The sequence below is a fragment of the Coregonus lavaretus genome (genome assembly GCF_964263955.1).
Source record: "Coregonus lavaretus genome assembly, contig: HAP1_SCAFFOLD_3988, whole genome shotgun sequence".
NCBI lineage: Eukaryota > Metazoa > Chordata > Actinopteri > Salmoniformes > Salmonidae > Coregonus > Coregonus lavaretus.
Genome location: NW_028157496.1, coordinates 1 through 55,405, shown reverse-complemented (window position 1 = coordinate 55,405; position 55,405 = coordinate 1). Strand labels below are relative to the sequence as shown.

Genomic DNA, 55,405 nt, shown 5'->3' with positions numbered 1-55,405 from the left:
GTTAATGATCTACAGTATGGAGTTAATGATCTACAGTATGGTGTTTAATGATCTACAGTATGGAGTTAATGATCTACAGTATGGAGTTAATGATCTACAGTATGGAGTTAATGATCTACAGTATGGTGTTAATGATCTACAGTATGGAGTTAATGATCTACAGTATGGTGTTAATGATCTACAGTATGGAGTTAATGATCTACAGTATGGAGTTAATGATCTACAGTATGGAGTTAATGATCTACAGTATGGAGTTAATGATCTACAGTATGGAGTTAATGATCTACAGTATGGAGTTAATGACTCAGTCTACAGTATGGTGTTAATGATCTACAGTATGGAGTTAATGATCTACAGTATGGTGTTAATGATCTACAGTATGGAGTTAATGATCTACAGTATGGAGTTAATGATCTACAGTATGGAGTTAATGATCTACAGTATGGAGTTAATGATCTACAGTATGGTGTTAATGATCTACAGTATGGAGTTAATGATCTACAGTATGGAGTTAATGATCTACAGTATGGAGTTAATGATCTACAGTCCTACAGTATGGTGTTAATGATCTACAGTATGGAGTTAATGATCTACAGTATGGAGTTAATGATCTACAGTATGGTGTTAATGATCTACAGTATGGTGTTAATGATCTACAGTATGGAGTTAATGATCTACAGTATGGTGTTAATGATCTACAGTATGGTGTTAATGATCTAGTCCTACAGTATGGTGTTAATGATCTACAGTATGGAGTTAATGATCTACAGTATGGTGTTAATGATCTACAGTATGGGTTAATGATCTACAGTATGGAGTTAATGATCTACAGTATGGTGTTAATGATCTACAGTATGGAGTTAATGATCTACAGTATGGTGTTAATGATCTACAGTATGGTGTTAATGATCTACAGTCTACAGTATGGAGTTAATGATCTACAGTATGGTGTTAATGATCTACAGTATGGAGTTAATGATCTACAGTATGGAGTTAATGATCTACAGTATGGAGTTAATGATCTACAGTCTACAGTATGGAGTTAATGATCTACAGTATGGAGTTAATGATCTACAGTATGGAGTTAATGATCTACAGTATGGAGTTAATGATCTACAGTATGGTGTTAATGATCTACAGTATGGAGTTAATGATCTACAGTATGGAGTTAATGATCTACAGTCTACAGTATGGAGTTAATGATCTACAGTATGGAGTTAATGATCTACAGTATGGAGTTAATGATCTACAGTATGGAGTTAATGATCTACAGTATGGAGTTAATGATCTACAGTATGGAGTTAATGATCTACAGTATGGAGTTAATGATCTACAGTATGGAGTTAATGATCTACAGTATGGAGTTAATGATCTACAGTCCTACAGTATGGAGTTAATGATCTACAGTATGGAGTTAATGATCTACAGTATGGAGTTAATGATCTACAGTATGGAGTTAATGATCTACAGTATGGAGTTAATGATCTACAGTATGGTGTTAATGATCTACAGTATGGAGTTAATGATCTACAGTCCTACAGTATGGAGTTAATGATCTACAGTATGGAGTTAATGATCTACAGTCTACAGTATGGAGTTAATGATCTACAGTATGGTGTTAATGATCTACTGTCCTACAGTATGGTGTTAATGATCTACAGTATGGAGTTAATGATCTACAGTCCTACAGTATGGAGTTAATGATCTACAGTATGGTGTTAATGATCTACTGTCCTACAGTATGGTGTTAATGATCTACAGTATGGAGTTAATGATCTACAGTATGGAGTTAATGATCTACAGTATGGTGTTAATGATCTACAGTATGGAGTTAATGATCTACAGTATGGAGTTAATGATCTACAGTATGGAGTTAATGATCTACAGTATGGAGTTAATGATACAGTCCTACAGTATGGAGTTAATGATCTACAGTATGGAGTTAATGATCTACAGTCCTACAGTATGGAGTTAATGATCTACAGTATGGAGTTAATGATCTACAGTCCTACAGTATGGAGTTAATGATCTACAGTATGGAGTTAATGATCTACAGTATGGAGTTAATGATCTACAGTATGGAGTTAATGATCTACAGTATGGTGTTAATGATCTACAGTATGGAGTTAATGATCTACAGTATGGAGTTAATGATCTACAGTATGGAGTTAATGATCTACAGTATGGAGTTAATGATCTACAGTATGGAGTTAATGATCTACAGTCTACAGTATGGAGTTAATGATCTACAGTATGGAGTTAATGATCTACAGTATGGAGTTAATGATCTACAGTATGGAGTTAATGATCTACAGTATGGAGTTAATGATCTACAGTATGGAGTTAATGATCTACAGTATGGAGTTAATGATCTACAGTATGGAGTTAATGATCTACAGTATGGTGTTAATGATCTACAGTATGGTGTTAATGATCTCTACAGTATGGAGTTAATGATCTACAGTATGGTGTTAATGATCTACAGTATGGTGTTAATGATCTACAGTCTACAGTATGGAGTTAATGATCTACAGTATGGTGTTAATGATCTACAGTATGGAGTTAATGATCTACAGTATGGAGTTAATGATCTACAGTATGGAGTTAATGATCTACAGTATGGAGTTAATGATCTACAGTATGGAGTTAATGATCTACAGTATGGAGTTAATGATCTACAGTCCTACAGTATGGAGTTAATGATCTACAGTATGGAGTTAATGATCTACAGTCCTACAGTATGGAGTTAATGATCTACAGTATGGTGTTAATGATCTACAGTATGGAGTTAATGATCTACAGTATGGTGTTAATGATCTACAGTCCTACAGTATGGAGTTAATGATCTACAGTATGGAGTTAATGATCTACAGTCTAGTATGGAGTTAATGATCTACAGTATGGAGTTAATGATCTACAGTATGGTGTTAATGATCTACTCCTACAGTATGGAGTTAATGATCTACAGTATGGAGTTAATGATCTACAGTATGGAGTTAATGATCTACAGTATGGAGTTAATGATCTACAGTATGGTGTTAATGATCTACAGTATGGTGTTAATGATCTACAGTCCTACAGTATGGAGTTAATGATCTACAGTATGGAGTTAATGATCTACAGTATGGAGTTAATGATCTACAGTATGGAGTTAATGATCTACTGTCTACAGTATGGAGTTAATGATCTACAGTATGGAGTTAATGATCTACAGTATGGAGTTAATGATCTACAGTATGGAGTTAATGATCTACAGTATGGAGTTAATGATCTACAGTATGGAGTTAATGATCTACAGGTCCTACAGTATGGAGTTAATGATCTACAGTATGGAGTTAATGATCTACAGTATGGAGTTAATGATCTACAGTATGGAGTTAATGATCTACAGTATGGAGTTAATGATCTACAGTATGGAGTTAATGATCTACAGTATGGAGTTAATGATCTAACAGTATGGAGTTAATGATCTACAGTATGGAGTTAATGATCTACAGTATGGAGTTAATGATCTACAGTATGGAGTTAATGATCTACAGTATGGAGTTAATGATCTACAGTATGGAGTTAATGATCTACAGTATGGAGTTAATGATCTACAGTATGGAGTTAATGATCTACAGTCTACAGTATGGAGTTAATGATCTACAGTATGGAGTTAATGATCTACAGTATGGAGTTAATGATCTACAGTATGGAGTTAATTATCTACAGTATGGAGTTAATGATCTACAGTATGGTGTTAATGATCTACAGTCCTACAGTATGGAGTTAATGATCTACAGTATGGAGTTAATGATCTACAGTATGGTGTTAATGATCTACAGTATGGAGTTAATGATCTACAGTATGGAGTTAATGATCTACAGTATGGAGTTAATGATCTACAGTATGGAGTTAATGATCTACAGTATGGAGTTAATGATCTACAGTATGGTGTTAATGATCTACAGTATGGAGTTAATGATCTACAGTATGGAGTTAATGATCTACAGTATGGAGTTAATGATCTACAGTATGGAGTTAATGATCTACAGTATGGAGTTAATTATCTACAGTATGGAGTTAATGATCTACAGTATGGAGTTAATTATCTACAGTCCTACAGTATGGAGTTAATTATCTACAGTATGGTGTTAATGATCTACAGTATGGAGTTAATGATCTACAGTATGGAGTTAATGATCTACAGTATGGTGTTAATGATCTACAGTATGGAGTTAATGATCTACAGTATGGAGTTAATGATCTACAGTATGGAGTTAATGATCTACAGTATGGTGTTAATGATCTACAGTATGGAGTTAATGATCTACAGTATGGTGTTAATGATCTACAGTATGGAGTTAATGATCTACAGTATGGAGTTAATGATCTACAGTATGGAGTTAATGATCTACAGTATGGAGTTAATGATCTACAGTCCTACAGTATGGTGTTAATGATCTACAGTATGGAGTTAATGATCTACAGTATGGAGTTAATGATCTACAGTATGGAGTTAATGATCTACAGTATGGAGTTAATGATCTACAGTATGGTGTTAATGATCTACAGTATGGTGTTAATGATCTACAGTATGGAGTTAATGATCTACAGTATGGTGTTAATGATCTACAGTCTACAGTATGGTGTTAATGATCTACAGTATGGAGTTAATGATCTACAGTCCTACAGTATGGAGTTAATGATCTACAGTATGGTGTTAATGATCTACAGTATGGAGTTAATGATCTACAGTATGGAGTTAATGATCTACAGTATGGAGTTAATGATCTACAGTATGGAGTTAATGATCTACAGTCCTACAGTATGGAGTTAATTATCTACAGTATGGTGTTAATGATCTACAGTATGGAGTTAATGATCTACAGTATGGAGTTAATGATCTACAGTATGGTGTTAATGATCTACAGTATGGAGTTAATGATCTACAGTATGGAGTTAATGATCTACAGTATGGAGTTAATGATCTACAGTATGGTGTTAATGATCTACAGTATGGAGTTAATGATCTACAGTATGGTGTTAATGATCTACAGTATGGAGTTAATGATCTACAGTATGGAGTTAATGATCTACAGTATGGAGTTAATGATCTACAGTATGGAGTTAATGATCTACAGTATGGAGTTAATGATCTACAGTATGGAGTTAATGATCTACAGTCCTACAGTATGGTGTTAATGATCTACAGTATGGAGTTAATGATCTACAGTATGGTGTTAATGATCTACAGTATGGAGTTAATGATCTACAGTATGGAGTTAATGATCTACAGTATGGAGTTAATGATCTACAGTATGGAGTTAATGATCTACAGTATGGTGTTAATGATCTACAGTATGGAGTTAATGATCTACAGTATGGAGTTAATGATCTACAGTATGGAGTTAATGATCTACAGTCCTACAGTATGGTGTTAATGATCTACAGTATGGAGTTAATGATCTACAGTATGGAGTTAATGATCTACAGTATGGAGTTAATGATCTACAGTATGGTGTTAATGATCTACAGTATGGAGTTAATGATCTACAGTATGGTGTTAATGATCTACAGTATGGTGTTAATGATCTACAGTCCTACAGTATGGAGTTAATGATCTACAGTATGGAGTTAATGATCTACAGTATGGTGTTAATGATCTACAGTATGGTGTTAATGATCTACAGTATGGAGTTAATGATCTACAGTATGGTGTTAATGATCTACAGTATGGAGTTAATGATCTACAGTATGGTGTTAATGATCTACAGTATGGTGTTAATGATCTACAGTCCTACAGTATGGAGTTAATGATCTACAGTATGGAGTTAATGATCTACAGTATGGAGTTAATGATCTACAGTATGGAGTTAATGATCTACAGTATGGAGTTAATGATCTACAGTCCTACAGTATGGAGTTAATGATCTACAGTATGGAGTTAATGATCTACAGTATGGAGTTAATGATCTACAGTATGGAGTTAATGATCTACAGTATGGTGTTAATGATCTACAGTATGGAGTTAATGATCTACAGTATGGAGTTAATGATCTACAGTCCTACAGTATGGAGTTAATGATCTACAGTATGGAGTTAATGATCTACAGTATGGAGTTAATGATCTACAGTATGGAGTTAATGATCTACAGTATGGAGTTAATGATCTACAGTATGGAGTTAATGATCTACAGTATGGAGTTAATGATCTACAGTATGGAGTTAATGATCTACAGTATGGAGTTAATGATCTACAGTCCTACAGTATGGAGTTAATGATCTACAGTATGGAGTTAATGATCTACAGTATGGAGTTAATGATCTACAGTATGGAGTTAATGATCTACAGTATGGAGTTAATGATCTACAGTATGGTGTTAATGATCTACAGTATGGAGTTAATGATCTACAGTCCTACAGTATGGAGTTAATGATCTACAGTATGGAGTTAATGATCTACAGTCCTACAGTATGGAGTTAATGATCTACAGTATGGTGTTAATGATCTACTGTCCTACAGTATGGTGTTAATGATCTACAGTATGGAGTTAATGATCTACAGTCCTACAGTATGGAGTTAATGATCTACAGTATGGTGTTAATGATCTACTGTCCTACAGTATGGTGTTAATGATCTACAGTATGGAGTTAATGATCTACAGTATGGAGTTAATGATCTACAGTATGGTGTTAATGATCTACAGTATGGAGTTAATGATCTACAGTATGGAGTTAATGATCTACAGTATGGAGTTAATGATCTACAGTATGGAGTTAATGATCTACAGTCCTACAGTATGGAGTTAATGATCTACAGTATGGAGTTAATGATCTACAGTCCTACAGTATGGAGTTAATGATCTACAGTATGGAGTTAATGATCTACAGTCCTACAGTATGGAGTTAATGATCTACAGTATGGAGTTAATGATCTACAGTATGGAGTTAATGATCTACAGTATGGAGTTAATGATCTACAGTATGGTGTTAATGATCTACAGCATGGAGTTAATGATCTACAGTATGGTGTTAATGATCTACAGTATGGAGTTAATGATCTACAGTATGGAGTTAATGATCTACAGTATGGAGTTAATGATCTACAGTCCTACAGTATGGAGTTAATGATCTACAGTATGGAGTTAATGATCTACAGTATGGAGTTAATGATCTACAGTATGGTGTTAATGATCTACAGTATGGAGTTAATGATCTACAGTATGGTGTTAATGATCTACAGTATGGTGTTAATGATCTACAGTATGGAGTTAATGATCTACAGTATGGTGTTAATGATCTACAGTATGGTGTTAATGATCTACTGTCCTACAGTATGGAGTTAATGATCTACAGTATGGTGTTAATGATCTACAGTATGGTGTTAATGATCTACTGTCCTACAGTATGGAGTTAATGATCTACAGTATGGAGTTAATGATCTACAGTATGGAGTTAATGATCTACAGTATGGAGTTAATGATCTACAGTATGGTGTTAATGATCTACAGTATGGTGTTAATGATCTACAGTATGGTGTTAATGATCTACAGTCCTACAGTATGGAGTTAATGATCTACAGTATGGAGTTAATGATCTACTGTCCTACAGTATGGAGTTAATTATCTACAGTATGGTGTTAATGATCTACAGTATGGAGTTAATGATCTACAGTATGGTGTTAATGATCTACAGTCCTACAGTATGGAGTTAATGATCTACAGTATGGTGTTAATGATCTACTGTCCTATAGTATGGAGTTAATGATCTACAGTATGGAGTTAATGATCTACAGTATGGTGTTAATGATCTACAGTCCTACAGTATGGAGTTAATGATCTACAGTATGGAGTTAATGATCTACAGTATGGAGTTAATGATCTACAGTATGGAGTTAATGATCTACAGTATGGTGTTAATGATCTACAGTATGGAGTTAATGATCTACAGTCCTACAGTATGGAGTTAATGATCTACAGTATGGAGTTAATGATCTACAGTATGGAGTTAATGATCTACAGTATGGAGTTAATGATCTACAGTCCTACAGTATGGTGTTAATGATCTACAGTATGGAGTTAATGATCTACAGTATGGAGTTAATGATCTACAGTATGGAGTTAATTATCTACAGTATGGAGTTAATGATCTACAGTATGGAGTTAATGATCTACAGTCCTACAGTATGGAGTTAATGATCTACAGTATGGAGTTAATGATCTACAGTATGGAGTTAATGATCTACAGTATGGAGTTAATGATCTACAGTATGGAGTTAATGATCTACAGTATGGAGTTAATGATCTACAGTATGGAGTTAATGATCTACAGTATGGAGTTAATGATATACAGTATGGAGTTAATGATCTACAGTATGGAGTTAATGATCTACAGTATGGAGTTAATGATCTACAGTATGGAGTTAATGATCTACAGTATGGAGTTAATTATCTACAGTATGGAGTTAATGATCTACAGTATGGTGTTAATGATCTACAGTCCTACAGTATGGAGTTAATGATCTACAGTATGGAGTTAATGATCTACAGTATGGAGTTAATGATCTACAGTATGGAGTTAATTATCTACAGTATGGAGTTAATGATCTACAGTATGGTGTTAATGATCTACAGTCCTACAGTATGGAGTTAATGATCTACAGTATGGAGTTAATGATCTACAGTATGGTGTTAATGATCTACAGTATGGAGTTAATGATCTACAGTATGGAGTTAATGATCTACAGTATGGAGTTAATGATCTACAGTATGGAGTTAATGATCTACAGTATGGAGTTAATGATCTACAGTATGGTGTTAATGATCTACAGTATGGAGTTAATGATCTACAGTATGGAGTTAATGATCTACAGTATGGAGTTAATGATCTACAGTATGGAGTTAATGATCTACAGTATGGAGTTAATTATCTACAGTATGGAGTTAATGATCTACAGTATGGAGTTAATGATCTACAGTCCTACAGTATGGAGTTAATTATCTACAGTATGGTGTTAATGATCTACAGTATGGAGTTAATGATCTACAGTATGGAGTTAATGATCTACAGTATGGTGTTAATGATCTACAGTATGGAGTTAATGATCTACAGTATGGAGTTAATGATCTACAGTATGGAGTTAATGATCTACAGTATGGTGTTAATGATCTACAGTATGGAGTTAATGATCTACAGTATGGTGTTAATGATCTACAGTATGGAGTTAATGATCTACAGTATGGAGTTAATGATCTACAGTATGGAGTTAATGATCTACAGTATGGAGTTAATGATCTACAGTCCTACAGTATGGAGTTAATGATCTACAGTATGGAGTTAATGATCTACAGTATGGAGTTAATGATCTACAGTATGGAGTTAATGATCTACAGTATGGTGTTAATGATCTACAGTATGGAGTTAATGATCTACAGTATGGAGTTAATGATCTACAGTATGGTGTTAATGATCTACAGTATGGAGTTAATGATCTACAGTATGGAGTTAATGATCTACAGTATGGAGTTAATGATCTACAGTCCTACAGTATGGTGTTAATGATCTACAGTATGGAGTTAATGATCTACAGTATGGAGTTAATGATCTACAGTATGGTGTTAATGATCTACAGTATGGTGTTAATGATCTACAGTATGGAGTTAATGATCTACAGTATGGTGTTAATGATCTACAGTATGGTGTTAATGATCTACAGTCCTACAGTATGGAGTTAATGATCTACAGTATGGTGTTAATGATCTACAGTATGGAGTTAATGATCTACAGTATGGAGTTAATGATCTACAGTATGGAGTTAATGATCTACAGTCCTACAGTATGGAGTTAATGATCTACAGTATGGAGTTAATGATCTACAGTATGGAGTTAATGATCTACAGTATGGTGTTAATGATCTACAGTATGGAGTTAATGATCTACAGTATCGTGTTAATGATCTACAGTATGGTGTTAATGATCTACAGTATGGAGTTAATGATCTACAGTATGGTGTTAATGATCTACAGTATGGTGTTAATGATCTACTGTCCTACAGTATGGAGTTAATGATCTACAGTATGGTGTTAATGATCTACAGTATGGTGTTAATGATCTACTGTCCTACAGTATGGAGTTAATGATCTACAGTATGGAGTTAATTATCTACAGTATGGAGTTAATGATCTACAGTATGGTGTTAATGATCTACAGTATGGTGTTAATGATCTACAGTATGGTGTTAATGATCTACAGTCCTACAGTATGGAGTTAATGATCTACAGTATGGAGTTAATGATCTACTGTCCTACAGTATGGAGTTAATGATCTACAGTATGGTGTTAATGATCTACAGTATGGAGTTAATGATCTACAGTATGGTGTTAATGATCTACAGTCCTACAGTATGGAGTTAATGATCTACAGTATGGAGTTAATGATCTACTGTCCTACAGTATGGAGTTAATGATCTACAGTATGGTGTTAATGATCTACAGTATGGTGTTAATGATCTACTGTCCTATAGTATGGAGTTAATGATCTACAGTATGGAGTTAATGATCTACAGTATGGTGTTAATGATCTACAGTCCTACAGTATGGAGTTAATGATCTACAGTATGGAGTTAATGATCTACAGTATGGAGTTAATGATCTACAGTATGGAGTTAATGATCTACAGTATGGTGTTAATGATCTACAGTATGGAGTTAATGATCTACAGTCCTACAGTATGGAGTTAATGATCTACAGTATGGAGTTAATGATCTACAGTATGGAGTTAATGATCTACAGTATGGAGTTAATGATCTACAGTCCTACAGTATGGTGTTAATGATCTACAGTATGGAGTTAATGATCTACAGTATGGAGTTAATGATCTACAGTATGGAGTTAATTATCTACAGTATGGAGTTAATGATCTACAGTATGGAGTTAATGATCTACAGTCCTACAGTATGGAGTTAATGATCTACAGTATGGAGTTAATGATCTACAGTATGGAGTTAATGATCTACATTATGGAGTTAATGATCTACAGTATGGAGTTAATGATCTACAGTATGGAGTTAATGATCTACAGTATGGAGTTAATGATCTACAGTATGGAGTTAATGATCTACAGTATGGAGTTAATGATATACAGTATGGAGTTAATGATCTACAGTATGGAGTTAATGATCTACAGTATGGAGTTAATGATCTACAGTATGGAGTTAATGATCTACAGTATGGAGTTAATTATCTACAGTATGGAGTTAATGATCTACAGTATGGTGTTAATGATCTACAGTCCTACAGTATGGAGTTAATGATCTACAGTATGGAGTTAATGATCTACAGTATGGAGTTAATGATCTACAGTATGGAGTTAATTATCTACAGTATGGAGTTAATGATCTACAGTATGGTGTTAATGATCTACAGTCCTACAGTATGGAGTTAATGATCTACAGTATGGAGTTAATGATCTACAGTATGGTGTTAATGATCTACAGTATGGAGTTAATGATCTACAGTATGGAGTTAATGATCTACAGTATGGAGTTAATGATCTACAGTATGGAGTTAATGATCTACAGTATGGAGTTAATGATCTACAGTATGGAGTTAATGATCTACAGTATGGTGTTAATGATCTACAGTATGGAGTTAATGATCTACAGTATGGAGTTAATGATCTACAGTATGGAGTTAATGATCTACAGTATGGAGTTAATGATCTACAGTATGGAGTTAATGATCTACAGTATGGAGTTAATTATCTACAGTATGGAGTTAATGATCTACAGTATGGAGTTAATGATCTACAGTCCTACAGTATGGAGTTAATTATCTACAGTATGGTGTTAATGATCTACAGTATGGAGTTAATGATCTACAGTATGGAGTTAATGATCTACAGTATGGTGTTAATGATCTACAGTATGGAGTTAATGATCTACAGTATGGAGTTAATGATCTACAGTATGGAGTTAATGATCTACAGTATGGTGTTAATGATCTACAGTATGGAGTTAATGATCTACAGTATGGTGTTAATGATCTACAGTATGGAGTTAATGATCTACAGTATGGAGTTAATGATCTACAGTATGGAGTTAATGATCTACAGTATGGAGTTAATGATCTACAGTCCTACAGTATGGAGTTAATGATCTACAGTATGGAGTTAATGATCTACAGTATGGAGTTAATGATCTACAGTATGGAGTTAATGATCTACAGTATGGTGTTAATGATCTACAGTATGGAGTTAATGATCTACAGTATGGAGTTAATGATCTACAGTATGGTGTTAATGATCTACAGTATGGAGTTAATGATCTACAGTATGGAGTTAATGATCTACAGTATGGAGTTAATGATCTAAAGTCCTACAGTATGGTGTTAATGATCTACAGTATGGAGTTAATGATCTACAGTATGGAGTTAATGATCTACAGTATGGTGTTAATGATCTACAGTATGGTGTTAATGATCTACAGTATGGAGTTAATGATCTACAGTATGGTGTTAATGATCTACAGTATGGTGTTAATGATCTACAGTCCTACAGTATGGAGTTAATGATCTACAGTATGGAGTTAATGATCTACAGTATGGTGTTAATGATCTACAGTATGGTGTTAATGATCTACAGTATGGAGTTAATGATCTACAGTATGGTGTTAATGATCTACAGTATGGAGTTAATGATCTACAGTATGGTGTTAATGATCTACAGTATGGTGTTAATGATCTACAGTCCTACAGTATGGAGTTAATGATCTACAGTATGGAGTTAATGATCTACAGTATGGAGTTAATGATCTACAGTATGGAGTTAATGATCTACAGTATGGAGTTAATGATCTACAGTCCTACAGTATGGAGTTAATGATCTACAGTATGGAGTTAATGATCTACAGTATGGAGTTAATGATCTACAGTATGGAGTTAATGATCTACAGTATGGTGTTAATGATCTACAGTATGGAGTTAATGATCTACAGTATGGAGTTAATGATCTATAGTCCTACAGTATGGAGTTAATGATCTACAGTATGGAGTTAATGATCTACAGTATGGAGTTAATGATCTACAGTATGGAGTTAATGATCTACAGTATGGAGTTAATGATCTACAGTATGGAGTTAATGATCTACAGTATGGAGTTAATGATCTACAGTATGGTGTTAATGATCTACAGTATGGAGTTAATGATCTACAGTCCTACAGTATGGAGTTAATGATCTACAGTATGGAGTTAATGATCTACAGTATGGAGTTAATGATCTACAGTATGGAGTTAATGATCTACAGTATGGAGTTAATGATCTACAGTATGGAGTTAATGATCTACAGTATGGAGTTAATGATCTACAGTCCTACAGTATGGAGTTAATGATCTACAGTATGGAGTTAATGATCTACAGTATGGAGTTAATGATCTACAGTATGGAGTTAATGATCTACAGTATGGAGTTAATGATCTACAGTATGGTGTTAATGATCTACAGTATGGAGTTAATGATCTACAGTCCTACAGTATGGAGTTAATGATCTACAGTATGGAGTTAATGATCTACAGTCCTACAGTATGGAGTTAATGATCTACAGTATGGTGTTAATGATCTACTGTCCTACAGTATGGTGTTAATGATCTACAGTATGGAGTTAATGATCTACAGTCCTACAGTATGGAGTTAATGATCTACAGTATGGTGTTAATGATCTACTGTCCTACAGTATGGTGTTAATGATCTACAGTATGGAGTTAATGATCTACAGTATGGAGTTAATGATCTACAGTATGGTGTTAATGATCTACAGTATGGAGTTAATGATCTACAGTATGGAGTTAATGATCTACAGTATGGAGTTAATGATCTACAGTATGGAGTTAATGATCTACAGTATGGAGTTAATGATCTACAGTCCTACAGTATGGAGTTAATGATCTACAGTATGGAGTTAATGATCTACAGTCATACAGTATGGAGTTAATGATCTACAGTATGGAGTTAATGATCTACAGTCCTACAGTATGGAGTTAATGATCTACAGTATGGAGTTAATGATCTACAGTATGGAGTTAATGATCTACAGTATGGTGTTAATGATCTACAGTATGGAGTTAATGATCTACAGTATGGTGTTAATGATCTACAGTATGGAGTTAATGATCTACAGTATGGTGTTAATGATCTACAGTATGGAGTTAATGATCTACAGTCCTACAGTATGGAGTTAATGATCTACAGTATGGAGTTAATGATCTACAGTATGGAGTTAATGATCTACAGTATGGAGTTAATGATCTACAGTATGGTGTTAATGATCTACAGTATGGAGTTAATGATCTACAGTATGGAGTTAATGATCTACAGTATGGAGTTAATGATCTACAGTCCTACAGTATGGAGTTAATGATCTACAGTATGGAGTTAATGATCTACAGTATGGAGTTAATGATCTACAGTATGGAGTTAATGATCTACAGTATGGAGTTAATGATCTACAGTATGGTGTTAATGATCTACAGTATGGAGTTAATGATCTACAGTATGGAGTTAATGATCTACAGTATGGTGTTAATGATCTACAGTATGGAGTTAATGATCTACAGTATGGTGTTAATGATCTACAGTATGGTGTTAATGATCTACTGTCCTACAGTATGGAGTTAATGATCTACAGTATGGTGTTAATGATCTACAGTATGGTGTTAATGATCTACTGTCCTACAGTATGGAGTTAATGATCTACAGTATGGAGTTAATGATCTACAGTATGGAGTTAATGATCTACAGTATGGAGTTAATGATCTACAGTATGGAGTTAATGATCTACAGTATGGTGTTAATGATCTACAGTATGGTGTTAATGATCTACAGTATGGTGTTAATGATCTACAGTCCTACAGTATGGAGTTAATGATCTACAGTATGGAGTTAATGATCTACTGTCCTACAGTATGGAGTTAATGATCTACAGTATGGTGTTAATGATCTACAGTATGGAGTTAATGATCTACAGTATGGTGTTAATGATCTACAGTCCTACAGTATGGAGTTAATGATCTACAGTATGGAGTTAATGATCTACTGTCCTACAGTATGGAGTTAATGATCTACAGTATGGTGTTAATGATCTACAGTATGGTTTTAATGATCTACTGTCCTATAGTATGGAGTTAATGATCTACAGTATGGAGTTAATGATCTACAGTATGGTGTTAATGATCTACAGTCCTACAGTATGGAGTTAATGATCTACAGTATGGAGTTAATGATCTACAGTATGGAGTTAATGATCTACAGTATGGAGTTAATGATCTACAGTATGGTGTTAATGATCTACAGTATGGAGTTAATGATCTACAGTCCTACAGTATGGAGTTAATGATCTACAGTATGGAGTTAATGATCTACAGTATGGAGTTAATGATCTACAGTATGGAGTTAATGATCTACAGTATGGAGTTAATGATCTACAGTCCTACAGTATGGAGTTAATGATCTACAGTATGGAGTTAATGATCTACAGTATGGAGTTAATGATCTACAGTCCTACAGTATGGTGTTAATGATCTACAGTATGGAGTTAATGATCTACAGTATGGAGTTAATGATCTACAGTATGGAGTTAATTATCTACAGTATGGAGTTAATGATCTACAGTATGGAGTTAATGATCTACAGTCCTACAGTATGGAGTTAATGATCTACAGTATGGAGTTAATGATCTACAGTATGGAGTTAATGATCTACAGTATGGTGTTAATGATCTACAGTATGGAGTTAATGATCTACAGTATGGAGTTAATGATCTACAGTATGGAGTTAATGATCTACAGTATGGTGTTAATGATCTACAGTATGGAGTTAATGATCTACAGTATGGAGTTAATGATCTACAGTCCTACAGTATGGAGTTAATGATCTACAGTATGGTGTTAATGATCTACAGTATGGAGTTAATGATCTACAGTATGGTGTTAATGATCTACAGTATGGTGTTAATGATCTACAGTATGGAGTTAATGATCTACAGTATGGTGTTAATGATCTACAGTATGGAGTTAATGATCTACAGTATGGAGTTAATGATCTACAGTATGGAGTTAATGATCTACAGTATGGAGTTAATGATCTACAGTCCTACAGTATGGAGTTAATGATCTACAGTATGGAGTTAATGATCTACAGTATGGAGTTAATGATCTACAGTATGGAGTTAATGATCTACAGTATGGTGTTAATGATCTACAGTCCTACAGTATGGAGTTAATGATCTACAGTATGGAGTTAATGATCTACAGTATGGAGTTAATGATCTACAGTATGGAGTTAATGATCTACAGTATGGAGTTAATGATCTACAGTATGGAGTTAATGATCTACAGTATGGTGTTAATGATCTACAGTCCTACAGTATGGAGTTAATGATCTACAGTATGGTGTTAATGATCTACAGTATGGAGTTAATGATCTACAGTATGGAGTTAATGATCTACAGTATGGTGTTAATGATCTACAGTATGGTGTTAATGATCTACAGTATGGAGTTAATGATCTACAGTATGGTGTTAATGATCTACAGTCCTACAGTATGGAGTTAATGATCTACAGTATGGTGTTAATGATCTACAGTATGGAGTTAATGATCTACAGTATGGAGTTAATGATCTACAGTATGGAGTTAATGATCTACAGTATGGAGTTAATGATCTACAGTATGGTGTTAATGATCTACAGTATGGTGTTAATGATCTACAGTCCTACAGTATGGAGTTAATGATCTACAGTATGGAGTTAATGATCTACAGTATGGAGTTAATGATCTACAGTATGGAGTTAATGATCTACAGTATGGAGTTAATGATCTACAGTCCTACAGTATGGAGTTAATGATCTACAGTATGGAGTTAATGATCTACAGTATGGAGTTAATGATCTACAGTATGGAGTTAATGATCTACAGTATGGTGTTAATGATCTACAGTATGGAGTTAATGATCTACAGTATGGAGTTAATGATCTATAGTCCTACAGTATGGAGTTAATGATCTACAGTATGGAGTTAATGATCTACAGTATGGAGTTAATGATCTACAGTATGGAGTTAATGATCTACAGTATGGAGTTAATGATCTACAGTATGGAGTTAATGATCTACAGTATGGAGTTAATGATCTACAGTATGGTGTTAATGATCTACAGTATGGAGTTAATGATCTACAGTCCTACAGTATGGAGTTAATGATCTACAGTATGGAGTTAATGATCTACAGTATGGAGTTAATGATCTACAGTATGGAGTTAATGATCTACAGTATGGAGTTAATGATCTACAGTATGGAGTTAATGATCTACAGTATGGAGTTAATGATCTACAGTCCTACAGTATGGAGTTAATGATCTACAGTATGGAGTTAATGATCTACAGTATGGAGTTAATGATCTACAGTATGGAGTTAATGATCTACAGTATGGAGTTAATGATCTACAGTATGGTGTTAATGATCTACAGTATGGAGTTAATGATCTACAGTCCTACAGTATGGAGTTAATGATCTACAGTATGGAGTTAATGATCTACAGTCCTACAGTATGGAGTTAATGATCTACAGTATGGTGTTAATGATCTACTGTCCTACAGTATGGTGTTAATGATCTACAGTATGGAGTTAATGATCTACAGTCCTACAGTATGGAGTTAATGATCTACAGTATGGTGTTAATGATCTACTGTCCTACAGTATGGTGTTAATGATCTACAGTATGGAGTTAATGATCTACAGTATGGAGTTAATGATCTACAGTATGGTGTTAATGATCTACAGTATGGAGTTAATGATCTACAGTATGGAGTTAATGATCTACAGTATGGAGTTAATGATCTACAGTATGGAGTTAATGATCTACAGTATGGAGTTAATGATCTACAGTCCTACAGTATGGAGTTAATGATCTACAGTATGGAGTTAATGATCTACAGTCATACAGTATGGAGTTAATGATCTACAGTATGGAGTTAATGATCTACAGTCCTACAGTATGGAGTTAATGATCTACAGTATGGAGTTAATGATCTACAGTATGGAGTTAATGATCTACAGTATGGTGTTAATGATCTACAGTATGGAGTTAATGATCTACAGTATGGTGTTAATGATCTACAGTATGGAGTTAATGATCTACAGTATGGTGTTAATGATCTACAGTATGGAGTTAATGATCTACAGTCCTACAGTATGGAGTTAATGATCTACAGTATGGAGTTAATGATCTACAGTATGGAGTTAATGATCTACAGTATGGAGTTAATGATCTACAGTATGGTGTTAATGATCTACAGTATGGAGTTAATGATCTACAGTATGGAGTTAATGATCTACAGTATGGAGTTAATGATCTACAGTCCTACAGTATGGAGTTAATGATCTACAGTATGGAGTTAATGATCTACAGTATGGAGTTAATGATCTACAGTATGGAGTTAATGATCTACAGTATGGAGTTAATGATCTACAGTATGGTGTTAATGATCTACAGTATGGTGTTAATGATCTACAGTATGGAGTTAATGATCTACAGTATGGTGTTAATGATCTACAGTATGGAGTTAATGATCTACAGTATGGTGTTAATGATCTACAGTATGGTGTTAATGATCTACTGTCCTACAGTATGGAGTTAATGATCTACAGTATGGTGTTAATGATCTACAGTATGGTGTTAATGATCTACTGTCCTACAGTATGGAGTTAATGATCTACAGTATGGAGTTAATGATCTACAGTATGGAGTTAATGATCTACAGTATGGAGTTAATGATCTACAGTATGGAGTTAATGATCTACAGTATGGTGTTAATGATCTACAGTATGGTGTTAATGATCTACAGTATGGTGTTAATGATCTACAGTCCTACAGTATGGAGTTAATGATCTACAGTATGGAGTTAATGATCTACTGTCCTACAGTATGGAGTTAATGATCTACAGTATGGTGTTAATGATCTACAGTATGGAGTTAATGATCTACAGTATGGTGTTAATGATCTACAGTCCTACAGTATGGAGTTAATGATCTACAGTATGGAGTTAATTATCTACTGTCCTACAGTATGGAGTTAATGATCTACAGTATGGTGTTAATGATCTACAGTATGGTTTTAATGATCTACTGTCCTATAGTATGGAGTTAATGATCTACAGTATGGAGTTAATGATCTACAGTATGGTGTTAATGATCTACAGTCCTACAGTATGGAGTTAATGATCTACAGTATGGAGTTAATGATCTACAGTATGGAGTTAATGATCTACAGTATGGAGTTAATGATCTACAGTATGGTGTTAATGATCTACAGTATGGAGTTAATGATCTACAGTCCTACAGTATGGAGTTAATGATCTACAGTATGGAGTTAATGATCTACAGTATGGAGTTAATGATCTACAGTATGGAGTTAATGATCTACAGTATGGAGTTAATGATCTACAGTCCTACAGTATGGAGTTAATGATCTACAGTATGGAGTTAATGATCTACAGTATGGAGTTAATGATCTACAGTCCTACAGTATGGTGTTAATGATCTACAGTATGGAGTTAATGATCTACAGTATGGAGTTAATGATCTACAGTATGGAGTTAATTATCTACAGTATGGAGTTAATGATCTACAGTATGGAGTTAATGATCTACAGTCCTACAGTATGGAGTTAATGATCTACAGTATGGAGTTAATGATCTACAGTATGGAGTTAATGATCTACAGTATGGTGTTAATGATCTACAGTATGGAGTTAATGATCTACAGTATGGAGTTAATGATCTACAGTATGGAGTTAATGATCTACAGTATGGTGTTAATGATCTACAGTATGGAGTTAATGATCTACAGTATGGAGTTAATGATCTACAGTCCTACAGTATGGAGTTAATGATCTACAGTATGGTGTTAATGATCTACAGTATGGAGTTAATGATCTACAGTATGGTGTTAATGATCTACAGTATGGTGTTAATGATCTACAGTATGGAGTTAATGATCTACAGTATGGTGTTAATGATCTACAGTATGGAGTTAATGATCTACAGTATGGAGTTAATGATCTACAGTATGGAGTTAATGATCTACAGTATGGAGTTAATGATCTACAGTCCTACAGTATGGAGTTAATGATCTACAGTATGGAGTTAATGATCTACAGTATGGAGTTAATGATCTACAGTATGGAGTTAATGATCTACAGTATGGTGTTAATGATCTACAGTCCTACAGTATGGAGTTAATGATCTACAGTATGGAGTTAATGATCTACAGTATGGAGTTAATGATCTACAGTATGGAGTTAATGATCTACAGTATGGAGTTAATGATCTACAGTATGGAGTTAATGATCTACAGTATGGTGTTAATGATCTACAGTCCTACAGTATGGAGTTAATGATCTACAGTATGGTGTTAATGATCTACAGTATGGAGTTAATGATCTACAGTATGGAGTTAATGATCTACAGTATGGTGTTAATGATCTACAGTATGGTGTTAATGATCTACAGTATGGAGTTAATGATCTACAGTATGGTGTTAATGATCTACAGTCCTACAGTATGGAGTTAATGATCTACAGTATGGTGTTAATGATCTACAGTATGGAGTTAATGATCTACAGTATGGAGTTAATGATCTACAGTATGGAGTTAATGATCTACAGTATGGAGTTAATGATCTACAGTATGGAGTTAATGATCTACAGTATGGAGTTAATGATCTACAGTATGGTGTTAATGATCTACAGTATGGAGTTAATGATCTACAGTATGGAGTTAATGATCTACAGTATGGAGTTAATGATCTACAGTATGGTGTTAATGATCTACAGTATGGAGTTAATGATCTACAGTATGGAGTTAATGATCTACAGTATGGAGTTAATGATCTACAGTATGGTGTTAATGATCTACAGTATGGAGTTAATGATCTACAGTATGGAGTTAATGATCTACAGTATGGAGTTAATGATCTACAGTATGGAGTTAATGATCTACAGTCCTACAGTATGGAGTTAATGATCTACAGTATGGAGTTAATGATCTACAGTATGGAGTTAATGATCTACAGTATGGTGTTAATGATCTACAGTATGGAGTTAATGATCTACAGTATGGAGTTAATGATCTACAGTATGGAGTTAATGATCTACAGTATGGAGTTAATGATCTACAGTCCTACAGTATGGAGTTAATGATCTACAGTATGGAGTTAATGATCTACAGTATGGAGTTAATGATCTACAGTATGGAGTTAATGATCTACAGTATGGTGTTAATGATCTACAGTATGGAGTTAATGATCTACAGTATGGAGTTAATGATCTACAGTCCTACAGTATGGAGTTAATGATCTACAGTATGGAGTTAATGATCTACAGTATGGAGTTAATGATCTACAGTATGGAGTTAATGATCTACAGTCCTACAGTATGGAGTTAATGATCTACAGTATGGAGTTAATGATCTACAGTATGGAGTTAATGATCTACAGTATGGAGTTAATGATCTACAGTATGGTGTTAATGATCTACAGTATGGAGTTAATGATCTACAGTATGGAGTTAATGATCTACAGTATGGAGTTAATGATCTACAGTATGGAGTTAATGATCTACAGTATGGAGTTAATGATCTACAGTATGGTGTTAATGATCTACAGTATGGAGTTAATGATCTACAGTATGGAGTTAATGATCTACAGTATGGAGTTAATGATCTACAGTATGGTGTTAATGATCTACAGTATGGTGTTAATGATCTACAGTATGGTGTTAATGATCTACAGTATGGAGTTAATGATCTACAGTATGGAGTTAATGATCTACAGTATGGAGTTAATGATCTACAGTATGGAGTTAATGATCTACAGTATGGAGTTAATGATCTACAGTCCTACAGTATGGAGTTAATGATCTACAGTATGGAGTTAATGATCTACAGTATGGAGTTAATGATCTACAGTATGGAGTTAATGATCTACAGTATGGAGTTAATGATCTACAGTATGGAGTTAATGATCTACAGTATGGTGTTAATGATCTACAGTATGGAGTTAATGATCTACAGTATGGAGTTAATGATCTACAGTATGGAGTTAATGATCTACAGTATGGAGTTAATGATCTACAGTATGGAGTTAATGATCTACAGTATGGAGTTAATGATCTACAGTATGGAGTTAATGATCTACAGTATGGAGTTAATGATCTACAGTATGGTGTTAATGATCTACAGTCCTACAGTATGGCATTTTATGTTAAAAACATACCTCTATACGGGGACATTTATGTTAAAAATATACCTCTATAAGGGGACATTTTATGTTAAAAACATATCTCTATAAGGGGACATTTTATGTTTTAAACATACCTCTATAAGGGGACTTTTTATGTTAAAAACATACCTCTATAAGGGGACGTTTTATGTTGAAAACATACCTCTATAAGGGGACATTTTATGTTGAAACCATACCTCTATACGGGGACATTTTATGTTGAGAACATACCACCGTGAGGGCATTGTTAAAAGCATATAATATCCAAGAATTCAAACACTCAAGTGTTGCAATTAGTGCAGTACAACATCCTACACTCATCAACATCTATATACAGTTCATTAAGGGAACATATACATTTCAGAAAGGTTGGGTTGATGTGCTATATTGAAGGCTTCCAGTAAATCATAATTACTGAAATAACAGGCTCCAAACACCACAACTACTATTTACTAAGGGTACTTCTTCTCTCTGTTTTGGATACACACACACACACACACACACACACACACACACACACACACACACACACACACACACACACACACACACACACACACACACACACATACACACACACACACACACACACACACACACACACACACACACACTCCCTCTCTCTGCACAAAAAACAGGGCAAGATCCTGAACTGCCTCTCCCTGCCCCATCCCAGGGGCTGTCTAATCTCATTGGTTGCCGTCAGGGGGTTTATATTTGCATATTGTGGGTGTGTCCTGACTCAGTGCTGGGATGAATGACTCTTTCAGTTCAGAACAACGACAAGGCAGCAAATGAAACTCTCTGCAGAGACTATGTGCTCTGCCGGCGCTGATCAGCTCAGCAAACAACATGCCTCTGACGCTTTAGCTCCGTCTCTCAGCTCCTGGCTATAGGTGACGCCACACTGAACCAGGCGGATTAAACATGTTCAACAGAAAAGGCACCAGCCTTAGCTCAAGAGGAATAACATGGGTAAGTGGAATATCATTGTAGTCTTGTAGCAGTTAGTCTTTATATAAAAAAAAGAAAGAGAGAAACCTTTTTTTTTTTTTTTTTTTTTTAAACCTCATAGTTCAATAGTTCAATGTCAAATGAGAGTTTGCTGGTGCTTAAGTCACCTGGCAACTTCAACATGTGTTATGTAATTGAATTAATAATAGCATGTATGTTATTTTCAATACATTTTAATGTCTGTGGTTCAAAGCCAAGGCTACGTTCTATGAGTTGTTACTGAAAGAGTTAAAGAGAGGAAACGTGTATTTTAAATAAAAACACACGTGCCTGTTTAGAAACTCTATTTACTCAGTGATTTTTCTTCACTATTGTAGGCTATTGACACCATAATATAACGGTATATGTCGACATGTTTGTTGTCCCCTGAAGCTGATTCTCTCATGTCTGCAACATGTTAAACCCACGTTTCTGTGTTGTGTCTGTGTATTTCAGGGTTTGTGCATACTCCTGCTTTACACCAGCTCTCTCTCCTGTTTTGCTAATTTCAGCCAAGCAAAAGAGCTGGTCTATAAGATAAAAGAGGGATTGCCCTCCGGCACACTCATAGGGTCCGTGGGCTCCGACTTACACTTGGATTTATCCCTTGATCCCCCTGTTTTATTCAATCTGCCCCAGAAGAAGCTTAGTGATCAGTATGTCTCCCTGAACAGCACCACGGGGGAGCTGTTTACATCTGGGAACGAGATCGACAGGGAGACGCTCTGCCCCGACGCCTCAGAGCACAACCAGGGCTGCGTGCTCTCCCTGGACGTCTTCGTTCTACCCCAGCAGTACTTCCAGCTGGTTAAGGTCAAGGTCTTGGTCGAGGACGTTAACGACAATCGGCCGCGTTTCCCGACGGGCGAGATTAGGGTTTCCGTCCCGGAGAACACCCGGGTCAACGCGAGGTTCGCGGTGGAGCAGTCAGCGACAGACCCTGATCTGGGGTTCCACGGGGTCCAGACGTACTGGCTGGTCAGCGACTTCGGGGTGTTCGCCCTGGACGTAGAGGAGAATGAAGGGGGTGAGCTGACCCCCTTCCTCATCGTGACCAATGAGCTGGACCGGGAACGACAGGGGGAGTACGTAACGGATATTATAGCAGAGGACGGCGGGTCACCACCTCTTCTTGGCACCGCCACGTTAAGGATTATAATCACTGATGTCAACGATAACTGTCCTCAGTTCGCAGAGTCACAGGTCAACGTGACGCTGTATGGGAATACGACTAAAGGAGCGCACCTGTCCAGGTTACACGCCTTCGACCCCGACCAGGGCGCCAACGCCGTGATCAGCTATGCGTACAGCGAGCGCGTTCCCCGGGAGACTAGAGCACTTTTCCATCTGGACCGGGTTACCGGGGTGATCAAACTGGCTGGTCAGATCAACACCGTAACCGGAAAGATCTACAAACTCACTGTCCTCGCCAACGGGCCCGGGTGCATCCCTGCCGTCGCCATGGTGACGGTGCACGTGATCCGGGTGGCGTCCGGTCCTCCGGTTATTATGCCGCGCTACATCGCAGCGGAGAAAGACGGCGTGGTCACCATGAAGGAGTCCGAACCGCCGTTATCGCCAATCGCGTTTTTCACCGTGAAGAACACGGACCAGAGAGGACAGAGGACGGAATGCTTGCTGGAAGGATCCGGCCCGTTCAGACTGTCACCTTACAAACTGTTTAAGAACGAGTATCTGTTAGAGACGACGGAGCCGCTGGACTACGAGCAGAGGCAGGAATATGAGCTGACTATAGTGGCCAGGAACCCAAAAGGACTCGACATCAAGGCCTTCGTTAAGATCCTGGTTCTGGATGAGAACGACAACGCGCCTGTCTTCAAACAGGCTCTGTGTGAGGTGAGTGAATAAATGTATGAATGCATGAATGATTGAATGGGTTATGATTAGGTTTAGGGTTTTGGACATTTATTGGACATATTATTTAAAATACAGAGAGTTGTCATAGCCATTTGAGTAAAATAATGCAAATTATAGAGGAAAAAAATATATGTTAAAAATATATAGAGGATTCAAAACAAAAAAAGTCTACCCACGTATTTATTTTTGTATTTACTTATTTATTTCTGTATTTCTGTATTTATTTTTGTATTTACTTATTTATTTCTGTATTTCTGTATTTATTTTTGTATTGACTTATTTATTGATGCATTTACGTATTTATTTTTGTATTTACTTATTTATTTTTGTATTTACTTATTTATTTCTATATTTCTGTATTTCATTTTGTATTTACTTATTTATTGATGCATTTACGTATTTATTTTTGTATTTACTTATTTATTGATGTATTTACATATTTTTTTGTATTTACTTATTTATTGATGTATTTACTTATTGATGTATGACTTATTTGTTTCCTTGTGATCCTTATTATTCTCAGGTCTCTGTGGAGGAGAATAACCCTCCTAACACCTTCCTGACCCAGCTCCAGGCCACAGACCAGGACAGTGAGGGCAGAGGAGAGGTCATCTACCTGCTAGGGTCAGACGCTCCCTCCATTTTTCTCCTGGACAGGCTGACCGGTGTGCTGACCGTGTCCACATCTCTGGACCGCGAAGAGAAGCAGACCTACAGGTCTGTCGCATATTGATGATGTATTGTAATGTATTATGACTGATATTGGATGGATTAAATGAATTATAACTGCCTACAGTGGCGAGAACAAGTATTTGATACACTGCCGATTTTGCAGGTTTTCCTACTTACAAAGCATGTAGAGGTCTGTAATTTTTATCATAGGTACACTTCAACTGTGACAGACGGAATCTAAAACAAAAATCCAGAAAATCACATTGTATGATTTTTAAGTAATAATTTGCATTTTATTGCATGACATAAGTATTTGATACATCAGAAAAGCAGAACTTAATATTTGGTACAGAAACCTTTGTTTGCAATTACAGAGATCATATGTTTCCTGTAGGTCTTGACAAGGTTTGCACACACTGCAGCAGGGATTTTGGCCCACTCCTCCATACAGACCTTCTTCAGATCCTTCAGGTTTCGGGGCTGTCACTGGGCAATACGGACTTTCAGCTCCCTCCAAAGATTTTCTATTGGGTTCAGGTCTGGAGACTGGCTAGGCCACTCCAGGACCTTGAGATGCTTCTTACGGAGCAACTCCTTAGTTGCCCTGGTTGTGTGTTTCGGGTCGTTGTCATGCTGGAAGACCCAGCCACGACCCATCTTCAATGCTCTTACTGAGGGAAGGAGGTTGTTGGCCAAGATCTCGCGATACACATGGCCCCATCCATCCTCCCCTCAATACGGTGCAGTCGTCCTGTCCCCTTTGCAGAAAAGCATCCCCAAAGAATGATGTTTCCACCTCCATGCTTCACGGTTGGGATGGTGTTCTTGGGGTTGTACTCATCCTTCTTCTTCCTCCAAACACGGCGAGTGGAGTTTAGACCAAAAAGCTATATTTTTGTCTCATCAGACCACATGACCTTCTCCCATTCCTCCTCTGGATCATCCAGATGGTCATTGGCAAACTTCAGATGGGCCTGGACATGCGCTGGCTTGAGCAGGGGGACCTTGCGTGCGCTGCAGGATTTTAATCCATGACGGCGTAGTGTGTTACTAATGGTTTTCTTTGAGACTGTGGTCCCAGTTCTCTTCAGGTCATTGATCAGGTCCTGCTGTGTAGTTCTGGGCTGATCCCTTACCTTCCTCATGATCATTGATGCCCCACAAGGTGAGATCTTGCATGGAGCCCCAGACCGAGGGTGATTGACCGTCATCTTGAACTTCTTCCATTTTCTAATAATTGTGCCAACAGTTGTTGCCTTCTCACCAAGTTGCTTGCCTATTGTCCTGTAGCCCATCCCAGCCTTGTGCAGGTCTACAATTTTATCCCTGATGTCCTTACACAGCTCTCTGGTCTTGGTCATTGTGGAGAGGTTGGAGTCTGTTTGATTGAGTGTGTGGACAGGTGTCTTTTATACAGGTAACGAGTTCAAACAGGTGCAGTTAATACAGGTAATGAGTGGAAAACAGGAGGGCTTCTTAAAGAAAATCTAACAGGTCTGTGAGAGCCGGAATTCTTACTGGTTGGTAGGTGATCAAATACTCATGTCATGCAATAAAATGCAAATTAATTACTTAAAAATCATACAATGTGATTTTCTGGATTTTTGTTTTAGATTCCGTCTCTCACAGTTGAAGTGTACCTATGATAAAAATTACAGACCTCTACATGCTTTGTAAGTAGGAAAACCTGCAAAATCGGCAGTGTATCAAATACTTGTTCTCCCCACTGTATATATGTTTATAGTAACAATAATTATTATTTACTTATTTAACTAATATGGTGCTTTTCATTACAGAAAATAATGTCAAAGCGCATTAAAAAGCCTAAATAAACAAACAACAAATTGAAATTGAGATAATGGAGATGAAATATCTCTCTGTCAAATATGACATAAACCTGTTCTTTATAAAGGGTGGCATGAGCACTGCTCAGTAAAGGCTTTATAAATCATATTAATTTGAGGCTTCACAAAGCATTCATAACCTTGTCATGGATCTTGGTAGAGCATTGCAACACCAGGTTAGTGGGGTTCGATTCCCGGGACCACCCCATCTGTAAAGATGTATGTGCGCATGACTAAGTCACTTTGGATAAATGGCATATATTATATTACTCTAAACCCTTTCTAGGATGGCTCAACCTCTTTCCCTCTTGGGCGCACAGCCAATATTGGACCTGATCTCAACATCCCCAAAAATTCTCTGTTGCAGTATGACACACTCTAAAGTGCAGTCCTGCACAGTAGAACACGTTGGTAGGTCCTTTCAAATCTGTATGAATCAGGGAAATCTGTATTTCCCCCCCCCCCCCCATATTCCGTTTGCTCGGTTTAGTTTTTCCAGGTTTCAGATTTCCCCGTTTTTTTTTTCTTCTGGTTTTCCCCCAGTTTTTACAAGATACTTTATTGCCATACCAACCAGGGTTGGTGGTATGTGTTTACGGTACAGCGTGGTAGATATGAAGGTTGGTGGTATGTGTTTAAGATACAGCATGGTAGATCTGAAGGTTGGTGGTATGTGTTTAAGATACAGCATGGTAGATCTGAAGGTTGGTGGTATGTGTTTAAGATACAGCATGGTAGATCTGAAGGTTGGTGGTATGTGTTTAAGATACAGCATGGTAGATCTGAAGGTTGGTGGTATGTGTTTAAGATACAGCATGGTAGATCTGAAGGTTGGTGGTATGTGTTTAAGATACAGCATGGTAGATCTGAAGGTTGGTGGTATGTGTTTACGGTACAGCATGGTAGATCTGAAGGTTGGTGGTATGTGTTTACGGTACAGCATGGTAGATCTGAAGGTTGGTGGTATGTGTTTATGGTACAGCATGGTAGATCTGAAGGTTGGTGGTATCTGTTTACGGTACAGCATGGTAGATTTGAAGGTTGGTGGTATGTGTTTACGGTACAGCGTGGTAGATCTGAAGGTTGGTGGTATGTGTTTAAGATACAGCATGGTAGATCTGAAGGTTGGTGGTATGTGTTTAAGATACAGCATGGTAGATCTGAAGGTTGGTGGTATGTGTTTAAGATACAGCATGGTAGATCTGAAGGTTGGTGGTATGTGTTTATGGTACAGCATGGTAGATCTGAAGGTTGGTGGTATCTGTTTACGGTACAGCATGGTAGATCTGAAGGTTGGTGGTATGTGTTTAAGATACAGCATGGTAGATATGAAGGTTGGTGGTATGTGTTTAAGATACAGCATGGTAGATATGAAGGTTGGTGGTATGTTTCTTTATCTCCACTGTTATCTTCCCTATGTAGTAAAGCTAGTTATTTTCCCTACGTAGTAAAGCTAGTTATTTTCCCTATGTAGTAAAGCTAATTATTTTCCCTACGTAGTAAAGCTAGTTATTTCCCTACGTAGTAAAGCTAGTTATTTTCCCTACGTAGTGAAGCTAGTTATTTCCCCTACGTAGTAAAGCTAGTTATTTTCCCTACGTAGTGAAGCTAGTTATTTTCCCTACATAGTAAAGCTAGTTATTTCCCTACGTAGTAAAGCTAGTTATTTTCCCTACGTAGTAAAGCTAGTTATTTCCCTACGTAGTAAAGCTAGTTATTTTCCCTACGTAGTAAAGCTAGTTATTTTCCCTACGTAGTAAAGCTAGTTATTTCCCTATGTAGTAAAGCTAGTTCTTTCCCTACGTAGTAAAGCTAGTTATTTTCCCTACGTAGTAAAGCTAGTTCTTTCCCTACGTAGTAAAGCTAGTTATTTTGAGAACCAGGGCTTGCTGTTGCCGTATGACATCACAATTTTGGGGGGGATACACGTCTCTACACAGAACTGGATGTATGACGTCACAGTATCTGTGTACTCATCGAGTGAGGTACGTGAGGCTCTGAAGGTATCCCAAATCGTATTCCAAAACAGTCTTTCAGAGTTTTGACGGCATCTGTGTACCATATTTTAACTGTTTTGGACTTTGGTTTAATCATTTAGAGTTTTTGTTTATACTTTGGAATGAGGAGCAGCGTCGCGTGGTCAGATTTTCCCAGCGGAGCTCTAGGGAATGCACGGTAAGCAGATGAGATTGAACTGTAGCAGTGATCCAGAATTGGATCTTCTCTTGTGGGGCATGTCACCAGTTGTTCATAGTTAAGCACAGTGCTATGAAAAAGTATTTGCCCCCTTTCTAATTTTCTCTACTTTTGCATATTTGTGATACTGAATGTTATCAGATCTTCAACCAAAACCTAATACTAGATAAAGGGAACCTAAGTGAACAAATAACACAACAATTGCATATTTATTTCATAAACAAAGTTATGCAACACCCAATTCCCCTGTGTGAAAAAGTAATTGCCCCCTTACACTCAATAACTGGTTGTGCCACCTTTAGCTGCAATGACTCCAACCAAATGCTTCCTGTAGTTGTTGATCAGTCTCTCACGTCGCTGTGGAGGAATTTTGGCCCACTCTTCCATGCAGAACTGCTTTAACTCAGTGACGTGTGGGTTTTCAAGCATGAACTGCTCGTTTCAAGTCCTGCCACAACATCTCAATTGGGATTAGGTCTGGACTTTGACTAGGCCCTTCCAAAACTTCCAATTTGTTGCTTTTTAGCAATTTTCATGTAGACTTGATTGTGTGTTTTGGATCATTGTCTTGCTGCGCTTCAGCTTCAGCTCACAGACAGATGGTCTGACATTCTCCTGTAGAATTCTCTGATACAGAGCAGAATTCATGGTTCCTTCTATTAAGGCAAGTCGTCCAGGTCCTGAGGCAGCAAAGCATCCCCAAACCATCACACCACCACCACCATGCTTGACCTTTGGTATGATGTTCTTACTGTGGAATGCAGTATTTGGTTTTCGCCAGGCATAATGGGACCCCCATCTCATTTTTATTTTATTTTTTTTACATGTTTTGTCATTTAGCAGACGCTCTTATCCAGAGCGACTTACAGTTAGTGAGTGCATACATTATTTTTATTTTATTTTCATACTGGCCCCCCGTGGGAATCGAACCCACAACCCTGGCGTTGCAAACGCCATGCTCTACCAACTGAGCTACATCCCTGCCGGCCATTCCCTCCCCTACCCTGGATGACGCTTGGCCAATTGTGCGCCGCCCCATGGGTCTCCCGGTCGCGGCCGGCTCCGACAGAGTCTCGTCCAAAAAGTTGACTCAAGTTTGCCAAAAAGCACCTGGATGATCATCAAGACTTTTGGAAGAAAGTTCTATGGACAGATGATTCAAAAGTATAACTTTTTGGACGACATGGTTCCAGTAATGCCTGGCGAAAACCAAACTCTGCATTCCACAGTAAGAACATCATACCAAAGGTCAAGCATGGTGGTGGTGTGATGGTTTGGGGATGCTTTGCTGCCTCAGGACCTGGACGACTTGCCTTAATAGAAGGTCAACATACAACACCATTAGTATTAAAGCAGTGATGTGTCAGATAACAACCTTGCCCAACATACATTTACATTTTAGTCATTTAGCAGACACTCTTATCCAGAACGACTTACAGTTAGTGAATGCATACATTATTTTTACATACTGGCCCCCCGTGGGAATCAAACCCACGCTCTACCAACTGAGCTACATCCCTGCCGGCCATTCCCTCCCCTGGGCCAATTGTGCACCGCCCAATGGGTCTCCCGGTCGCGGCCGGCTACGACAGAGCCTGGATTCGAACCAGGATCTCTAGTGGCACAGCTAGCACTGCGATACAGTGCCTTAGACCACTGCGCCACTCGGGAGATATATTTATGTTTGTGTTATGAATGACCAAAGGTTTGTGGCTGATCTTTCAGCGGGAGAGAGGGTGAATGTGTCAAAGACCTGACTGGGTACAGCACCCCACGGTATGGCTTGTTATATTGTGTCAAAGACATGACTGGGCCCAGTACCCCACGGTATGGCTTGTTATATTGTTGTCAAAGACATGACTGGGCCCAGCACCCCACGGTATGGCTTGTTATATTGTGTCAAAGACCTGACTGGGCCCAGTACCCCATGGTATGGCTTGTTATATTGTTGTCAAAGACCTGACTGGACCCAGCACCCCACGGTATGGCTTGTTATATTGTTGTCAAAGCCCTGACTGGACCCAGCACCCCACGGTATGGCTTGTTTTGTTGTTGTCAAAGACCTGACTGGACCCAGTACCCCACGGTATGGCTTGTTATATTGTTATCAAAGACCTGACTGGGCCCAGTACCCCACGGTATGGCTTGTTATATTGTTATCAAAGACCTGACTGGGCCCAGTACCCCACGGTATGGCTTGTTATATTGTTCTGTTTGTGTACTGACTGAGGAACATGTAACTTGGTTTCAGAAGAAAGCCACTTTTAATTTCCTTACGTTGGGGGCTGTCATCAAGGTCGTTGGGGGCTGTCATCAAGGTCATTGGGGGCTGTCATCAAGGTCATTGTAATGTGACTAACATGACTTCTCTTTAGAGCATGTGTCATCCTGCAGCACAACATGTTATAACACACTTATGAACCATTTATAAAGCATGACATACGATTATAGATGCTTTGTAACACATTTATGAACCATTTATAAAGCATGACATACGATTATAGATGCTTTGTAACACATTTATGAACCCTTATAAAGCATGACATACGATTATAGATGCTTTGTAACACATTTATGAACCCTTTATAAAGCATGACATACGATTATAGATGCTTTGTAACACACTTATGTACCCTTTATAAAGCATGACATACGATTATAGATGCTTTGTAACACATGTATGTAGTGCTTAGGCAGGCATTATGAAGGTTTTATGAAGCCTTTATAAGCTGAACGTCATTTAAAGCAGGGCCGATGTATGGATGACACAATGTATAATAACTGCCTATGGATGTTCATGGTGTACCAAAACTCTCACTAAATTGTTTTTTTTTTAAATCTGCAATACGTTTTGTCAAATTGTTGTTGTAATATTGTATAGTTTCTAAACTCTAAACTGTAACCTCCGCAGGTTCATGGTTCGGGCGGTGGACCGAGGGACCCCCAGGAGAGAGTCTATAGCTACTGTGGTCATCAGTGTGCAGGACCGCAATGACAACAGGTAAGAGACAGGCCAGACACGGAGGAGCTGTCACTTTGTGACAACTGCTGATTTAATTGATTGATTGATTGTTTTTTCGATTGATTGATTGATTTTATTTCTATTTTTTTACCCAACAAGCCCGCGCTTCATCAATAAAGACTTCACATTCTTCGTGCCAGAGAACTTCCCGGGGTTTGGCGAGATCGGTGTTCTCTCGGTGACAGATGCAGACGCGGGCGAGAACGGCTGGGTGGCGCTCTCCATCCTCAACGGCAGCGACGTCTTTGTGATCGACACGGGCCGCGGCGCTCTAAGGGCCCGGACCCCTCTGGACCGGGAGCAGCAGGGGACGTACTACCTCTGGATCGAGGCGGTCGACGGAGGGGAACCTGCGCTCTCCTGCGTCACCATGGTTACTGTCCTCCTCCTTGACGTGAACGATAACCCTCCCGTGGTCTTGTTCCCCCAGTCTAACCAGTCCTACATGCTGGTGTTACCTAGCACCCTCCCAGGGACCTCCATCACGGAGGTGTACGCCGTGGATAAAGACACAGGGATGAACGCCGTTATCGCCTACAGCATCGTCAAGAGGAAAGGTGGCGAGCCGGGATCGTTCGACATCGACCCGGACACGGGGAATATCACGTTGAAGAGAGAACTGAGCGACCGCGGTCTCTATAGTCTGCTGGTTAAAGTCTCGGACCGCGGTCAGCCTGAACCGCTCCACGCCACGGTCCTGGTCAACCTCTTCGTCAACGAGACGGTTTCTAACGAGAGCTATATCCAGAGTCTTCTCACCAGGGAGGCCGAGATCCAGATCGAGGAGAAGCCGTGGTATGTGGGGAAGCTGACAGAGAGGCCTGGCAGAGAGGAGTTGTTCCCCTGTCAGCCAGTACTCATAGCTCTGTCAGTCACCTGTCTAGGACTACTCAGCATTGTCATCACATTGACTGCTTATATATGCTGCAAGAAACTGAAGAAGCATCAAATGAAAAGACTAGAGGTTGAGATTCCTTTGAAGATGAACGGTGACTCGCAGGAGGTGGGTAGAAAGCTTATGGAAATCTCCAACATTTGATGACGTTGACATCGCAAACGACTTCAAGGCGAAAGACTCCACATCAAAACTGTTCACTGCAACTGTTTATAACAATGTGAATTGTGAAGTGTAGATTTTCATCCTCAAAAGACACAGCCTGCATCCCAAATAGCACCCTATTCCCTATTTAGTGCACTACTTTTAACCATAGTAGTGCACTATAAAGGAAATAGGGTGCCATTTGTGACACAACCTCATTTTTAAAAACGTTTAAAAAATGACCCTATGTGCTGTATATATTGTAGATAATATGAAATGTTTTATAACTTTATAACAAAATCTTTAAATAGATAAATGGCATTTTTATTTTATTTTTTAATGTAAGCCTGAGAAATTACTCCTTAAACTTACAAACATTATTTTATGAATATGAGCGTGGGGGAAAAAGAAAACAACGGGAGAGATTCTATATTTGTTCACAAGGACGTCTGGATCATTGGAAAGGGATGAGGATCAGTGTTGATTGATATAACGATGTTATATTCATACCCTTCGATTGCATTTGGAAAAAAGTGACACATCAAGTGACACATTTACACAAGTCAATTCTAAAAGTTATACATCGTTTAAATACAAATTAGCGACGATCCCGTTGTACTGTAAAGACACACAGAAAACGCGCAGATCTATGTCTCTTTCTCAGAGAGCTTCAGCAGTAAGATTATATCACTTCTGCAGATTACGGAGGTTAAACATGTAAATGCCATCCCACTCTATACACAAGTCGATTCAAATCTGTTCTTTTCCTCAATCTACTGGATTATGTGTGGTGAGATTTTAAATTTTTTATTTTGTTGTCATACGGTTTCAAGAAGCCACCAAGCAAACCCTCTACCAGCCTCCTTGTCTGTATCCCAAATGGCACGCTATTCCTTATATAGTGTCCATAGGGGGCTCTGGTCAAAAGTAGTGCACTATATAGGGAAATAGGGTGTCATTTGGAACGCATCCTTAGCCACCTCCAAGTGAACCTGTCATTACCAAACCCCCTGTGCTCATTGTCTGTCTGTGAAAAGAAATCCATGATTGAATATTAAAAAAAGTGCTTTATTTTCATATTATATTGAATTTTTTGCCTCTGTAATGAAAACGGCCTACACGGAAAGTGCCTTTTATATTAGGATGTAAATTAAAGAAAATGTTTTGATCATAAATAAGAATTTAAGCTGGGGGGAAATTAAATGAAACCCCATTTTAACTCCTGAGCTGACAGATATCCAAAATGAAACAGGCTGTAAGGTTCTGTTGGAATAATATCTTTGATATCTGGTATTTAAGGATCAAACGTCTCAAGATGGTACTGTGGCTATCTAGAAACCACTTTAGATATTGTTTTAATCCTCATCTGTTATCATCGCCCGTATAGAGCAGAGACTGATAAGAGACTGATAAGAGACTACATATAGAGCAGAGACTGATAAGAGACTGATAAGAGATTACATATAGAGCAGAGACTGATAAGAGACTGATAAGAGACTACATATAGAGCAGAGACTGATAAGAGACTGATAAGAGACTACATATAGAGCAGAGACTGATAAGAGACTATATATAGAGCAGAGACTGATAAGAGACTGATAAGAGACTATATATAGAGCAGAGACTGATAAGAGACTATATGTAGAGCGGAGACTGATAAGAGACTATATATAGAGCAGAGACTGATAAGAGACTGATAAGAGACTATATATAGAGCAGAGACTGATAAGAGACTACATATAGAGCAGAGACTGATAAGAGACTACATATAGAGCAGAGACTGATAAGAGACTACATATAGAGCAGAGACTGATAAGAGACTACATATAGAGCAGAGACTGATAAGAGACTGATAAGAGACTATATATAGAGCAGAGACTGATAAGAGACTGATAAGAGACTACATATAGAGCAGAGACTGATAAGAGACTGATAAGAGACTGATAAGAGACTATATATAGAGCAGAGACTGATAAGAGACTACATATAGAGCAGAGACTGATAAGAGACTATATATAGAGCAGAGACTGATAAGAGACTGATAAGAGACTATATATAGAGCAGAGACTGATAAGAGACTGATAAGAGACTATATATAGAGCAGAGACTGATAAGAGACTACATATAGAGCAGAGACTGATAAGAGACTACATATAGAGCAGAGACTGATAAGAGACTACATATAGAGCAGAGACTGATAAGAGACTATATATAGAGCAGAGACTGATAAGAGACTGAAAAGAGACTATATATAGAGCAGAGACTGATAAGAGACTACATATAGAGCAGAGACTGATAAGAGACTACATATAGAGCAGAGACTGATAAGAGACTACATATAGAGCAGAGACTGATAAGAGACTACACATAGAGCAGAGACTGATAAGAGACTGATAAGAGACTACATATAGAGCAGAGACTGATAAGAGACTACATATAGAGCAGAGACTGATAAGAGACTGATAAGAGACTACATATAGAGCAGAGACTGATAAGAGACTACATATAGAGCAGAGACTGATAAGAGACTATATATAGAGCAGAGACTGATAAGAGACTGATAAGAGACTATATATAGAGCAGAGACTGATAAGAGACTACATATAGAGCAGAGACTGATAAGAGACTATATATAGAGCAGAGACTGATAAGAGACTACATATAGAGCAGAGACTGATAAGAGACTACATATAGAGCAGAGACTGATAAGAGACTACATATAGAGCAGAGACTGATAAGAGACTGATAAGAGACTACATATAGAGCAGAGACTGATAAGAGACTACATATAGAGCAGAGACTGATAAGAGACTACATATAGAGCAGAGACTGATAAGAGACTACATATAGAGCAGAGACTGATAAGAGACTATATATAGAGCAGAGACTGATAAGAGACTACATATAGAGCAGAGACTGATAAGAGACTACATATAGAGCAGAGACTGATAAGAGACTACATATAGAGCAGAGACTGATAAGAGACTACATATAGAGCAGAGACTGATAAGAGACTACATATAGAGCAGAGACTGATAAGAGACTACATATAGAGCAGAGACTGATAAGAGACTACATATAGAGCAGAGACTGATAAGAGACTGATAAGAGACTATATATAGAGCAGAGACTGATAAGAGACTGATAAGAGACTACATATAGAGCAGAGACTGATAAGAGACTGATAAGAGACTGATAAGAGACTATATATAGAGCAGAGACTGATAAGAGACTACATATAGAGCAGAGACTGATAAGAGACTATATATAGAGCAGAGACTGATAACAGACTGATAAGAGACTATATATAGAGCAGAGACTGATAAGAGACTGATAAGAGACTATATATAGAGCAGAGACTGATAAGAGACTACATATAGAGCAGAGAATGATAAGAGACTACATATAGAGCAGAGACTGATAAGAGACTACATATAGAGCAGAGACTGATAAGAGACTATATATAGAGCAGAGACTGATAAGAGACTGATAAGAGACTATATATAGAGCAGAGACTGATAAGAGACTACATATAGAGCAGAGACTGATAAGAGACTACATATAGAGCAGAGACTGATAAGAGACTACATATAGAGCAGAGACTGATAAGAGACTACACATAGAGCAGAGACTGATAAGAGACTGATAAGAGACTACATATAGAGCAGAGACTGATAAGAGACTACATATAGAGCAGAGACTGATAAGAGACTGATAAGAGACTACATATAGAGCAGAGACTGATAAGAGACTACATATAGAGCAGAGACTGATAAGAGACTATATATAGAGCAGAGACTGATAAGAGACTGATAAGAGACTATATATAGAGCAGAGACTGATAAGAGACTACATATAGAGCAGAGACTGATAAGAGACTATATATAGAGCAGAGACTGATAAGAGACTACATATAGAGCAGAGACTGATAAGAGACTACATATAGAGCCGAGACTGATAAGAGACTACATATAGAGCAGAGACTGATAAGAGACTGATAAGAGACTACATATAGAGCAGAGACTGATAAGAGACTACATATAGAGCAGAGACTGATAAGAGACTACATATAGAGCAGAGACTGATAAGAGACTACATATAGAGCAGAGACTGATAAGAGACTATATATAGAGCAGAGACTGATAAGAGACTACATATAGAGCAGAGACTGATAAGAGACTACATATAGAGCAGAGACTGATAAGCGACTACATATAGAGCAGAGACTGATAAGAGACTGATAAGAGACTACATATAGAGCAGAGACAGATAAGAGACTACATATAGAGCAGAGACTGATAAGAGACTACATATAGAGCAGAGACTGATAAGAGACTACATATAGAGCAGAGACTGATAAGAGACTACATATAGAGCAGAGACTGATAAGAGACTATATATAGAGCAGAGACTGATAAGAGACTACATATAGAGCAGAGACTGATAAGAGACTACATATAGAGCAGAGACTGATAAGAGACTGATAAGAGACTACATATAGAGCAGAGACTGATAAGAGACTGATAAGAGACTACATATAGAGCAGAGACTGATAAGAGACTGATAAGAGACTACATATAGAGCAGAGACTGATAAGAGACTACATATAGAGCAGAGACTGATAAGAGACTGATAAGAGACTACATATAGAGCAGAGACTGATAAGAGACTATATATAGAGCAGAGACTGATAAGAGACTACATATAGAGCAGAGACTGATAAGAGACTACATATAGAGCAGAGACTGATAAGAGACTACATATAGAGCAGAGACTGATAAGAGACTACATATAGAGCAGAGACTGATAAGAGACTATATATAGAGCAGAGACTGATAAGAGACTGATAAGAGACTATATATAGAGCAGAGACTGATAAGAGACTGATAAGAGACTACATATAGAGCAGAGACTGATAAGAGACTGATAAGAGACTACTTATAGAGCAGAGACTGATAAGAGACTACATATAGAGCAGAGACTGATAAGAGACTGATAAGAGACTACATAGAGAGCAGAGACTGATAAGAGACTATATATAGAGCAGAGACTGATAAGAGACTATATATAGAGCAGAGACTGATAAGAGACTGATAATCAATCAATCAATCAATTTTATTTTATATAGCCCTTCTTACATCAGCTAATATCTCGAAGTGCTGTACAGAAACCCAGCCTAAAACCCCAAACAGCTGATAAGAGACTGATAAGAGACTACATATAGAGCAGAGACTGATAAGAGACTGATAAGAGACTGATAAGACACTATATATAGAGCAGAGACTGATAAGAGACTACATATAGAGCAGAGACTGATAAGAGACTGATAAGAGACTGATAAGAGACTATATATAGAGCAGATACTGATAAGAGACTACATATAGAGCAGAGACTGATAAGAGACTGATAAGAGACTGATAAGACACTATATATAGAGCAGAGACTGATAAGAGACTATATATAGAGCAGAGACTGATAAGAGACTACACATAGAGCAGAGACTGATAAGAGACTACATATAGAGCAGAGACTGATAAGAGACTGATAAGAGATTACAAATAGAGCAGACACTGATAAGAGACTATATATAGAGCGGAGACTGATAAGAGACTACATATATAGCAGAGACTGATAAGAGACTGATAAGAGACTACATATAGAGCAGAGACTGATAAGAGACTGATAAGAGACTGATAAGAGATTACATATAGAGCAGAGACTGATAAGAGACTAAATATAGAGCAGAGACTGATAAGAGACTGATAAGAGACTACGTATAGACCAGAGACTGATAAGAGACTGATAAGAGACTACATATAGAGCAGATAAGAGACTGATAAGAGACTACATATAGAGCAGAGACTGATAAGAGACTGATAAGAGACTACATATAGAGCAGAGACTGATAAGAGACTGATAAGAGACTACATATAGAGCAGATAAGAGACTGTTAAGAGACTACATATAGAGCAGAGACTGATAAGAGACTGATAAGAGACTACATATAGAGCAGAGACTGATAAGAGACTGATAAGAGACTACATATAGAGCAGAGACTGATAAGAGACTACACATAGAACAGAGACTGATAAGAGACTATATATAGAGCAGAGACTGATAAGAGACTACATATAGAGCAGAGACTGATAAGAGACTGATAAGAGATTACATATAGAGCAGAGACTGATAAGAGACTGATAAGAGACTACATATAGAGCAGAGACTGATAAGAGACTACATATAGAGCAGAGACTGATAAGAGACTGATAAGAGACTGATAAGAGACTACATATAGAGCAGAGACTGATAAGAGACTGATAAGAGACTGATAAGAGACTACATATAGAGCAGAGACTGATAAGAGACTACATATAGAGCAGAGACTGATAAGAGACTGATAAGAGACTGATAAGAGACTACATAGAGAGCAGAGACTGATAAGAGACTATATATAGAGCAGAGACTGATAAGAGACTACACATAGAGCAGAGACTGATAAGAGACTGATAAGAGACTGATAAGAGACTGATACGAGACTACATATAGAGCAGAGACTGATAAGAGACTACATATAGAGCAGAGACTGATAAGAGACTGATAAGAGACTACATATAGAGCAGAGACTGATAAGAGACTACATATAGAGCAGAGACTGATAAGAGACTGATAAGAGACTACATATAGAGCAGAGACTGATAAGACACTATATATAGAGCAGAGACTGATAAGAGACTATATATAGAGCAGAGACTGATAAGAGACTACACATAGAGCAGAGACTGATAAGAGACTACATATAGAGCATAGACTGATAAGAGACTGATAAGAGACTACATATAGAGCAGAGACTGATAAGAGACTGATAAGAGACTACATATAGAGCAGAGACTGATAAGAGACTACATATAGAGCAGAGACTGATAAGAGACTGATAAGAGACTATATATAGAGCAGAGACTGATAAGAGACTGATAAGAGACTATATATATAGCAGAGACTGATAAGAGACTGATAAGAGACTACATATAGAGCAGAGACTGATAAGAGCCTACATATAGAGCAGAGACTGATAAGAGACTGATAAGAGACTACATATAGAGCAGAGACTGATAAGAGACTACATATAGAGCATAGACTGATAAGAGACTATATATAGAGCAGAGACTGATAAGAGACTGATAAGAGACTATATATAGAGCAGAGACTGATAAGAGACTACATATAGAGCAGAGACTGATAAGAGACTATATATAGAGCAGAGACTGATAAGAGACTACATATAGAGCAGAGACTGATAAGAGACTATATATAGAGCAGAGACTGATAAGAGACTACACATAGAGCAGAGACTGATAAGAGACTACATATAGAGCATAGACTGATAAGAGACTGATAAGAGACTACATATAGAGCAGAGACTGATAAGAGACTGATAAGAGACTACATATAGAGCAGAGACTGATAAGAGACTACATATAGAGCAGAGACTGATAAGAGACTGATAAGAGACTATATATAGAGCAGAGACTGATAAGAGACTGATAAGAGACTATATATATAGCAGAGACTGATAAGAGACTGATAAGAGACTACATATAGAGCAGAGACTGATAAGAGACTACATATAGAGCAGAGACTGATAAGAGACTGATAAGAGACTACATATAGAGCAGAGACTGATAAGAGACTACATATAGAGCAGAGACTGATAAGAGACTATATATAGAGCAGAGACTGATAAGAGACTGATAAGAGACTATATATAGAGCAGAGACTGATAAGAGACTACATATAGAGCAGAGACTGATAAGAGACTATATATAGAGCAGAGACTGATAAGAGACTACATATAGAGCAGAGACTGATAAGAGACTACATATAGAGCAGAGACTGATAAGAGACTACATATAGAGCAGAGACTGATAAGAGACTGATAAGAGACTACATATAGAGCAGAGACTGATAAGAGACTACATATAGAGCAGAGACTGATAAGAGACTACATATAGAGCAGAGACTGATAAGAGACTACATATAGAGCAGAGACTGATAAGAGACTATATATAGAGCAGAGACTGATAAGAGACTACATATAGAGCAGAGACTGATAAGAGACTACATATAGAGCAGAGACTGATAAGCGACTACATATAGAGCAGAGACTGATAAGAGACTGATAAGAGACTACATATAGAGCAGAGACTGATAAGAGACTACATATAGAGCAGAGACTGATAAGAGACTACATATAGAGCAGAGACTGATAAGAGACTACATATAGAGCAGAGACTGATAAGAGACTACATATAGAGCAGAGACTGATAAGAGACTATATATAGAGCAGAGACTGATAAGAGACTACATATAGAGCAGAGACTGATAAGAGACTACATATAGAGCAGAGACTGATAAGAGACTGATAAGAGACTACATATAGAGCAGAGACTGATAAGAGACTGATAAGAGACTACATATAGAGCAGAGACTGATAAGAGACTGATAAGAGACTACATATAGAGCAGAGACTGATAAGAGACTACATATAGAGCAGAGACTGATAAGAGACTGATAAGAGACTACATATAGAGCAGAGACTGATAAGAGACTATATATAGAGCAGAGACTGATAAGAGACTACATATAGAGCAGAGACTGATAAGAGACTACATATAGAGCAGAGACTGATAAGAGACTACATATAGAGCAGAGACTGATAAGAGACTACATATAGAGCAGAGACTGATGAGAGACTATATATAGAGCAGAGACTGATAAGAGACTGATAAGAGACTATATATAGAGCAGAGACTTATAAGAGACTGATAAGAGACTACATATAGAGCAGAGACTGATAAGAGACTGATAAGAGACTACATATAGAGCAGAGACTGATAAGAGACTACATATAGAGCAGAGACTGATAAGAGACTGATAAGAGACTTCATAGAGAGCAGAGACTGATAAGAGACTATATATAGAGCAGAGACTGATAAGAGACTATATATAGAGCAGAGACTGATAAGAGACTGATAAGAGACTGATAAGAGACTACATATAGAGCAGAGACTGATAAGAGACTGATAAGAGACTGATAAGACACTATATATAGAGCAGAGACTGATAAGAGACTACATATAGAGCAGAGACTGATAAGAGACTGATAAGAGACTGATAAGAGACTATATATAGAGCAGATACTGATAAGAGACTACATATAGAGCAGAGACTGATAAGAGACTGATAAGAGACTGATAAGACACTATATATAGAGCAGAGACTGATAAGAGACTATATATAGAGCAGAGACTGATAAGAGACTACACATAGAGCAGAGACTGATAAGAGACTACATATAGAGCAGAGACTGATAAGAGACTGATAAGAGATTACATATAGAGCAGACACTGATAAGAGACTATATATAGAGCGGAGACTGATAAGAGACTACATATATAGCAGAGACTGATAAGAGACTGATAAGAGACTACATATAGAGCAGAGACTGATAAGAGACTACATATAGAGCAGAGACTGATAAGAGACTGATAAGAGACTGATAAGAGATTACATATAGAGCAGAGACTGATAAGAGACTACATATAGAGCAGAGACTGATAAGAGACTGATAAGAGACTACGTATAGACCAGAGACTGATAAGAGACTGATAAGAGACTACATATAGAGCAGATAAGAGACTGATAAGAGACTACATATAGAGCAGAGACTGATAAGAGACTGATAAGAGACTACATATAGAGCAGAGACTGATAAGAGACTGATAAGAGACTACATATAGAGCAGAGACTGATAAGAGACTACATATAGAGCAGAGACTGATAAGAGACTGATAAGAGACTGATAAGAGACTACATATAGAGCAGAGACTGATAAGAGACTGATAAGAGACTGATAAGAGACTACATATAGAGCAGAGACTGATAAGAGACTACATATAGAGCAGAGACTGATAAGAGACTGATAAGAGACTACATAGAGAGCAGAGACTGATAAGAGACTATATATAGAGCAGAGACTGATAAGAGACTACACATAGAGCAGAGACTGATAAGAGACTGATAAGAGACTGATAAGAGACTGATACGAGACTACATATAGAGCAGAGACTGATAAGAGACTACATATAGAGCAGAGACTGATAAGAGACTGATAAGAGACTACATATAGAGCAGAGACTGATAAGAGACTACATATAGAGCAGAGACTGATAAGAGACTGATAAGAGACTACATATAGAGCAGAGACTGATAAGACACTATATATAGAGCAGAGACTGATAAGAGACTATATATAGAGCAGAGACTGATAAGAGACTACACATAGAGCAGAGACTGATAAGAGACTACATATAGAGCATAGACTGATAAGAGACTGATAAGAGACTACATATAGAGCAGAGACTGATAAGAGACTGATAAGAGACTACATATAGAGCAGAGACTGATAAGAGACTACATATAGAGCAGAGACTGATAAGAGACTGATAAGAGACTATATATAGAGCAGAGACTGATAAGAGACTGATTAGAGACTATATATAGAGCAGAGACTGATAAGAGACTACACATAGAGCAGAGACTGATAAGAGACTACATATAGAGCATAGACTGATAAGAGACTGATAAGAGACTACATATAGAGCAGAGACTGATAAGAGACTGATAAGAGACTACATATAGAGCAGAGACTGATAAGAGACCGATAAGAGACTACATATAGAGCAGATAAGAGACTGTTAAGAGACTACATATAGAGCAGAGACTGATAAGAGACTGATAAGAGACTACATATAGAGCAGAGACTGATAAGAGACTACATATAGAGCAGAGACTGATAAGAGACTACATATAGAGCAGAGACTGATAAGAGACTGATAAGAGACTGATAAGAGACTGCATATAGAGCAGAGACTGATAAGAGACTACATATAGAGCAGAGACTGATAAGAGACTGATAAGAGACTACATATAGAGCAGAGACTGATAAGAGACTGATAAGAGACTGATAAGAGACTACATATAGAGCAGAGACTGATAAGAGACTGATAAGAGACTACATATAGAGCAGAGACTGATAAGAGACTGATAAGAGACTGATAAGAGACTACATATAGAGCAGATAAGAGACTGATAAGAGACTACATATAGAGCAGAGACTGATAAGAGACTGATAAGAGACTACATATAGAGCAGAGACTGATAAGAGACTGATAAGAGACTACATATAGAGCAGATAAGAGACTGTTGAGAGACTACATATAGAGCAGAGACTGATAAGAGACTGATAAGAGACTACATATAGAGCAGAGACTGATAAGAGACTGATAAGAGACTACATATAGAGCAGAGACTGATAAGAGACTACACATAGAGCAGAGACTGATAAGAGACTATATATAGAGCAGAGACTGATAAGAGACTACATATAGAGCAGAGACTGATAAGAGACTGATAAGAGATTACATATAGAGCAGAGACTGATAAGAGACTGATAAGAGACTACATATAGAGCAGAGACTGATAAGAGACTACATATAGAGCAGAGACTGATAAGAGACTATATATAGAGCAGAGACTGATAAGAGACTACACATAGAGCAGAGACTGATAAGAGACTACATATAGAGCAGAGACTGATAAGAGACTGATAAGAGATTACATATAGAGCAGACACTGATAAGAGACTATATATAGAGCGGAGACTGATAAGAGACTACATATATAGCAGAGACTGATAAGAGACTGATAAGAGACTACATATAGAGCAGAGACTGATAAGAGACTACATATAGAGCAGAGACTGATAAGAGACTGATAAGAGACTGATAAGAGATTACATATAGAGCAGAGACTGATAAGAGACTACATATAGAGCAGAGACTGATAAGAGACTGATAAGAGACTACGTATAGACCAGAGACTGATAAGAGACTGATAAGAGACTACATATAGAGCAGATAAGAGACTGATAAGAGACTACATATAGAGCAGAGACTGATAAGAGACTGATAAGAGACTACATATAGAGCAGAGACTGATAAGAGACTGATAAGAGACTACATATAGAGCAGAGACTGATAAGAGACTACATATAGAGCAGAGACTGATAAGAGACTGATAAGAGACTGATAAGAGACTACATATAGAGCAGAGACTGATAAGAGACTGATAAGAGACTGATAAGAGACTACATATAGAGCAGAGACTGATAAGAGACTACATAGAGAGCAGAGACTGATAAGAGACTGATAAGAGACTACATAGAGAGCAGAGACTGATAAGAGACTATATATAGAGCAGAGACTGATAAGAGACTACACATAGAGCAGAGACTGATAAGAGACTGATAAGAGACTGATAAGAGACTGATACGAGACTACATATAGAGCAGAGACTGATAAGAGACTACATATAGAGCAGAGACTGATAAGAGACTGATAAGAGACTACATATAGAGCAGAGACTGATAAGAGACTACATATAGAGCAGAGACTGATAAGAGACTGATAAGAGACTACATATAGAGCAGAGACTGATAAGACACTATATATAGAGCAGAGACTGATAAGAGACTATATATAGAGCAGAGACTGATAAGAGACTACACATAGAGCAGAGACTGATAAGAGACTACATATAGAGCATAGACTGATAAGAGACTGATAAGAGACTACATATAGAGCAGAGACTGATAAGAGACTGATAAGAGACTACATATAGAGCAGAGACTGATAAGAGACTACATATAGAGCAGAGACTGATAAGAGACTGATAAGAGACTATATATAGAGCAGAGACTGATAAGAGACTGATTAGAGACTATATATAGAGCAGAGACTGATAAGAGACTACACATAGAGCAGAGACTGATAAGAGACTACATATAGAGCATAGACTGATAAGAGACTGATAAGAGACTACATATAGAGCAGAGACTGATAAGAGACTGATAAGAGACTACATATAGAGCAGAGACTGATAAGAGACTGATAAGAGACTACATATAGAGCAGATAAGAGACTGTTAAGAGACTACATATAGAGCAGAGACTGATAAGAGACTGATAAGAGACTACATATAGAGCAGAGACTGATAAGAGACTACATATAGAGCAGAGACTGATAAGAGACTACATATAGAGCAGAGACTGATAAGAGACTGATAAGAGACTGATAAGAGACTGCATATAGAGCAGAGACTGATAAGAGACTACATATAGAGCAGAGACTGATAAGAGACTGATAAGAGACTACATATAGAGCAGAGACTGATAAGAGACTGATAAGAGACTGATAAGAGACTACATATAGAGCAGAGACTGATAAGAGACTGATAAGAGACTACATATAGAGCAGAGACTGATAAGAGACTGATAAGAGACTGATAAGAGACTACATATAGAGCAGATAAGAGACTGATAAGAGACTACATATAGAGCAGAGACTGATAAGAGACTGATAAGAGACTACATATAGAGCAGAGACTGATAAGAGACTGATAAGAGACTACATATAGAGCAGATAAGAGACTGTTAAGAGACTACATATAGAGCAGAGACTGATAAGAGACTGATAAGAGACTACATATAGAGCAGAGACTGATAAGTGACTGATAAGAGACTACATATAGAGCAGAGACTGATAAGAGACTACACATAGAGCAGAGACTGATAAGAGACTATATATAGAGCAGAGACTGATAAGAGACTACATATAGAGCAGAGACTGATAAGAGACTGATAAGAGATTACATATAGAGCAGAGACTGATAAGAGACTGATAAGAGACTACATATAGAGCAGAGACTGATAAGAGACTACATATAGAGCAGAGACTGATAAGAGACTGATAAGAGACTGATAAGAGACTACATATAGAGCAGAGACTGATAAGAGACTGATAAGAGACTACATATAGAGCAGAGACTGATAAGAGACTACATATAGAGCAGAGACTGATAAGAGACTGATAAGAGACTACATAGAGAGCAGAGACTGATAAGAGACTATATATAGAGCAGAGACTGATAAGAGACTACACATAGAGCAGAGACTGATAAGAGACTGATAAGAGACTACATATAGAGCAGAGACTTATAAGAGACTACATATAGAGCAGAGACTGATAAGAGACTGATAAGAGACTACATATAGAGCAGAGACTGATAAGACACTATATATAGAGCAGAGACTGATAAGAGACTATATATAGAGCAGAGACTGATAAGAGACTGATAAGAGACTATATATAGAGCAGAGACTGATAAGAGACTGATAAGAGACTATATATAGAGCAGAGACTGATAAGAGACTACACATAGAGCAGAGACTGATAAGAGACTACATATAGAGCATAGACTGATAAGAGACTGATAAGAGACTACATATAGAGCAGAGACTGATAAGAGACTTATAAGAGACTACATATAGAGCAGAGACTGATAAGAGACTACATATAGAGCAGAGACTGATAAGAGACTGATAAGAGACTGATAAGAGACTACATATAGAGCAGAGACTGATAAGAGACTGATAAGAGACTACATATAGAGCAGAGACTGATAAGAGACTACATATAGAGCAGAGACTGATAAGAGACTGATAAGAGACTACATAGAGAGCAGAGACTGATAAGAGACTATATATAGAGCAGAGACTGATAAGAGACTACACATAGAGCAGAGACTGATAAGAGACTGATAAGAGACTACATATAGAGCAGAGACTTATAAGAGACTACATATAGAGCAGAGACTGATAAGAGACTGATAAGAGACTACATATAGAGCAGAGACTGATAAGACACTATATATAGAGCAGAGACTGATAAGAGACTACATATAGAGCAGAGACTGATAAGAGACTGATAAGAGACTATATATAGAGCAGAGACTGATAAGAGACTGATAAGAGACTATATATAGAGCAGAGACTGATAAGAGACTACACATAGAGCAGAGACTGATAAGAGACTACATATAGAGCATAGACTGATAAGAGACTGATAAGAGACTACATATAGAGCAGAGACTGATAAGAGACTGATAAGAGACTACATATAGAGCAGAGACTGATAAGAGACTACATATAGAGCAGAGACTGATAAGAGACTGATAAGAGACTATATATAGAGCAGAGACTGATAAGAGACTGATAAGAGACTATATATAGAGCAGAGACTGATAAGAGACTACACATAGAGCAGAGACTGATAAGAGACTACATATAGAGCATAGACTGATAAGAGACTGATAAGAGACTACATATAGAGCAGAGATTGATAAGAGACTGATAAGAGACTACATATAGAGCAGAGACTGATAAGAGACTACATATAGAGCAGAGACTGATAAGAGACTGATAAGAGACTATATATAGAGCAGAGACTGATAAGAGACTAAATATAGAGCAGAGACTGATAAGAGACTGATAAGAGACTACATATAGAGCAGAGACTGATAAGAGACTGATAAGAGACTACATATAGAGCAGATAAGAGACTGTTAAGAGACTACATATAGAGCAGAGATGATAAGAGACTGATAAGAGACTACATATAGAGCAGAGACTGATAAGAGACTACATATAGAGCAGAGACTGATAAGAGACTGATAAGAGACTGATAAGAGACTGCATATAGAGCAGAGACTGATAAGAGACTACATATAGAGCAGAGACTGATAAGAGACTGATAAGAGACTACATATAGAGCAGAGACTGATAAGAGACTGATAAGAGACTGATAAGAGACTACATATAGAGCAGAGACTGATAAGAGACTGATAAGAGACTACATATAGAGCAGAGACTGATAAGAGACTGATAAGAGACTGCATATAGAGCAGAGACTGATAAGAGACTACATATAGAGCAGAGACTGATAAGAGACTGATAAGAGACTACATATAGAGCAGAGACTGATAAGAGACTGATAAGAGACTACATATAGAGCAGAGACTGATAAGAGACTATATATAGAGCAGAGACTGATAAGAGACTACATATAGAGCAGAGACTGATAAGAGACTGATAAGAGACTGATAAGAGACTGCATATAGAGCAGAGACTGATAAGAGACTACATATAGAGCAGAGACTGATAAGAGACTGATAAGAGACTACATATAGAGCAGAGACTGATAAGAGACTGATAAGAGACTACATATAGAGCAGAGACTGATAAGAGACTATATATAGAGCAGAGACTGATAAGAGACTACATATAGAGCAGAGACTGATAAGAGACTGATAAGAGACTACATATAGAGCAGAGACTGATAAGAGACTACATATAGAGCAGAGACTGATAAGAGACTGATAAGAGACTATATATAGAGCAGAGACTGATAAGAGACTACATATAGAGCAGAGACTGATAAGAGACTACATATAGAGCAGAGACTGATAAGAGACTGATAAGAGACTGATAAGAGACTGCATATAGAGCAGAGACTGATAAGAGACTACATATAGAGCAGAGACTGATAAGAGACTGATAAGAGACTACATATAGAGCAGAGACTGATAAGAGACTGATAAGAGACTACATATAGAGCAGAGACTGATAAGAGACTATATATACAGCAGAGACTGATAAGAGACTATATATAGAGCAGAGACTGATAAGAGACTATATATAGTGCAGAGACTGATAAGAGACTATATATAGAGCAGAGACTGATAAGAGACTGATAAGAGACTATATATAGAGCAGAGACTGATAAGAGACTATATATAGAGCAGAGACTGATAAGAGACTGATAAGAGACTGATAAGAGACTGCATATAGAGCAGAGACTGATAAGAGACTACATATAGAGCAGAGACTGATAAGAGACTGATAAGAGACTACATATAGAGCAGAGACTGATAAGAGACTGATAAGAGACTGATAAGAGACTGCATATTGAGCAGAGACTGATAAGAGACTACATATAGAGCAGAGACTGATAAGAGACTGATAAGAGACTACATATAGAGCAGAGACTGATAAGAGACTGATAAGAGACTGATAAGAGACTGCATATAGAGCAGAGACTGATAAGAGACTATATATAGAGCAGAGACTGATAAGAGACTACATATAGAGCAGAGACTGATAAGAGACTACATATAGAGCAGAGACTGATAAGAGACTACATATAGAGCAGAGACTGATAAGAGACTACATATAGAGCAGAGACTGATAAGAGACTATATATAGAGCAGAGACTGATAAGAGACTATATATAGAGCAGAGACTGATAAGAGACTGATACAAGACTATATATAGAGCAGAGACTGATAAGAGACTACACATAGAGCAGAGACTGATAAGAGACTATATATAGAGCAGAGACTGATAAGAGACTACACATAGAGCAGAGACTGATAAGAGACTGATAAGAGACTATATATAGAGCAGAGACTGATAAGAGACTATATATAGAGCAGAGACTGATAAGAGACTATATATAGAGCAGAGACTGATAAGAGACTACACATAGAGCAGAGATTGATAAGAGACTACATATAGTATGTGTGTGTGTGTGTGTGTGTGTGTGTGTGTGTGTGTGTGTGTGTGTGTGTGTGTGTGTGTGTGTGTGTGTGTGTGTGTGTGTGTGTGTGTGTGTGTGTGTTCTCCTTGCCTTTAAGGAACTCCCGACATGTCAACACCCTAGCTATGTGTATATTATATTCTAGCCTTGTTCTCTCCTCTCCTTCCTTCTCAGAAAACCAGTCTGGGTTCGGCTCCGACACAAAAACAAACCGTGAGAGACAAAAAGTATGCTAAGAAAACAAATACTCCAGTTCAACCACGTGGAGATCCTCTTGACAAGGCTGCTGGGCATTTTACCCGTCTGGAATTATGACTCTGTTGGCAAAGATCTGAAAGTAAATTGTAAAAAAGCAACAGTTGTACGTATATAACAGAGTTGTAACACTGAACAAAAATATGAACCGTAACAGGCAACAATTTCAAAGATTTTAGTTCCAGTTCATATGAGGAAATCAGTCAATTAAAATAAATAAATTAGGCCTTAATCTATGGATTTCACATGACTGGGAATACAGATATGCATCTGGTCACAGATACCTTTAAAAAAAGGTAGGGGCGTGGATCAGAAAACCAGTCAGTATCTGGTGTGACCACGATTTGCCTCATGCAGCATGACACATCTCCTTTGCATAGAGTTGATCTGGCTGTTGATTGTGGCCTGTGGAATGTTGTCCCACTCGTCTTTAATGGCTGTGCGATGTTGCTGGATATTGGTGGGAACTGGAACACGCTGTCGTACACGTCGATCCAGAGCATCCCAAACATGCTCAATGGGTGACATGTCTGGTGAGTATGCAGGCCATTGAAGAACTGGGACATTTTCAGCTTCCAGGAATTGTGTACAGATCCTTGCGACATGGTGCCGTGCATTATCATGTTGAAACATGAGGTGATGGCGGAGGGTGAATGGCACAAAAATGGGCCTCAGGATCTCGTCACGGTGTCTCTGTGCATTCAAATTGCCATTGATAAAATGCACTTGTTTTCATTGTCTGTAGCTTATGCCTGCCCATACCATAACCCCACCGCCACCATGGGGCACTCTGTTCACAAGGTTGACATCAGCAAACTGCTCGCCCACACGACTCCATACACGCTGTCTGCCATCTGCCCGGTACAGTTGAAACCGGGATTCATCTGTGAAGAGCACACTCCTCCATTGTGACAGTGGCCATCGAAGGCGAGCATTTTCCCACTGTAGTCTGTTACGACGCCGAACTGCAGTCAGGTCGATTCCCTGGTGAGGACGACGAACACGCAGATGAGCTTCCCTGAGGCGGTTTCTGACAGATTGTGCATAAATTATTCGGTTGTGCAAACCCATAGTTTCAGCAGTTGTCTGGGTGGCTGGTCTCAGACGATCCCGCAGGTGAAGAAGCCGGATGTGGAGGTCTTGGGCTGGCGTGGTTACACGTGGTCTGCGATTGTGATGCCGGTTGGATGTACTGCCAAATTCTCTGAAACGACGTTGGAGGCGGCTTATGGTAGAGAAATTAACAATCAATTATCTGGCAACAGCTCTGGTGAACATTACTGCAGTCATCATGCCAATTGCACGCTCTCTCAAAACTTGAGGCATCTGTGGCGTTGTTTTGTGTGGCAAAACTGCACATTTTAGAGTGGCCTTTTATTGTCCCCAACACAAGGTGTACCTGTGTAATGATCATGCTGTCTTGGTCAATTCGTAATATATCACATTAATTGTAATTCGTAACATATCATACGAAATGGATGATGGACATCCACAAATTAATACATACCATACCCACTGGAATATCACACACCACCACAGCCCACGAGCTTTGGGGACCCCCGGAGGTCGGGCCCCCCATATAACATATGAACACGTCATAAGCCATAAAATAAATGTTTAGAATTACACAAAATGTGCTTTAAAACAAACATTTTCTTCAGCCTCATGGCAAAATGTTTCAAATTCTGGCAATAATGGATATTAACAGAAAAATTAGCTTATGTAATTTCTTGCAAAAGCCCTCAGTGACTTTAAATAATATTTAAACACGACCACAGATGTTCTGGAAAGTTCTCTACTTTTGATAGATTTAAACAAACAATATTGGAATCACCATGGTCACAACCATAAACTGTCAACTCCACCTGCCTGATAGATTAAGATAGAATATGAATTTTGTTTTAAATATGTTACATTTAATTGGGTTTTAGAGTCATAATGCAACTAAGGAAAACAAAATCACTACTGTGTATATCACTTGAATGAAGAAGAAAAATTATATTTTTGTCAACTCCTTAAAACATAAAATCAGTCAGATTTTAGTCTAACGTCGAGTGCTGAAAGATCTGATAGAATGATCATGTTTTTATTGGGGATTTTCAAATGAATAATTTTCCATATTTTACAAATGTTTGTATTGAACTTTTATTTTTAGAGGCAAAAAATATGTCTGTTTTGAGTATCTGTTCTCAACTCCGTCAGTGGCCTGTCAACTCCATCACTGATGGAGTATATTTCTGTTGTATATATTCAGGGGGGGGATTTTTTTTATCACAGTTCTACAACGTAAGCAATTGAAGTTTTTACTGTGCTAGACCTAAGGGATAATGTTTGCTTTATAAATGTTGTTTTATGTTCTAAATCTAGAAAAACATGCCAAAATGCTAAATTAGCCCCGGAGCATTTAATAGTGCTATGAAACAAAATAAAAAATAAGTTTGGAGATTTGTATTACATATCTGAATAATCTAATGTTCTAATTAATTAATCAAGGCCTTTAAACACTTGTTGACAATAATTTTAAAAAATGGAAGGTATTTTATGGTGTCTGATGGAGTTTACATAAATCCAGTTGGTTGCATAAAAAAAAAAAAGTTTTATTAATTAGGTTGTTCCTTTACATGGTGTGATAGCTGATACTTTGGTCTATCAAAATATATATTAAACATTTTGTTAATATTACTACAAATATTTATGGAAAAAAAAGTTGAGATTGTCCCGTCTTTTAAGAATCCCTGAGCTCTAAAACAGCAACATTTTCTCTCAGCGTTCTCTCAGTAAAATAGCATGAGATTAGCTATAATACTCACATTTTTCAATCTGCGCCATGGAATATATATATATTTTTTTTTTTATGAAGGTAGTAGAGTTTGGGGGGGCCTTGCTCAGACCTTGTGGGGGAGCCCCGCGAAACTGCGATACGCCACTGTCCATACCAAACGTAACATGTCATACTCATTTCAGTGTCCCAGATTTTCGTTTACTATATTACGTCTGCCCCCTGAGTCCAGGTTGGTGTGCACGGTCAGAAGATGTGGGGGGCCAGCCAACCAACCAGCCAACCATAAAGCACGTCCGACATTTGGCCCCAATCTGTGGCCGACTGTGCAAGGCCAAGTCGAGTGTAAAAGAGATTTAAATACGACAGGGAATTCTGAGGTGGTGCACCACGATGATTTGAATAAATTTGATATTGAAATGATGTAATTGTTACTATATATTTTTTAATATTCTGGCCAGTGAATATTTTGGGAGCAACTTGTGAGGAAGAGAAATTACACTTGAGATTTACTAGCAATGAAGCCAAAAATGAAGGTGAGAGAATTGTTATACTTATCACATGCCGAAAGACCTTTCGAACGTCTGCTTAATATCTAAACTAGTAAAAAGTGCAGCATGTATCCCATGCTTGGGAAAATGAACCCTACTTTTATTAATCAGAATCAGTGTGTGTTATTGTGCACAGAGCCACACTCCATCACCATAACAGCTGTAAATACTGTATGATCAGTGTGTGTGTGTGTGTGTGTGTGTGTGTGTGTGTGTGTGTGTGTGTGTGTGTGTAGCTAGAGAGGTGTTGTGTTACTGTTGGTGTTGCGTCCTGATTAAACTGTTATAAATGCCTGGCTAACACCACTGAGAGGG

The 55,405-nt window shown here is 37.5% G+C and overlaps 1 protein-coding gene across 1 annotated transcript; it reads left to right on the top strand.

Moving 5' to 3' along the window:
• Positions 1-23,236: 23,236 nt before the first annotated feature.
• On the top strand, positions 23,237-35,027 carry LOC311125358 (protocadherin-20-like; the record flags this gene model as incomplete). The annotated part of the gene is made up of 5 exons (XM_084199407.1): positions 23,237-23,284; positions 23,759-25,159; positions 25,704-25,897; positions 32,804-32,893; positions 33,014-35,027. 5 exons carry the CDS (start codon positions 23,237-23,239, stop codon positions 33,951-33,953), a joined length of 2,673 nt encoding a protein of 890 aa, XP_084055533.1. The 3' UTR covers positions 33,954-35,027.
• Between the last annotated feature and the right edge of the window lie 20,378 nt (positions 35,028-55,405).